Source organism: Rhinolophus sinicus, chromosome 14, assembly GCF_057876585.1.
Source record: "Rhinolophus sinicus isolate RSI-liver-muscle chromosome 14, RSI-T2T, whole genome shotgun sequence".
NCBI lineage: Eukaryota > Metazoa > Chordata > Mammalia > Chiroptera > Rhinolophidae > Rhinolophus > Rhinolophus sinicus.
The window spans coordinates 79,291,233-79,363,321 of NC_142514.1; the positions used below are offsets into that span (position 1 = coordinate 79,291,233).

The window sequence follows — 72,089 nt, forward strand, 5'->3', positions numbered from 1 at the left end:
TCCTTTTTTCTTGTTTAATTATGCAAGATAAGCTTTTATTGTTTACTTTTGGCTTTTGTGTTGTTTTTAATATTTGTTTGTTGCTTTAGTTATTGGGGAGAGATTCTAATAGTTGACTTTGTTCCGCCACCTGTGCCCGGAAGTCCCACAGTATTGTTCTCATCATTAAATATAATGACTTTTCCTCAGTATTTACCCCCCTTCAGCTCATAAGCATTTTAATACACTAGGCTATGCCCTTACTGACTCAAGTTACATGATATGCCCCTTCTGGACCCTAGGATCATTCCTTTTCTGACAACTTCTCACTAAAATGAAGGTGAGGGACTACTTTGCTGTTCTTAGTGCTAGTTGCACATTAGAATCACCTAAGGAGCATTTTAAAAAATATTTCACTCCTAAAAATTCTCATTTATTTTGCTTATAGTTGAGCTTGAGCTCAAAAAAACAAACAAACAAACAGAACCCAAACAAAAACAAGACACACTCTCCAGGGGATTTAATGAGTGGCCAGAATTGAGAGCCATGGGTCTCTGGGTAGTGACAGCTCTTCTTAGCTCTGATGCTGTGAGGCTCTTTTCCACTATAAAGAAGGCAGCTGGTACTTACCAGAAATCCTCCAAAAGTGCAAGTAGTTGAACAACCTTAGCAAGAGAGAAGATTCCATGAACAAAAACCACAAAATTCAAAGAAGACAGAAGAACAGCTGAAGAAGAGGAGCCCAAAACAGGATGCTGATTCTGTTTGATAAGTTGCGAATGGGACCCGGCAGTTATGTTTTAAAAACCACCCAGATAGATTTCAGAACTGGTGCTCCAGATATCCTTTGCTTATCTCCTGCCAAGCATGAAATTTCAGAAAGTTCTCTCTAATGTATCCTGTCCAGCACAGACTCATGCTCTTGGCTTTTTTTTTTTTTTTTTTTTTTCTTCTTCAGGGATGAGCTATTTGGAACAATCTACAGAGCTTCAGTCTGTCTTTACCCTACTTTATCTTCCATGCTGTTACTAGAACAGAGGTTCTCCAACTTCTGTTTACCATTAAAGATCAGCTGGATACCTGGATACAACACAGATTCCCAACTCCCAGGACCAGAATTTCTGATTCTGAAGTCAGAATTTGGATTTCTATCAGGATTCCAGATGAGGCTACAGCTGCTACTCTGGGGCCACACTTCAAGAAGCACTGTACTAGCGTGATTGTCCTAAAACAGATTGGTGCATTCGTCCATTGGGTAAAACCCTTCCATGTTTACAGGATAAAGCAGGGACCAACCATTGAGCTGGGTACACAGGCATGTCAGCTTTTCTAGCTTTTCCTTCCACTTTGTGTCTGGTTCAGACACACCAAACATTTCCCTGTTCTACCATCACAATATGTTCTTTCACACTTTCAGTTTTTGCATAGACAATTCTCACCCAGAGTCTTTTTCTCCTATTTCTATATTTGGGTGAACTCCCACTCACTAGTTAAGGTTTTGCTTAAAAATGTCACTTTCTCCATGAAACCATCACAGAACCCTTCAGAAATAGAGTTTCTCTCTCTTCTCCTCTGTCCTCTAACTTAAAATGCATTGCATTTTGATGATCTGTTTGCATCTCTCTCTAATGCATCACAAGCTGTTATAAATTATGCTAAATTTTATTCTCTTTATCCCTGAATTCTTTCCATCCTTAAGAACTAGCACAGTGTCCATCACAAAATCATGCTAAATTAACACTTGTTGCATGAACGACTAGATAGCCAAGGGCAAGCAATATAAGCAAAGAGTTGGTTGACTTTTTCCTTAAAGCATAAAAGTATTTAAAATGAAAAGACAGAACCACTCTTTAGATGGAGGTTGGGCATATTCGTTAGTTGGATATGGAAACTGTTTTCAGGGCTTGACATTAAAAAATATGCAGATTTCTAAAAAGAATTTCCTTAGGCCACTTTTTCCATACCTTTCTCCACCCTCTCCCAAAAAGCCTTAGCATTTTAAATCTGATTGGTACAAAAGAGAGTTTGGGTGTGGTCTCACTCTTCTGAGCAAGTAAACTGTAATTATTTTACCTGACAAAAAGCAAGAGAAATGACTTAATAATACCCTTTACATTTGAAATATAGTACATGCTGTAATTGGAAGATGGAGACACAAAGTCTTCTTTTAAAATTAAGATTAATGCAAGTATCTTAAGACTTACAGACACTTAAGTGACCACAGGAGAAATTTAGTGTGGTTGAAAAAAATAAATTATAGTCATCCATTCTCAGGTTCCTAAAATATTGGCTACACTGGAAATTGAAGAAGAGAAAAAGAGCTTCCCAGACAAGAAAAAGTTCATCCAAACCAGTATTACAAGAAATGCTAAAGGGACTTCCTTAATAATAATAAGAAAAAATAAACAAAAAACATGAATAATAAAATGGCAATAACTACATATCTATCAACAATTACTTTCAATGTAAATGGATTCAATGTTCCAGTCAAAAGACATAGGGTGGCTGAATGGATAAGAGAACATGACCCCATGTAGATGCTGTCTACAAGAGATTCACTTCAGATCATAAAGGGATGGGAAAAGATAGCTCATGAAAATGGAAACAAACAAACAAATAAAGCTGGGATAGCAATATTTATACCAGACAAAATAGACTTTAAAACAAAAGCTATAACAAGAGACAAAGAAGGACCCAGTAATTTCACTTCTGGTATTTATCCAAAGAAACATGAAACACTAATTTGAAAAGATATATGCATCCATATATTCAATGCAGCATTATTTACAACAGTCAAGATATCAAACCAACCTAAGTGTCCATCAATAGACGAATGGGTAAAGAAGAAGTGGTACTATATACAATGGAATATTACTCGGACATAAAAAAAGAGTGAAATCTTGCCATCTGCCACAACATGAATGGACCTAAAGGGTATTATGTTAAGTAAAATAAGTCTGACAGAGAAAGACAAATACTTCTATGATTTTACTTCTATGTGGAATCTAAACAACAAAATAAATGAACAAACAAAAACAAACTCATAGATACAAAGAACATTTTAATGGTTACCAGGGGCTTGGGGGATGGGTAAGAAAGGGGAAAGGATTCAGAAGTACAAATTGGTAGTTACGACATGATTATGGAGATGTAGAGTATAGCATAGGGAATGCAGTAAATAATATTGTAATAACTATGTATAGTGTCAGATGGACACTAGATTTTATTGCGGTGATCACTTCATAAGTTATATCAATATCTAATTACTATGTTGTACACCTGAAGCTAAAATAATATTGTATGTCAACTGTAACTGAAAAATAAAAATGTTATTAAAAGCCTGAAAAAAAAACAACCTCTTGACCAAGGACTTATAAATCTGCCCGTGTTTGTACTTCAGAAGCGCAAAGTACTATACATCATGAGTGTTTGGTGGTATTTGTGGGCCGAGAAATATTCTGGGATTCAACCACTAATTTAACACAGAAAAATCATTCATTTAGTCACTCATCCAACAAGTTTGTATTGAGGACCATTCCTATGCCAGGCATGCTTTTAGCCTTGGGGACGCAGTAGTGAAAAAAAGATACAATTCTCCGCCTGCATGGATCTTGGGGAAAGACAGACAATAAACCAAATGTGTACATTTATGTGTATGTGCGTGTGTGTGTGTGTGTGTGTGTGTGTGTGTGTGTGTGTGTCAATCACTATGGAGAAGAATAAAGCTAGAATCAGGCTAGAGAATTACGGGAGTGGTGAGACTATGCTTTTAAACCAGGAGTTCAGGGAAGAGCTCATTGTTCTGGAGGAGGTGGAAGAGTGACAGTGTAGCTATTTGGGGGAGAAGCCTCTTAGGTAGAAGGAACGCAAAGCACAAAGACTGGGAGGTGGGAACACACCTGACATGACTGACCAACAGCAAGGAACTAGTGTGGCTGGAGCAGAGCAAGTGACGGGAGTGTATTAGGAGATGAGGTCCAAGAGAACACGGGGTGGGGTGGGGGCTGGTCATGTATAACCGGGTAAGCCATTGTAATTATTTGGCTTTTACTTGGTGTGAAATGAGAAGTCTTTGTAATGTTGATTAGAAAAGTGACAAGATCTCTTTTTATGTTTTCACAGGGTCACTCTGGCTGCTGTCTTCTAAACAGCCTGAAGAGAGGGCAGAAGCAGGGAGATTGAATTGGAAGGCTATGACAATAATCCAGGTGAGAAATTGTTGTGGCTTAGACAAGAATTTTAGTGCACCGTTGGTGAGAAGTGGTCAGACTTTGTATGTATTTCGAAAGAAGAGCTGACAGCATCTGCTAAAGGACTGGATAGAAAATGTGAAAGAGAGAAGTGAAGGATGACGTCACAGTTTGGGACCTGAGCCACGGAGAGGTGGAGTTGCCTTTCACTGAGATGGGAAAGGCTTCGAGAGAAGCAGAGAGCTATCCACTTGGAAGAGGTTAAGTTGAAATGCCGATGAGACATCCAAGTGGAGCCTGGATTTAGGGAAGACGTCTGCGCTGGAGGTATAAATTTGGCAGTTATTCGCATATAGATGGTACTTGAAGCCATCAGACTGGATAAAACTACCGAAGGTGAGTAGGTAGATAGAAAAGAAAAGTCAGAAGAAAAGCGTTCTGGGTTCTCCAATGGGAAGAGATCAGGATATGAGCAAATCAAGGAACTGAGAAGTAAGGATGTGGGAAGGATATTGAAATTACCAATTAAGACAAGAGGAATGTTGAAGAGTGAAATAGTGATCAAGGAGCTAAAATATTCAAGGGATAGGACATACCAATTTTGTATTATTATGCAATCAAGTAGAATGACTCAAATGTTTTAAAATCCAACAGATTTTTATTCTACAATGGAGCCGTATGTTAACCTCTGCTGTTAACTATCCTTTAGCGCCACCTACTGGACACAGACCAAAGGCAATAACTGTAGAAGGATGAAGCCTCTAAGGAAAACTCCTGTGATTTTCATAAATTTCATGTAGGGTGGAAAAAAATAGAAAAGTTCATAGTGTACAATCCTTAATTAGATAATCACTGGAATTTCACCGGGGGTTGTCAATTTCAAATGGCTTGGTTTCTGAAATATCTAGGGAAAAAAGATAAAAGAAGGGTATATAAGAAGAAGGAAGCCGAGTCTGGGGAAGACTAAAAATAGGTACATAAAGGGATAACAGAGAAAGAAGAAGGAATGAGACAGAATAATTATCTAATTATTCTATAATTTGTCTTTTGGGGAATATATTATTTATTTTGTTATTTTTTCATGTGTACATGTATTTCCCCTCCCCCAATAGGTTAAATGTTTCTGTAATCAGGTATCGCACCTTAAACATTGCTTGTGACATGCCCACTGTACCTAGTACAGGGTCAGGCAAAGAGTAGTTGGTTAATATTTTACCAAGGATTGAAGTACAAAGAAGTAATCAAGACTAAAGATAGTTGTACAGCAATGTGAACATACTTAACATTACAGGTTACAAAACTGTACAATTAAAAATGTTAAGATGGTAAATTTTATGTTATGTGTTTTTTTAACCACAATTAGAAATAAAAAATAATTTTTAAAAGGCAACATGAAGGATCCTTGTGGTGATGGAAATATCCTATATTTTGACTGCATCTGTGTCAATATCCTGGTTGTGATATGTACTACAATTTTGCAAGATGTTACCCCTGGGGAAAATAAAGTAAAGGGTCCATGAGATCTCTCTGTATTATTGCTTATAACTGGAAAATAACATGTTTAATTAAAAAGAATAAAGATATAATAAAATATGATTTTGTATTAAAAATGAACTGACCAAAAACCAGAGCATGAATAAATTAGATATTGGTATAATTGAGAGGGTAGTCTAACACTCATCAAAGTAGCTGTCTCAAATTCAGCAAAGCTGAAAGCAAATTGCTCAAATCCCTTGGTAATGAAGAGTTGGCAGGAACAATATAAAAAGATAATCAGATCCAAATCCAGCAGGTTGGTAGGAGAATAGGCTGCATACCTTAGGTTTGTGGTAGAGTATTCCAGGTATCTTCCCTATAATAAATAACCATACTGAAGAAAATCACATAACAATGTGAAAAATTCAAAGTAAGATATTAGCAAAATGAATCCAGCATCGTATTAAAATAATACCACGTGACTGTGATTTGCGAGTACATTGTTGCTAGCCTATCCAGCATCCATACGCTCTTCTCTTTACTGAATGGAATCCAATTTTATTCAGGTATCCATCCCTTCCCAACTTGCCTCAGGGAAAGCAATCTTATCCCCAACTCCATGGGAGGATTTGTTTGGTCTAAGATAACTACCATTCCCTTGACAGTGGCTGCCTCAGGAATTGGCATGGACACAATCCAGGTGTATGAAATACAAGGAGACATTTGTACCATAATATGTTCATCCCATGAACACATCAAAATTACAACTAAATTATAGAACAACCAACCTGGAGAACCATCTGAAGTCTAGCTGAACAGAAGCTTTATAACTAAGGATATAAAGAAGAAGCCACATAGAGACTGGTAGGAGGGGTGGAGATGCAAAACAGGCTGGTCCCACACCCATGTGTGGCAGTTGAAAACTGGGAGATTTCTTGGCCACAGAGGTTTCCCACGAGGAGTGAGGGACCCCAGCTCCCCACACCAGGTTCCATAGACCAGAGTACTGGTGCCAAGAAGAGGAACCCCCATAACTTCTGGCTGTAGGAAACAGTGGGAATTCTGATTGTCTGTGTGGGATGGGAGGCTTCAGAAAACCCAAACATCCCCGTAAAGGGCCCATGCAGGCACTCACCCTGGGCTCCAGCAGAGGGATGGTGAAACTGGGGGCATCAGAGACAAGGGCAAAGACTGGGTTGTGTAACTTCTGGGTGAGGACTGGAGAGACAGTCCCCATTTTCCCTGAGTGACGTCTTTCTCTCATGTAGCTGGCAGGTGGACACCATCTTTCCTCCCTCCCCCTCAGGCCAAATCTGAATCTGATTGGCCTGGTGAACTCTGCTGCTTCTGCTGACTTGCTGAAACTCTGCCTCCTCCAACTTACATACCACAGGAGGCTTTATCAGTGGCTGAACCTTATGGAAGTTGACAGGTGGCAATAGGCCTCGGAGTGTCCTGGCTTTTTGAGGAGCTACCGCAGACCTAGTACTGGTGGTAGCTGTCCTCAAAATATTCAAAGTGGTGGAAAACAAAGACCTACAACCAAGGGTACTCTACCCAGCGAGGCTATCATTTAAAATCGAAAGAGCTTCTCAGACAAGAAAAAGCTAAAGGAGTTCATCACCACCAAACCAGTATTACAAGGAATGTTAAAGGGACATCTTTAAGATGGGGGGAAAAATTAAAAATATGAATAATAAAATGGCAATAGCTACATATCTATAAACAAATCTATCAACAATTGTTTTCAATGTAAGTAGTTTAAATGCTCCACTCAAAAGGTATAGGAGGGCTGAATGGATAAGAAAACAAGAGCCTTACATATGCTGCCTACAAGAGACTCACTTCAGATTGAAAGACACACAGAGATGGAAAGTAAAAGGGATGGAAAAATTTATTTCATGAAAATGGAAAAAGAAAAAAAGCTGAAGTAGCACTACTTATACCAGACAAAATAGACTTTAAAACAAAGGTAAAACAAAAGACAAAAAGACCCAGTAACCCCACTTCAGGGTATTTATCCGAAGAAACCCAAACGTTACTTCGAGGGGACATGTGCATCCCTATGTTCACTGCCGTGTTGTTTACAATAGCCAAGATATGGGGTCAGCCTGGGTGTCTGTTGATGGAAGAGTAGATACAGAGGAGGTGGTACCTATATACTATATACAATGGAATATTGCTCTGCCAGGGAAGGGAATGGGTTCTTGCCATCTGCAGCAGCATGGATGGACCTATAGTGGAGTATATCAGACAGAGAAAGACAGATGCAATGAGATTTCACTTATATGTGGACTCTAAAGAACAAAGTAAACAAACAAAACAGAAACAGAATCATAGATACAGATAATATTTTGATGATTGCCAGAAGGGAGGGGATTAAGTGGGGGTGGGTGAAAAAGGTGAAGGGATTACAAAGCACAAATTGGTAGTTACAAAATAGTCAGGGGGATGTAAAGTAAAGCATAGGAAATATAGTCAATAATATGGTAATAACTATGTATAGTGCCAGGTGGGTACTAGACTAGTCAGGGGGATCACTTCTTAAATTATGTAAATGTCTAACCATATGCTGTACACCTGAAATTAATATAAAATAATATTGAATGTCAACTGTAACTGAAAAATTAAAAAGGAGGGGAAGATAAAGGGGAATAAGAGGTTCAAAGTTCCAGGTATAAAACAAATAAGTTTTGGGGATGTAATATACAGCATAGGAAATATAATCAATATTGTGATAGCATGGTACAGTGTCAGACGATTGCTGGACTTACCATGGTGATCACTTGTTTAGGTATACAAATGTTGAATAACTATTGTGCACCCCTGAAACTAATATAACATTGTATGCTAACTATATTTTTAATAAAAATCTTTCAAAAAATAAAATAAAATTATTCTAAAACTTTTAACTTAAGACCAGGTGAAGGAGAAAAAAACATACTGAAAAATATTCACTGATTATACGCAGGCATGTGGGATATAGGGGAGAAAGAGTTAATTAGCAGCCACTTCCGGGAGGGCTCAAGCTGGCTGGTTGTTGGGATGTTCCAGGGAGCACTGTCTTGGTGACTCCACCAAGAACACACGCTTTCCCTCCTCTCCTCATTGTCTTTACTTTTCTGGGGATGTGCTGTCTGTACAGGCCCTGAAATGCTCCTTGATCTTATAAAAGAGCTGAGTGACATGAAATTGCCAATGATTGGACCATATTTATCCTACAATCTTTATATTATAGTGAAATGCAATACTTTAGCCAAGACAATATCCCAGGCCATCTGCCACAAACATCACGTTTTTCCTTTGCTGTAGTATATGTTACATGGGAGATGTCAGTCTTTCTAGCAAACGATTCGCAGGCCAGCAATTGTTCACCTTGGGCTGAGGACTAAGCTCCAAATGACTTCCTCCACTACAGCTGCTGCAGCTGGTGAGTACTTGTTTGTTTGCAGATTTTCAGCATTCAAGCTGCACAGATTTCAACAAGTTTGGAAGGACAAAGGAATAAGCAGTCCCTCCTTGGAGAATTAAACAAATGGTTCCAAGTCGTCAAGCAGTCACTCATTGTCACAATATTTCTGTAAAAATGGCAATTCCCTGCACCATCAAATTCTCACAACGGTAGACACAGCATCCAAAATGAAATTTTCCACTTTATAGAATTTATGAAATCAAATTTAAGACTCATATGATAAATTAGCATTTGTATGTTGACTATAGAATTATTTACAGGAACTTATAATACTGATAAATTGAAAATAAACAAAACCCCCAACAACAGGGATTGGTTAGATAAATAATAGCATCTTCCAACTTTTTTAGAATTGCAAATCCCCTTAAGTGTTTTTAAAGTATTTCCAGCAATTTTGAATGGCATGTGAGAAAGAACTGATTTTAAATTTAAAAAAAAAAAAAGGTTTTAAATATTTCATCAATATATTGAAGATTATGTTATAAAATTTCTTTAAATACAATATATGCAATCAGGTCTGGGACATTATTAGTCAAAGTGTCCCAGATTATTAGTAAAAATAGTCAAGTAGATAGGGAGTCTTAAGAAACAATGTATATATACCCTAAATATTTTATTTTAACATAAAACATTTACATATAATTTCATTTGAAAATATTTTCATGTAATACCAAGGCACAATTGAAATTCTTACATAAATTACATCCATGATGCATTAGCTACAATTGCACTTTTAGTTTCCTTAAATTGGAGGATGAAATTTGTATATTTTATGAGTGGAATCCTCAAAGATTTTTAAAATAATCTTGTCTGCTCCTTTATAGACCACTGATATAGACCAAGCCCACAAATTAGTAAATGAAGTTCTGGTTAAGTGACAATCCTCTGTACATTCTTTCTCCCATTTAAGTAATGATCCCTGCTGTTTATTTTAAATTAAGCAGGAAAAGCATAAATTGTTGTCATATACATTTTTAAATGATATATTGTGTTTGGTTTAGGGATTGAATTGCAGAACTTAGGGAGGAAATTTATGTATTAATTACTAGGAATTAAAATAGCTGATCAGATCATTTTATTTTTCTGACTATAATTTCTTGTGTTTTTTTGTTTTGTTTTTTAATTTCTTGTTTCAAAATGACCAGAGAAAGTGTTACAGACTCTCAACTGCAAACACTTTTCTGGTAACACTTTGCAAATGTGGTTAGCCTTTATTTCTGATCAATGAGAAACCAACTCCAACATACTCATAACTGTCACTCATTGTTTTTCTTTATCACATGGACTTTCAAAGCACGCTTGAGATCCCCGTGTAATGAATAGAAACTGTGATGAGACGAATTCAACTTCCTGAACAGAAGAATCTGGAGGTGGATTTGCAAAACTGGTTGCATCTGACCTTCAGGATTCATTTGCCCTCTCGGTCCCTCACGGAAGGCCAGTGATCAGGAATAAAGACCATAGGAAGCGGTGCGCTGGGAAAGTGAGCATGGCAGCTTCCGCCCTCCAAGGGGTTCAGACTGTTCTGCTTTAATGGAGGAAGGTTTAAGCTATTTTACTAGTCAAGGTTATGAAAACAGAAATGGAAATATGTGTTCCGGCTGTCCCTAACTATTGGAACCCCCTAGAAACATAATAGCGGAACTAAACAATGATATCATTATGAATGGTACTGTGGAAGTAGATTTATTTACATGGAAAGATATATTGTTAAGTGAAAAAAGCAAGTTATAAAACAGCTTGTGTGGTATGAGTCCATTTTTGCAAGAAAGAAGTGTTGAGGTAAATGTTCCCAGCAGTTACTTTGGTGGGAGGGGAAAAAATACTGAATTCCTGGTGTTTTTTGTTTCTTATGTGTTTTGAGTAGGCCCTATCACATATTACTTACGTAATTTAAAAAGAGGCAGTTATTATTTTTTAAAACCAAATACAAGTGATACAGACAGACCATAACTGTCATCTCCCACAATTTATTTTAAAATAATGCTCTTTATTGACTTCCTGAGATGTACATTCCATGTCCTGAAGAAGAGGCGGCATATACAGGGTTGCATGGGTGCTAAAGCCATCTATCTGCTAACACACTATAGCATTACACATGTTTAGAATGCAGTGTTTATTGTATAATTATTCCTTCAAATACTAGCTATTTGCTGATAATGGAATAACAAACAGAAATAGGCACTGGTAGTCACTTTAGCATAAATGACTATAAATTATCTGTAGTCACTATAGCAACACTCTTTCATAAATTCTATTTTTGTCCCTGTGGTTATAAAACTACTTTTGCTAACATAAGCATCTTACAGTGTATATTAACATGTGTGAAATATTTTTTAAGTACACCTTTGAAATATTATTGTAAATATAAGTTATCCATAAGGTACACCAACAATCCCCTCCCCCAAAAAAAAGTAAACTGGAGGATTTACTAGATATCAAATTATCTTCTATTCGACACAGCAAGACCATCTTTCACAAGGAAATACATACAGGCATTTTTCAGTTGTCTCCAATTAAAATTATTATAGAGGTATTTACCTAATCTTGTCTCCTGACTCACAACTTCCTGAAGGTTGTGGTTTCATTTTAGTCGAAATATCCTGGTGGTTGTTTGAAACTTTATGTTTTAAGGATGAGAAAACCAATTATGTTATTTCAACACATAAAATCAGCATGATCCCAGAGGCTATATTTTAGAAATCTCAGTCTTTTCCATTACACGCAATATAAATCATCCTCAAAGAAAGAAAGGAAAGAAAGGAAGAAAGAAAGATGATCATGAAAAAAGTCACATTTATATTTGAAGTTTTTTGGGATTCTTTTAATGTTGCAGGGTTGGGGTTTGTAGCTCCTTGGAGGCAGAGCTGGTTCAGACACAAGCTTCATCCCCATTAATGCTAGTGCTCTGTGACGGTGGGAAGTGCTTAGCATCTCTGAGCCTCTGTCTCTTCATCCCCAACCCTCAGATGGATTTGTGAGCAGTAATATACTTAGAGCTTTACAGCAGTTCCCAGTATCCAGGTGTTCTACATGTCTGTCTCTCTTGCCATCCTGTTAAAGTGGAGGGCCTCACTAAGAAAACACACAGCTGTCGTTTAGAGTGTGTTACTCCTTAGCATGTTTAACTCTACACGTACAGAGGTTTTCAAGCCAGGTGTCAATGATACTGTTCACATCTATATTTTAACTCAACAAACATGTCAATCAAGACACTATAAGTAATAAATAGGCAAGATGTCAAGCAAAAGTATTATTTGGGTATTTATCTAGTTCGGGAATTTAATTTACAATAATTATAAATTTGCATTTAATGTATTTTTTGGTCATTTGAATGTTATTATTTGCAGAAATCTGAATGATACCCAAATCTTTTCCTAAATGTCCTAGTACAATCATTTGACCTGCTGTAACATTTTATGAGATTAGCACATACCACCGTGAGATAATCTCCACAGTGAAACCTCGGGACTGATGAAAAACATCATGTTGCTCACATGAGATTTTATATAAATCATATTCGATACACATTATGGCATGGTCTAGTTTTCACAGTACTTTTAAACACACTATTTGGTTTGCTACAGCTCCATGAAGGTGGGTATCCCAAATTAACATATCAGGCAATGGAGACACAGAGAGCCTACAGGACTTTCCAGGTCACACTGTTAGAAGTCAATTCTGGTTCTTAAAAGGCTTTGGTTCTGGAATGAGTTTTGAAAGAAGTCCCTCCTCCTCCACCACCACCATCCTACCCCACTGGCTGCAGGAGTTGGTCCTACAGGCTATAAGAACCCCACTCATCCGTTTGCAACAACCCAAAGGGAATGTACAAACAGGAGGTGCCGAAGCGTCCTCAAATCAAATAGGCACTCCCCCAAGCCACTGGTTGCCAGGAAAACAAGCCATCTCCTAGGGCTGCCCTTCTGCTTCCAGAAGATGTATGGGTACATTGATTCATCCATTAAAGAAATGCTTTACACAGCACTTATGTGCCATGCAGTTTCCAAGTTACAAAAAATGCATCATAAACAAGACAGACTCATTTCCTGCTCTGTTAGAACTGAAATGTCTCTTGGTAAAGATAACAACATATCAGGAAATTCCACAGGGCGGTTAAGTGCAAAGATGAGTAGCCCAGGGTGCCAACGGGCAACTATGAGAGAGGGGCACAAACCCTGGATGTTTGGAGGAAGTGCTCTGAGTGGAGACATAAACAACAAGAAGGCATTAGTCAACTAAAATGGCAAATAGGGGAGAGGGGACAGAGGGAACAGCCTGTGCAAAGAGCCAGAGGCTAGGGAGAGTGTGCTGAGTTTGAGGAACTGGAAGTTCAGTACGTGTAACTTGTAAAAGCTGAGATCCTTACCAGTCACAAAAAAGGAGTCTGGACTTTATCTTGACAATAAAAGGGGCTGACAAAAGATTTTAAGCAGAGGACTGTTGTATAAATATTAAGGAAACTGCTGGAGTAACCCAGTTGAACGATGGTAGGGTGATCTAGACTATGTAATGACAGGGGGAAAGTATGAAATGGATGCAGGAGATCTTTAGAGTATAGATTCATAGAACTGATGACTGATTGGTATGGATGGTAAGGGAGCGGGAAGAACCAAAGTATAATTCCAATAGGATGAGGGCCGCCAAACTCTTTAGTGTGGGGTGCCCTCAGGGAAGCACAGCACTGCCATTAGGGCTTCCTTTCAGCGAACCTCCTCCCTGGGTCTCCTCCCACCTCTAGACTCAATTGAAGTTTTTTCTTTTTTTATATGAAGGAAACCATACTTAGTTCTGAGAATTAGATATTGCTTCTTTAAGCTATCTGAATGAAACTGTAATTCAACTAACTTCAAGATATTGCTTTACTCCTTCACAACAGAAAGAAAATCTTTAAAAAATCTAAATATACAGCATATGAAGCATACAGATCATTAAAATAATACAGATCCATGCAATTTGTCTTAGAAGCCACTAAGAGGGTGGACATAGCCAAGTGGCAGGAGCAAAAAGGAAGGGTTTCATTTGGCACAAACACATTAATATAAGCGGGAAGGTACTCGTAAATTAAAGACATCTTTACAATGTTTGAAGCCACAATGAAAGAGGATGCCAACTTGATAATATTGAAGGTAGTTAAATCTTCCTTTATTTAAAAGCTAGCAAAGCTATTAATCATTTAATTTACTCACAAACCTCCAGCCCATGAGGTCAGGCAGTCAAAGAAAAACATGAGACATACTAAGAATGTCACGACTGGGAGGAATGGATGCCTTTTCACGAAATTCACATAAAATAAATTACTAGAATATGTCATCTGCTTGGTTGTAGGACATGTCTGACTCCACGACCCCAATACCTTCATAACTGTACTTTCTATCATTTGAGGTCACATCACTTTTACTCTTCTTCCTTTTCAATGGCTTTCCTCCCTGCAGGTCAGACAGTTCACACACAGCAGAACTCACAGGATTAAGTCCTCTGGCAAACGAAACCTCAGCCCTGCTCAGTTCAGCTGACTCTGAATGATTGGCTGGGGGTAAAAGTCGGTCACTCCTTAGCCTTTTCCTTATTTCTTCTTCTTTAACCTGAAGAGCAGTATTACAGAATGAAAGACAGCCCAAAAATGTTCTCCAAGTTTTCATTAATACTGCCTGTAATTTACATTTATGGCTTCTCTATTTCATTATTCAGTCATTTAACAAACATTAAGATGAGGAATCACTGTTGAAGAAGACAGACACACTCCCTACCCTCAAGGAGTTTCTGTCTGTCTCGTCCTTGTGCTCTGAAAGGCCGAGCGGTGGAAATAAAGGCAGTCAGACAGAGCAAAGCTGTGAACGCTGGTTCTGGCAGAACGACTGACAGAGGGTTATGGGGACCACATGTGCAACGGCTGCAGGAGCTGTCTGGTGGTCTGCATGGCGTCCTCTCCAGCTCCCATCCTCTACCCCAACACATCCTCTCACCCCTAGGCCCACTGAAGTTTCCTTTTTTCTTATGAAGAAAACTGCATACTTTACTCAGCTCTGAGAATTGGATATTACTTCCTTAGGCCATACGGATGAAACTGTAATTCAACCAACTTCAAGAAATTGCTTCATTCCTTCACTGCATACATACAAAAAATTAAGCATACAGCATAAGAAGCATACAGATTGTCATGCAGGGTATCAGGCATGGTCTCTAGTCCCACTCCCCACATAAGAACGCAGGACACGGTGAGGTCAAAAAGGAACACCCACGGAGCCATAGATAGGGGAGTCACATCACTATAATCTCACTGGCGGCTGGGTTGGAGACACAGGAGGCAGGAGCCACACGATCCGCAACCTGCTGTCCACTTGTCTCTGCCAACCAACCTCACTTGCTAGCTGCAATCCGCCGTGCTAACTGCAATCTGCTATTGCTAACTCAGCCACCATTTTCTCGCTAGCCCCCATTTTCTGCTAGCTTAGCCATGGCAGTTATATTAGTGACCAACGGCTCACTGGTTACAGCTGACGACCAATTAGCCACAACTGACGGCCATCTACTACCCGAGCCAGCACCTTTCTACGTGAGGCCGAGAGCCTGGAAACTGCTCTCTGGGACTCTCTCCCCACACAGATCATGAAAATAATTACTACAAATCCATGCAATTTGTCTTAAAGCTGCTGATAGGAAAGGCTGGACGTGAGCTCATTTCAGCAGGTAGCATCACCCCACACACACACTCAGGTACCTTCCTGCGTTCCTCCACCGCCTGCATCTTCTCCTCTAGGTCCTTCACTGTGAAATCTTTTACTTCTTTTTTGATCTTAAGTTTTTCCAGCCTGGTTGGTGGCTTTCTTAGAGGCTTCTCAGTCGTGTTCACCTGTCGGAAGATACTTTTTAAAATGGAGAAACAAACATATTCCTTGTCAGAAAAGAAAGAGAGGAGGTGGAGTAAACACTGTTTAAAATGTAAATCCTAAAAATCTCAAGTTTCCAGTGGCAGATTTAAAAACCAACAACATGAAAGCTGGTAACAACAGAACTGATTCCTAAATATCTAATTCCTGGTAACGATAGAACTAATTTCTTACAAAAAAAAAAAAAAAAAAAAATCCATTAGATGCCTAGAAAAAAACAGGCTATTACAAAAAAAAGAACAACAACAACAAAAAAAAAACATGACAGAATGCAAAGATGTCCTGAAACTGGAAGAGGATTTGGGAGAAGGAAAAAAATACTTGAGAACAAATACAAGATGGAAAAAGGTAGTGGATGAGCGAGGAATTTGTGATTCAAGGTAAAAGCCTGATGATTTTATAATATTCCACAAGCTACAGATGACTTTGATTTGGGTCAAAGTTAGTTTTTAGTACTTCTGGTTTTGTGGAGAGGAGAATTCACTCTGTGCTGGGCTGGGCTGTTGGTACTTTACAAATATTTACATGATAGCAGAAAAAAAGTCTTCCCATTTCATATGACTGACAACCCTTTGAACAGTTCAAAGCAGTAATAATGACTTTCTGATTATAATTTCTAGTTACAAACAAAGTAAGATTGTTGTAAAGGGTTTATAAAGTTTTATTTTTTCTTTTAAAAATTAGGTTTTAAAATAGTACGTTAGTTATGAAAAATTAAAATGATACATAAATCATCTCCGTACTCTGTTTAGCCACCTGGCCCCCAATCCCACTCATCAGCATGAACCATTTTAAAGAGTCTGGTGTGTGTCTTTCCAGATATTCTCTATGCATATGTATTTATATACATATATATGTGCAGTACATGTGCAATGTTAAACTGGACATAATAGGATTATACCACATACATTACTCTGCGATTTGCTTTCTTCATGTAATTTCATATGGACATCTTTCTAGGTCAGCATATGTAGATTTATTATGACTGAGGAAGGTCTTAATGAACTCCAAGGCTTCATTATAAAATGAACTGAATATTGTCCCAGATAATTTCTCTAAAGACTTTTAAAGACAAAAGAGCTATTGATATTCATTGTATATTCAGACTGGAATACGACAGGTCCTGAGAAAATAAATCAGAGAGACAATGTAGCATAGCAGCAAAAGGCAACAGATCTGGACTCAGACAGACCTGGGTTTGAATCCAGACTCAGCCACAGTGTGGCTTCACATGAGTTCTTAAATTCTGTAAGCTTCGTTTTTCCTATTTGAAAAATAGGTTTAATAATACTTTCTCAAAGGATTTTTTTTTTTAAAGGAGAGAGAGTAGGTACAAGTAGACACTCAGTAAATCGTAATTACATTCATTCAGTGAAAGCAGTGACTTTTCCAATGATGGCACATCGGAGCATAACTAAGAGCATTTGTCACAAAGAGGAGGAACGAGCATTGGAATCGCATGGGCCAAGGCAGGGGCCCTGGGCTTTAAGCCCGGTCTACCACTAATATTCACTGTGTGACCTGGGATAGCACCTTTTCTCTTTGTTCTCAGTTTTCTCAAATGTAAAAACAGTGAGGGGCCTGATGAGGGCTAAAGTTCCTTCCAGCTTTAAGATCTATGATTCTTGGAAAGTCTTTTAAAGGGAAAATATTTGTTGAAGTTTTGGCTCAGTTACAGCCTTGAAGCAGTTTTATGTAAGAAGTTGTTCACCACATAAAAACTGAGGGATGTTTGTCAATGCAACTTCCCCCTCTCCCATCATTGTATCATTTCTATGACAATTGGCTGTAAGGCTTCCTACTGGCAAAAGTCATCTGCTGACAAGAGGGACATGTTTGCCATGGAGTCTCAACTAGAGATACTATGAAATCAGTATGGAGACCGTTGTTTAGGGAACTTCATTCACCGATCGAGGGCTAAAAGAAAATGAAATGGTAATTTAAGATCCTATAAACAGAAGGCTCGGTTAGGCTTTACATAGGAGTCAGAACCTTGACTAAAATGATTACATCAGCAGTTCTGAGAGAATTTAGGATTTCCCGTTTGGGTGGACTCTTCCTGAGGCTTTATCCCAAAATGATGGCTATGAAATCATGTCCTTCCTCCTCCTTGCGGACGTTAATCCTACCTGTGTGGCCACGTCCTTTCCTGAGTTTGACGTTTTAAAGAAAAGCACTGAAAAGCCTGAGGAAAGATAGCTGTACTCTTTATCACTGGATTTTATGAAGTCAGGATTTATCAACTGTTGGCACTTAAAAATAAAAACAATGATCACATTCTACTTAGAGAGGTGCCACCCATAAACTCTTTTTAAAAAATCAACTTTAAAACCTATAGAAGCTACTAGTTCAATTACTTTCTTTAAAAACACCATCAGAGGACTGCCACACCCAAAGATGCTGTGATAAGATTTGGGTTTTGTTTCTAGCCAACCCAACTGTCTATATTACTTCTTGCAGCCACTATGTGTTCCTCAGAGCTTTCCTGATTAACTATTGACCTAGAGATGAACCTATCTTGGCTATGCTCCCTTTCTAGAGTCTTGCGCATCAAATGGGCCATAGCTTCTCACAACAGATCTGTCCTTCCTGCTCTGTCATTCTTACTGTGTTTCCCCAAAAGTAAGACCTAGCTGGACAATCAGCTCTAATGCGTCTTTTGGAGTAAAAATTAATATAAGACCTGGTCTTATTTTATTTATAGTACTTATTTTACTTATTTTACTTATTTAATTAAAATAAGACCTGGTCTTTAATATAATATAATATAATACTGGGTCTTATATTAATTTTTGCTCCAAAAGACCATTAGAGCTGATTGTCTGGCCTAGGTCTTATTTTCGGGGAAACACGGTAATTAGACCTCCTGAGGAAGGTCAGTCTGAGCTTTAACTGGCATTATTTGGTCTTTACCCAATCAACTTCCTCCTCCTTAAAATACTCCCGAGGTTCAAAAAATAATGTTTGAGACTCTGATGTAATGTGAACAAACGCCCTAACTGCACTAAAGGTTACCAAGTACAGAAGTCGCTGGAGAACGGAACAAACTGACGAGAGACAGGCAGAGTCAATAGAGAATTGAGAGTCTTGTGTAAAGAGATCCATGATGCCCTAAGAAGCAGGGAGAAATAAGTTCGGGATAAAAGACACCTAAAGTGGATAATACCTGTGTGATAAATGAGAGCCAATCACATCTCTCTAAAGAGATCTGTACCAATCCATATACATATTTACATGTGTATGTAAAACCAATTCACATTTATAATACAGCCACTTCAGGCTCATTAGAATGTTTTAATATACTGATTCACTTAATCTGAGTTTTAGCTGATTAATATTATATTTCTTACATATCATTGTGATTCTCTCTGAGTAAGCATAACATCTCTTAGTCCGAATATGCCTGAAAGCAGGTTATCCAGAGGGTATTATGGAATTGCTGTCGTACTTGCCAACAAGCAAATGATAAAAATTAAGAAAAAAGATGAAAGGGGGCCCTGTGGTGGACACAGCTACTGCCGTGGGCTTCTGGCTCACAGGGGAGTGCCCTGATTCAGAAGATGAATGAAAGACACTCACTTTTCAGCATATTTTATTATATTTTACTTTAAATAACGGAATTAAATGTAACAACCTGGCTAAGAAAAGGACAGATCTACGTCTAAAATTCCCTCGTATTTATATATACTATTGGTCTACATATGAAGTCTTGTTTTAAAAGTATTCTCACTTTTATTATTACATTTTCCTCCATAATATTTTATTTGAAAGTTTTTCAAGCAACGAAGAAATAGTCTTCACATGTCTGACTGGATTTATCACATTGTAGTACCTGGACACTAATGTCCCTTTTTGACCATCCTTTCTGTTTCCCTTGATTCTCTGATTTGTTTTTTAGCCAATTTTATCATGTTGTTTTTTTTCTAAAAAATTATTAACTATTAGATAGTTAAAAGCATTAGCTGTGTAATAATATTTCCATTCTTATTATGGTTCTCCTTTCAGTCCTTCAATATTCATTCTCATCTTTTCACATTGGCTTCATAACTTTCCCCAAAATATGCAAGACACCCGGTGTCTGATACACATGTTCTCAACTACAGATGAATGGAAAGAGACTACCTATGACACTGAGCAATTATATCCTTCATTTCCACACTCTTCCTGGGTATAATCTTATACCTGAAAATGTTATATTTTCAGGAATACTTCAGAATTCTCTTTCACAATGAGTGGAGGATTTTAATTTCAAAAGTTTTAACCCTTCCCAGCTTTATGATGAATCTGAGGCATTTGTGTACATGTTTGTTGAAACTTCAGGGCAGTGGTTCTCAGCCTGGGCTGCCCAAGAGAATTATCTGGGAGCTCTGCCATACACTACAACTGGGGCCCACCCCCAGCCACTGGTCCTGGTGGGGCCTGGGCACTGGGAGTTTTGAAAGCTTCCTAGATGATTTAATTGTGTAGCCAGGTTAAGAACAACTGCACTAGGTAATAAAAGGCACAGCTGTATGTTACTATTGGCCTATTGCAAGACTGGCTTATGCTGGGACATATTGGCCTAATTCCAACGCAAAAACAAAACAAAACTCACAAAAAACACAAAAGAGCTATGTTATTCTTGCCTACCTCTGCAGTCCTGTCACATTTCAACCCTTTTAAGAACACTCCAGCTATGCTGCTGACAGCCATTCCATCTCTATAGAATATGAAAACAGCCTTCATCTTCGGCTCACTTAATGTTATTGAAAGTCAAGTTTTCATTTTTAAATACATTCCTTTCACGCTGTAGCTCATATTAATTAACCTTCTTGGTGCCCCTGCGAGGACTGAGTCTGAACTCATTCATCTCTGGCCTTTGAATCACTGGAAAATGTTTTAATGCTATTCCCACTGGCATTAGCACTAAGGTTCCACAGTATTTGCCTTAAGAAGGCATCGCTTAGCTAGTCAATGTTTCCACAATCTATCCTCCTCCAGATTGCTCTCCTGTCTTTTTCTTTTGACACACCTTTTTTTCTGACCCCCCAGAGACTCATCTACATATTGGGGGGAAACATCTCTCCTCTCTCTTTCCATATTAAAGATGCATCCTCTTTAGTACTTTCAAACAAGGTACTCTAAAAATGCCTTGTATCATGATGCCACTGTACAAATGTAAATTGGCATTATATTGACATTGTCTTTTCTATTACATGGTCCATTTTTACCTTCCTGTTTCTCCCATGTCCTTTTATTATTGGCAGCCTGATAATATCATTCATAAAGTTTAGCAATCTCCTCTTTTTTCCCCCAAGTACTTTCTGTAGGACTTATTTTCTTTCTGCAGAAGAAAATGCCACTTTAGCTTTTATTCAATAGTTCTTAGCATTTCCAAAACAGCAAAGGAAATTACCTTTATTCAAATACTAAGTGACTTGGTCTAGGTGGCAAACTTGATTTAAATAACACATCTCTTTATTCCCAATTGACAGTTTTCCCTATAGGATCAACAACCACTGAGGAACCATTGATGTAATTTCTGGTCTCTATTTCCACCATTTCTGTCTCTTTCTTTTCTTTCCATTCATATTTCCTCAGTCTTATTTTCTTTGTTATTTCTTCTTTTTATCTTCTTTCTTCCACCTATGTTTTACGACTACTGATGTTGTGTGGATGCATTGGCTTAAAAAACAAAACAAAATAAATAAAAAAGAACACAAGGAGTTCTATTCAAGATGGTAGAGTACGTAAATGCTGTGCTTACCTGGTCTCACGACCACATCAAAATTACAACTAAAATACAGAACAGCTATCATTGAGAATTACCTGAAATCTTGCTGAACCAAAGACCTACAACTAACGATATACAGAAGAAGCCACCTCAAGACTGACAGGAGGGGCAGAGACACAGAACAGGCTGGTCTGACACCAGTGTGTGACCATTAAAAATTGGGAGGGATATCTCAGCTGTGGTGGTCCCCCCAAAGGAGCAAGGCGTCCCAGCACCACACCAGAATCCCTAGCCCAGGGTTCCAGAACCAGAGAGAGAAGTCCCCATAATTTCTGGTTGTGAAAAACAGTAGAGATTGTGGCTGAGTGAGATGGAGAGCAGCTGAAGTCCCAGGTGCTCCTCTTAAAGGGTCTGCACATGGACTTACCGACAGAATCACTAGCTCTGAACTCTAGCACTGGGCCAGTAACTGGAGAGGTAACAGGGACATACAGGAGGAACTGAGTTGTCTGGCTGCAGGACGAGGACTGGAGGGGCAGCTTTCTCCTAGACAGAGGAGCTGGCAGAAGCCATTGTTTCTTTGTTAAGCCCTCCCCCTTCTCAGCATGCAGACTCAGACAGATGCCATATCTTAATCTCCATCAAACTGGCTGACACCATTTGTTTGCCATGCCCTGCTGATTCTGAGACCTTATCCCACCCAACTTTCGTGTACACCCAAGCTGCTTCCAGTGGCTTTTTTGTACAAATCCCCTGCCTTGGCTAATGCTGCAGACTTTCCTAGGGCACCTCAAAGGTTTGTGGAACACAGACAAGCAGTATCTGGCTTGAACACGTATCATACCTCAGGCTGAGAAGCCCTAAGCCCAGCACTAGCAGCAGCCAATCTTGGTTCGCATTTTGGCCTCTTGAGACTCTTGCAAGCATGGCACAGGCAGTGGCCATCTGAAGATTTCTTTGTGCCTCCTGCTGGCGGCCCTAGGTGGGGCAATGGCTGCAGCCAAACTTGACCTGCAGCAGGTTCCCTCCCAGGCAGCCCAGGGTCTGGCACATCCAGTGGCCAGCTTTGAAATGAGCTGGAGCATCACCCAGCTGCCTCCAAGCACTACAGACCCAAAGGGCAGGTTGGGCAGACACTAGAGCTCAGCTGAAGCAGATCCTGCTCTGTAGTGTCAACCCCTGTACCATAATTCCTCCACTGTACTCATGGCCAGTCCTCACAACCAATGAGCCCAAGGGTCAATCCCTCCCACTGATGGGCAAACAGCAACCAAGGCTCAACTACAAGAGAAAGGCACACACAACCCACACAAAGGACACACCTGGAGTGTGCAGCTCAGGTGACTAGCAAGACTGCGCTACTGAGCCCCAAAGCACACCTACTACATGAGGCCACTCTACTAAGACTGGGAGATATAGCAGCCCTACCTAATACATAGAAACATACACAAGAAGGCAGCCAAAATGGGGAGACAAACAAAACATTTCCCAAATAAAAGAACAGAACAAAGCTCCAGAAAAAAGACTAAACAAAATAGAGACAAGCAATCTACCAGACTCAGAGTTCCAAACACTGGTTATAAGGATGCTCGATGATCTCGGGGAGAACTTCAACAAAGAGATAGGAAACATAAAAAATGGAGATAGAAAAAACAAAAAAAGAACAAGTCAGAAATGAAGAATATAGTAATGGAAATCAACAGAAGATTAGATGAAGCAGAGGACTGAATCAGTGATTTAAAGATAAGGTAGCAGAAAACACCCAATCAAAACAGAAAAAAAAAAAAGTCCAAAGAAATGAGGAGAGTTTATGGGGCCTCAGGGCTTCTGGGACAACATCAAGCATACCAACATTTGCATTATAGGGGTACCAGAAGGAGAAGAGAGAGAGCAAGGAAATGAAAACCTATTTGAAGAAATAATTATGGAAAACTTCCCTAATCTGGTGAAGAAAATAGACCTACAAGCCCAGCAAGTGCAGAGAGTCCCAAACAAGATGAACCCAAAGAGGCCAACACCAAGACACATCATAATTAAAATGCCAAAGTTTAAAGACAAAGAGAGAATCTTAAAAGCAGCAAGAGAAAAGCAGTTAATTCTCTACAAGGGAGCTCTCATAAGACTGTCAGCTGATTTCCCAACAGAAACTTTGCAAGCCAGAAGGGATTGGCATAAAATATTCAAAGTAATGAAAAGCAAGGAGCTACAACCAAGATTATTCTACCCAGCAAAGTTATAATTTAGAATCAAAGGACAAACAAAGAGCTTCCCATTCCCAGACAAGAAAGAGCTAAAGGAGCTCACCACCACCAAACTAGTATTACAAGGAATCTTAGAAGGACTTCTTTAAGATGAAAAACATAAATAAAAAATATGAATAATAAAATGGCAATAACTACATACCTATTAATAGTTACTTTCAATGTAAATGGATTAAATGTTCCAATCAAAAAATAGGATGGTTGAATGAATAAGAAAATAAGACCCTTAAATATGCTGCCTACAAGAGACTCATTTCAGATAAGTCATCCACAGACTAAAAGTAAAGGGATAGAAAAATATATTTCACGAAAATGAAAACAAACAAAAAAATCTGGAGTAGCAATACGTATACCAGACAAAATAGGCTTTAAAACAAAGACTATAACAAGAGACAAAGAAGGACGTAGTAATCCCACTTCTGGGTATTTATCTGAAGAAACTCAAAACACTACTTTGAGGGGACATGCTCATCCATATGTTAATTGAAGAATTATTTACAATAGCCAAGCTATGAAGGCAACCTGGGTGTCCCTGAATGGATGCATGAATTAAGAAGAGGTGGTAAAGATATACAATAGAATATTACTCAGCTGTAAAAAATAATGAAACCTTGCCATGTATGACAACATGGCTGGACCTAGAGGGTATTGTGCTGAATGTAGTAAGTCAGACAGCGAAAGACAAATGTGTTATGCTTTCACTTATAAATGGAATCTAAAGAACAAAACAAACAAACAAAACAGAAACAAACTCATATACACAGAGAACATTCTGACAGTTGCCAGATGGGAAGGCGGTTGGAAATGGGTGAAAAAGGAGAAGAGATTAGGAAGTACAAACTGGTAGTCACAAAATAGTCATGGGGATGTGAAATACATTATGGGGAATATAGTCAATAATGTTGTAAAGACTATGTAGGGTTTCAGATGGGTACTGGACTTATTGGGGAATCACTTCATAGATTATATAATTGCCTAACCACTGTGTTGTACACCTAAAACTAATATAAAAAATACTGAATGTCAAATATACATATATGTGGTCACGGGATGTAAAGTACAGCATAGGGAATATAACCAATGATAATGTAACAGCTATGTATGGTATTAGATGGGTAGTAGACATAGAATTGGTGGGGTTATCACTTTGTGAGGGGTGTAAATGTTTAATCATTATGTTGTTTTGTACACCTGAAACTAATAAAAAAGAATACCAGAATAAAAAAAGGAACTAAAAAAAAAACAAAAAATAATTTCTATAATCATATTTATTTCTTCATGTTTGACCTTAGAGTGTGTATATAAATGTATGAGAATACTATTTTAGCTTTGGCATCTGGGCCTATTTTCTTATTGGATAAGTCAGAGTTCAGTTTTATACCGTGTTGTCCCGAAAATAAGACTGGGTCTTATATTAACTTTTGCTCCAAAAGATGCATTAGGGCTTATGTTCAGGGAATGTTATCCTGAAAAATCATGCTAGGGCTTATTTTAAGGTTAGGTCTTATTTTGGGGGGAAACACAGTATTCATAATTCCTAGTACATAGGCAATGCTTAATAAAAATTTCTGAAAGAATAAAGGCATGTTATTCAATGGGGCTTATTTCATCTTAAACTTAGTAAAAACTAAGATACATATTTTTTGGATTCATTAATCATTAATGTTTAGGGTCATTCCTGAATTCATAGAGAAGGATTATGTGTAGAGGGGTGAGGGAATTTATGGGAGAAAAAAACTGTTTTAGATAAATGCTGTAATCTGTACTATGACTCTCAAATGCATATGATAGAAACAATGACTCATGATAAATCATATTCTATTGCTATTTTAACTACGAACTAATGTTAATTACAAAATTACTTGCCATGATATCATATGATTCTCCATTTCTAGATACTTTGCTGTGGCTTTGTATTATTCCTTGAATAATTAATTCCTCCAGGATGTCTGATGACTTTTGTCGTTCTCGATTCTCTAGGGGTTGTGGTTTATAGATTAACCCATTGGTCACTAGGTCTTCCAAGGGAAAAGAAAAAAGAAAGCGAAATTTAAGCATGAAGATTTTAAAAATCAATGCTAAGTGGATGCCTTATAAATAATGCTACCTAATTAAATCTTACACTTAATACTGTTACCTAGATATCTGTTTCTATTATAAATCTTTGAATCCTTTGAAGTACAAATTCTTAATGTTCTTACAGAGGATATACATCAATATAATATACTGTTTACTTAGCAGGCCCCATATTAACATAACAAAAAGTCTTCATGGCTGTTATGTACTACTTTTTTGTTGTAACAACACTCATATACATGGGTATGACAACATGGGTTCTCTGTACTAATTATGAAGCTAAACCATAGCTAAGAATGAGATATTCTTTCAGTGACTTTTTTGAGTTGCAGTTGGTTCCTATGGTTTGTATACAAAGGATAAACAGTGTGATGTTGCCAAGAGACTTCTAGTTCTGCAACCTTAAGTTTACAATTACACCATCTGCTAAATCTACATAAGTAAAAGGATGCCTTTTTGAAAAGAGTCTTTAAACCAAAACGGAATTGGAGTTGTGATATCAGCTAAATTTTTATTAGTGATTCTAAAAATGGCATTGTAACAGTTTATAGGGGAGCCTTTATAAATGGCACTAATAAGAGAGAACCCCCATTACAAATCACCCAATTATATAAGCAAATAAGCAAACATCTGTTTTTACAACTTCACATTATAAAGTAAAGGTACAATGGGGAGTCTTCAGAAATGAGACTTCTATTTTGTAATCATCAGGAAGTCCTGATAGTAACCAAGTCCATTCCATCTAGTAGATGAAGTCTTTTTATGAAAATTTCTAACGTGGGTCTCTATTAAGTACTTTTCATATTTTATAACATCTAAATCAAACTCTGTAAGAGAGGTATTATTATCCCTATTTTATAAATAAATAAACTGATATGAGAGAGGCTAATTAACTTGCTCAAGGTGACGAGTAGTAAGTAAATTAATTAAGCTTTAAATCCAAGTCTGGGCCAGCCCGGTGGCTCAGGCAGTTAGAGCTCCATGCTCCTAACTCCAAAGGCTGCCTGTTCGATTCCCACATGGGCCAGTGGGCTCTCAACCACGAGGCTGCCGGTTCGACTCCCGCAAGGGATGGTGGGCTGCGCCCCCTGCAACTAGCAATGGCACCTGGACCTGTAGGTGAGCTGCGCCCTCCACAACTAAGATTGAAAGGACAACAACTTGACTAGGAAAAAAAATCCTGGAAGTACACATTTTTCCCCAATAAAGTCCTGTTCCCCTTCCCCAATAAAATCTTTAAAAAAAAAAAAAAAAAAAAAAAAGCTATAAGAAAAATAAATAATAAATCCAAGTCTGTTTGACTTCACCACCTCACTCTGCTCTTCCCAAACAAGTCATGTAAATGGTTCCCATTGGTCATGGACCACTTCTTTCTCAGGATGTTTCTAAAATGAATGTGATTGTGGACTTCTGTCACTAACACAATACAATTATTTTAGCTATTTCGATCCAATCTTTTCTGAGTCCACTTAAGTATTTGGCCTGACATTTACAGTAGCTAACCTATACAAAAATCCCTGGACTATGCCAGTCATTTTGACTAATTTTCATGATTTCTTGGGACATTGAAGAATATTGGGGAAATGTTTTAAAATAACATTGTTCTTCTTTCTGATTATAAAAGTGATATATCATAAACTTGAAAAATTCAGAAAAGAATCAAAAAAATAAAAATGACCATTCTCTTATAATTCAGAGACCACCATTGTTAATATGCAAAATTTTATTTTCTGAAATATGCCATCATACTACATACAGTTTTGTTTCTTATGTAGTAAAACATTTACATTAGCATTTTCTCATGCCACTAGAAAATCTTCGTAGGCGTAAGTACAAAAAGTGAAGTCATACAAGAAAACGTGAGTGAATTCATCTGTAATTTTGATGTAGGGAAAGACTGTCTAACTGACTCAAAATCCAAATTGACTAAAAGAAAAGATTGACAAATTTTAGTACATTAAAAAAAATTTTGCAAGGCCAAAAAACCCACAATAAAAATCAAATATAGATATCCTGTACATATTGATTTGATGTACTAAGCAAAATACAATACAATTTTTGGTATTCTTACTGAAAATGCATAGCGTGGTCCTAATCATGAGGAAATATCAGACAAACCCAAACTAAAGAATGTTCTACAAAAACATGGCCTACATTTCCAAATATATGAAGGTTATAAAAGACACAGAAAAACCAAGGGATTGTTCCAGGTTAAAGGAGATTAAAAACCACATGACAACTAAATTAAACATGTGATTCTAGATTAGCTCTTGAACCAGAAATTTATCTATCAAAGCCATTTGTTAGACAATTGACAAATTTGAATATGGTCTATAGACGAGAACATAGTAGTACATCAAGGTAATTTCCTAATTCAGATCCCTGTATTGAGATTTTGTGAAGAATATCCTTGTTTTTAGGAAATACATATTGGTGAATTTAGGAGTAAAGTATCATTACTCTCAGAAAAAATATACTTGCATACGATAAGGGGAGAAGGGATGGATGGGGGGGGTGCTATGAAAATACAAATGTGGTACATTGTTAACATTTGGGGAATGTGGATGAAAGAAAGTAGGTATTAATTTTTGCAAATTTTTTTCAATCTGATATTATTCAAAATAAGATTTTTTTTCAAAAAGAAATACTTGGAAAATGTTAGTGCAAAACTTGAGAATTTTAACAAATATACTCTGTAGATGTGAAGAGCAGGGATGCAGAAAGGAGACAGGGGAAACTGGCCAGAGTAAACACACAAAGGTCAGGGCACTAGATATTACTCATTCTGTGGTAAGATCTTTCTTGAAAATTAATTTCCTCTACATTTTGGAACATCTGCTTTGGTGGTTCACTCCCTCCCCAAGCTGGTGTCTTCTAGCACTCTCCTGCTTACCTGTGGCCCTCTCCATACAGCTTTCAACAGTGTAGGGCTGACAGGGCACACGCAGGTCCCTGTCCACCCCAAAAGCTGTAGTCTGTTAACACCACAGGTTCAGTACGTTTTGCGGTCTAGGAGGGATTCCTACCAACAGAATTATCAGAGAAAAATATATACATGCTGACCCAACACACGGCGAGAGGGAGGGGCCACCCCTGTGCTTCATCCCCTGCCTCATACCTCATTCTCAGTCGTGTCTACACCAGATCAGAAGCATGAGGGCGAATATGAAATTTGTGATAACCTGAGTGTGCACCAAAGTCCAAGGAAAAGAATCTCAAATATAACCTATTTTCTAATTCTAAATTGTACCTAGGGAAGAATCTACAGTGATGAAGAATGAAATGAAAGTCTTTCCCCCAAATGAAACAGAGTACATTTCCTTAAGTTCTGTTAAGTTCAATTTGTTTCAAAGGCTGATAAAATATAAATAAGGGCTCTTACATCAACCCCAGGGGGTTGCTCAAGTAAAGCAAAATCACACCACAAGAAAAATATTTAGAAACAAATAGTTTCAAAGGGCACACTAGGTCATAATTACTTCTTTTGTGTTTTTTAAAGATTCTTTCATTGTATATTTGCTGATACTTTGGATGGGGAGAGAAAGGGGACACAGTTGAATGCCAGTTTTACTTATTTTTTCAAATGCAGAAATTTCCTTTGGAAAAATGTTAACATAGTGAAAGTTTAAAGGAATTTAACCAAAGCTTATGCAACTCCTATTCCCAACCATGAATAAGGCTCTTAGTTACGGGGAAAAAGAAAAGATGGTTTAATTACTTCATCAACAAGATTAATGGTTAGCATTATTTACTCACATAATGAAGTCTAAGGCTAAATTCTAATGTCTTAGAGATAGGGACCTTGCTGTCTGTAGTACTCCCTGGCCTACAAAGCGATAAGTCACCAAACACACATTATGAAACATATTTAGAGGAACAGTATTTTATGGAGATCAACATGGATGGGGGTTTTTACCTGAATCTATTCTTCCATTTCTTCTGTTAGGAGATGGGGAACTTTCTGGAATGATTCCAGGTAAGCTTTCCAACTGGACTTGTTTTTCCAGGCCTTCAGGGCTTCCCACACTGTTCTTGATCAGGGCAGTTTCAGTCTGCAGTCTGCAATCCTCCCCAGAATGAGTCACACCGACATCCGCCTGTGAAGAGGGAAGGACTTCTTCGTGAGAGTCAAGATTTCTTAGAAAATGGTTTCTTGGAAAATTAAAATAATGTTGCAACATCTGCTTTGTGAAGATTTAGCCAAGTAGTATCTGTGGTAGGCTGAGTAGTACCCAGGGACCTGTAGATGTTACCTTATCTGGCAAGAGAGACTTGGCAGGTGTGATTAAGTTAAAGACCTTGCAATGGCAAGATTATCCTGGATTGTCCAGGTGGGCCGAACATAATCACAAGTGTCCCTGTAAGAGGGGGCAGAGGGAGATCTGACCTCCAAGGAGGAGAAGGTGATGTGACAATGGAAGCAGAGACACATTGGAAGATGCTATGTTCTGGCAGTGAAGATGTGGAATGGGCCACTAGTCAAGAAATGTGAGGAATGCAGCTCTAGAAGCTGGAAAAGGCCAGGAAAAGGATTCCCTCCTCAGAGCCTCTGAAATGAACCAGCACTGCTGACATCTTGACTCTAACCAGGTGGACCTGATTTTGTACTTCTGACCTCCAGTACTGCAAGAGAACAAAATTGTATTGTTTTAAACCACTAAATTTATGTTAATTTGTTATAGCAGCAATAGAAAACTTATATACAGTTGACCTTGGAACAACATGGGTTTGAACTGCATGGATCCACTTATACATAAAATTGTTGTTTTGTTTGTTTGTTTGTTTGTTTGTTTGTTTGTTTGATAAATACCGTCTGCTCTCTGTATCCACAGGTTTTATATCCAAGAATTCAACCAATCACAGATTTCCCATCTGCAGTTGGGGAATCTCCAGATGCCAAGGGCTGACTGTGTGTATTGTTCTGTACCATTTTATATAAGGGACTCACGCATCCTCTGATTCAGTATCTGCAGGGAGTGTGGTATGGGGTGCTGGAACCAATCCCCCATGATACTAAGGGATAACTATAATTAAGTTTGGGGGAGTCAAAAGTTACATGTGGATTTTTAACTGCAGGGGTGTTGGTACCTATAACCCACTGTGCTGTTCAAGGGTCAACTGTAATATCTAATATGAATAATCAGGTACAAGCTATTATGCTGAGCATTCTGACAGATACCAAAATGAGCAAGTTCATAATCACCAAATGTGAAAAGTAAAGCTACTGCTATGTAAAAAACATTTTTTAGATGAAACTGTCTTCATTGTTTTTGAGGATGAGAAAAGTAATCAGACTCATAAAAATCAATATTTAATCACGGAGAGTGGTCATTTATTTGATGATTGCACTGTAGGACCTTATGTAACTAAACCACAATTTATTTAACCAAATGCTACTGAAGGACATCTAGGTTATTTCTAACTCGTCAATAGAATAAACAATGCTGGCATAATATCTGTGCATATATGTCAGTCTGAATTCATCCAATCACCCCTTGAGGATGAATTCCTAGATGCGGATATGCTGGACATGCACATTTTATATTAATTTGTATTTCCAGAGGGCTCTCCACAAATCCTGTGCTGACTTACAGTCCCACTTCTCCTTTTAAGGATGTCATGCCCTCCACACCACAGTTCTACTGCTTGTAAATAGGTCAAAACAGTGTAAAAAGGGGCTGTACGTGATTTAGTAACCACTAACTCCAAAGTGCTGGTCCATGCCAAATGTTTCATAGTTCTATAGCAAAAGAAGAAAAATAAGAAAAAATGCATTGAGTTATTCATAAAACTAAATTTGAGTTAAAGAACTGGCATTTATTTCGAGAAGAAGTATATTTTAAATATTAACATGTTCAGGAAAACTATTCTCCTATCTCCTCTAACTACCATGTTTCTCTCTCTCCCAGGGCTGGCTCTTCTTTCATTGCTTCGTTTGCAACTTTCCCACTTCTCGGTCAATGGAATCTTCTAGTAGATGTTATTAGCCAATCTTTTCTCTATCTAACACACACATACCAAAGGAAGTCTCTTCAGTGTCCCCAGAAGAAATGCAAACATAAGCATCTTCTACAGAATACTGTATTCTGGCTATTCTTCTGTCTATTGATTTTACATTTTTGGTTCAAGGGGAGCTCTTCTTCTCCTTGCTCTTTGAAGGGCCTCAGGATACTGCCCTCTGACACCCACCCTTTGCAGCACAGTCCTCTTTTACTGATACAAGACTGTATCTTGTTGGGTGTAGCGAAAGGTGTTAAGGAGGAGAAGATGCTTGAATTGGGTCTTGATGAGTGAGTTCCCAGTAAGCAAGGAGGAAAGGTCATTCTAGAGAGAAAAGAAAGCACACACAAGTGAAACAATATTGTGTGTCCATGAACTTGAGTTATTTCAGTGTATTAGAAACAGACTGAGGTAGAAAGTGGTAGGTGCTGAGGCAGGGAAGGGACGTGACAAGAAAAGGTGTTTGCTTTTATTTTGAATGCAACAGAAATCCTGTGTAGGACTTTCATACATGGGAGTAAAATAAAATGATCAGGTGTGAACTTTAGAAAGCTCACTCTTGAGGTAGTGCAATGGCAAGAACTGAAGGAAGGAAGGGACAGAACAGGGCAGGTATTATTGTCCAGGTGAGATTTGATTAAACATGAACTAGGACAGTGGCAGTGAAAACGGGGGTAAGAGGTGGACCCAGAAATATTAGAGAAGTAGGTAACAGACCTCGCAGAGCTTCAGTTTGAAGGAGAAAGTTCCCTTCTGGCTCTAAATTAGGACTCTAGGAACTAGACAGAAAACATTCCCTTTATGAAAACCAGATAAAAAATTAGGAGACTGCCATGAACCTCTTGATTATTTTTACAGTAAAAATCAGACAAATTTTAAAATCCTAAGGACATTTGACCACTTTCTGGAAGCACTCCAATGTTTGAAGTCCCTCAGAGCCTGAGTAGAAATCACAATAGCTAACTTATGGTGGCCCCCATCACCCTCAGGTTCTCCTAGTATAATGAGGGATTCTCACATGATCGCAGGGAGACTCACATAAATCCTTACCGCTGTGTTTACGTAACATGATCACTCCAGCTAAACCAACATCAGTAGTTTATTGTGTTGAGGATTAATTAGTTCTGTGGCTCAGGACTACACGGAAAAATAGGAAAAATCAACCAACTGAACAAACAAAGTATGCAAACAAAAACTCAACGGATCTGAAATATGAATCGGCACAAGGAGAAAGCCTGAGAGCAACTATGTGCTTTTCTCTTTCTCTCTCCATCTGTCTTTCTTGATAGACACAGTTACTGCTGAGCAGTCCCTGTAGAGTAAGCCGACAGATAACATATGTTATTATATTATTATGTAATGCTAATCATTATATCAGACAGGGTCTCCTTTTCCTTTGTTACAGGTAACGTGTATGTTTTATTTTGTTATTGTTGCTGTTGTTACACATAACAAAGGGAAAAAAGAGAGCCTGTTAGATGCTATCTTTCAGGGGCTCACAGTTCATATTGAAGTTAAAAATCATGTTGGGCATTCTTTCCCTTTTTTCAAAATAAACCAGTGAAAACCAATAGCTGCAGTGACAGACAGATATTTTCACAAGTTCATTTTATTTCGCAGATCTATCTTTTTATGAACCCAGTGAAGCACTAACACACAGGGAATAATTTTACTGATTTAACAACAATAGAAACAATAAATGAAATGCCCACATTGGCGTTAAGAGCAAATTTGAATATGTTCAGTGTGAAAGGTGTCTTTTCACAAACGTGTTCTATCAACTACAAGTCTGAATAGATTTAAATGCCACAGCCCTGAGTGACCTCCCAATTGCTTCATCAAAGTGACTAATCGTCTTCCTTACCACAGAGCTTTACTCACTTGTGCTTATGTAGATACAACCTGCCTTCAAGCTCTGTTAGTGACCAAAACTTAAATTGTAGCAGACGAAACACAATTTTGCAGCATAAAATAACATATAACAGCCTTCGGTTTCCAGAACAGAAATGTAAGGTTTTTCTCTTTTGAAAACTAAGAATGCCTTTTAAATATCTTATCTACATGCAACACATTCTGGAAATCGTAACCCAATTGCATAATCTAGACTCAGGAATAAACATAGTTCAAAGACCAGAGATATTTACAAATTAATTAGATCCATGCATTTCAGGGGTATGTCAAAACAGTTTCCCAGTTCCGTCTGTGCATGTAGAGTTTATATTTTCATACCATTAAGAAGTCTATCTGCAATGGCACTGGCGGAGGGGTGGAGAGGTGGGTGGACTTTTTTTTTTTTTCTTCTTGAGGTGAAGTTGTAGCAGAAGCACAGATTCAACGTGTTTCTACATTTTGAATCAATTTTATTTTAGACTTCATTGTCTTGGTGATAAAACGTTACCAGTTCTAGACAAAATCGAAAAGCTGTGAATTCCAAGCTAACAGCTATGCATAGGAATCATCAGCATTAAAAAAAAAAGGTATTGATTTTAACTATAGACAGGGTTTGGCTTGGTTGGTTTGTCTTGGTCTGGAAGCATTCTATGTGTTCTAAAATTTTGGGAAACAAAATTTCCAAACAGCTTGGAGAGAGTCATTCATCAACGCTCCCTGGAGCTTAAACCTTCTTAAATCAAATTATTGGCAGATATGTTTTATAAATGTATTTGTCCATAGACATATAGGAAGAATTTGTTATTCAAAATTTAATTTTTTTCTAGTTTACTTTAATAAATGAAGTAATAAAGAGTGATCCTCCAAGAAAACAGTCAGAAATATGCTCTTCTAAGAAATTGGACTTTAAGAAGTATTTAGTCCCTTTAATGGACAATAGGCAATAATTTTTCTTGTCAAATATTAGGGGGAAATTGTGGAGGATCCTTGGAGCTCATCTATTCCAATATAGCCTGCCCCCTTTTATAACAAGCAAAAAACTTTGAGTTAATCATACGGAAGTTTTCCCTAATGAAAAAAGTTTCCCATTGTTTCTTTTTATGTATTCTTTTATTGCAGTGACTTCTTGCCACTCTTAACTAAGGTGAAGGGAAGAGAAAGTCTGCAGACAGTTGTGCCACCAAGAAACATAATAAATATTTCATACAAGCAAACATGTTCATCTTATTTTAAAGACACTGCTGAGCTACTGAACTCTCAGCCCTATGAATTTATGAAGGTAGAGAAACAGTATTGTTCTGATAGCTAGAGAGTGTTTAATTAATAATCATATCTTTCCCAGATCAGTTTCTAAAGTCAAGTGGTTGGGGTGAGGAAAGAGAGGTATATTCGTGAATTGACTCTCAGTCTATTTTCAGGTTAACGTGGAATTTCCTCCTTGCTGATTGCCACTAGTCTAGTTATGCTATTAGGAGATAGGCAGACACGAAGGAATGGGAGGAACAGAGCGGGACATGCAGTCACTCAAAAAATATTCATTAGTGCCTGGTCTGCATCAGTCACTGTAATAAGCACTAGAGACACAGAGATAAGGTCCTGTCTTCAAGAAGGTAATAGCTCAGGATAGGAGGTAAACACAGAAACAAGCACATACAATAAAATGTTTTGAAATGGGATAGGAGAAAGCATAAGGTCAACTCTGCCTGCATGGTGACAGGGGAAGTAGAGAAGAACAGTCTTGAGTCTACTTGAAAGACAGGCATATTTGCACATGTGGCCCAAGAACATGGAGAAGGAAAAGTCTGAAAGGAGGGGAAACAGTGGGTACAAAGGCATGGAGGCAGAAACAGAATGAGTTTGGGGAAAAAATGAGTAGTAAGGTGTGACTAGAATATGATTGTGGGAGAGATGAAACTGGAGAATTTGACAGGAGTCAGCTTGAGGATGGCTAGGACAGAATGCTAAGGATTTAGGATTTGATCTTACATAAATAACAATAACAACAACAATAATATTAAGTAATAACTAATATTAAGCACTTATTTTGTGCCAGGCATTGGTATGAGCACTTTACATGAATTGAATTCATTTATTTCTCACAATAACTCTATAAAATCACTATTATTAATTAGCCTCACTTTACAGATAAGGAAACTAAGGCACAGAGAGGTTAAATAACTCGACCAAAGTCATACAACTAACAAGAAGTAGATCCAGAAATCCAACCTAGGTCACAGCACATTCTTGATCACTAGTTTCTGTACCAACTTAATTGGCTGGCAACCTTTTTTCAGCAGAACACAACATAACCAGATTTTATTTTAGAATGATTACTCTGGAAGTCATGTAGTCGGTTGGCATTGAACGGCAGATGGCGGTGGGTAATGGAGGAAGGATCCAGGGAAACCAGTTTGGAGATTATTCAAAAATCCAAGTGAGAGGCAATGACTGTCTCATGCAGGAAATTCAGGAAAAAAACAGAAACCCTCCCTGGCCTTGGGGAGGCTTGGCTCAGACAGACCTAGTATATGTGACATTCAGAGAGCTCGCTTTTTAGCATGCTCTCCAGCTCTATACAACATAACTATTTTCAGTAGTAACCATGAAATGGAACAAATGACAATGGCCAGAGAAGAAATACAAATGTGAAAAATTCTCCTATTGAACTCTTATATGTAACCATACCAGTAAAATTTAAAAAATAAAATAAAAGATATTTGTACAAAAAAGGAAAAGCACAGTGGATTAATACTTTAAATTACATTAATACTTTTTCTTTTTATTTTCTTTTTCTTTCTTTTCTTTTTTTTAAAAAGAGAGAAGAAAGTATTCCCTTATGTAGGGTTATATTCCAAGCAATAATGAGTAATAACTAAGATGACCAAATTGTTCCCAAGAAGCCCATGAATCTAAGAGGGAAAAGAAGCGTTAAGCAAACATTTACCACGTGATAAGGGAGTGTCACTGAGGATAAACAGAGGATAAATAGGAGGGCATCAGGCAAACTGGGAATGGGGCCAGGAAAGGGCATTCCAGGAAGCAGGAATGGAATGGGGAAAGACATGCAGTGTGATGAAGCCTGGAAGAAGTGAACACTTCAAGTTCTTGGACCTGAGAGTCCATGAGTGAGAGGAATTGGAAAGGAGAAGGTGACATTAGAGAGATTGGTGGGACCAAATGTCAATGGTTTTGCACACTGCAAGGATGTTTTTCTTAGGCAGATAGGTGGCAGTGTGGAAGACAGACTGGTTAGCCTGCTGACAGGAGAGGCAGAAAGACCCAGGAAGAGGGAATAGAGCCATAAACTAAGACAGTGGCAGTTAGGATGGAAAGCAGATCTTTTCTGCTGGCCTGCCCCCAGGGCAGCAGGTACTAAGACTGAGTCTCAGCTTTTACTAGACCCAGACTTGGTTTTTGAGTCCAAGGGCCCAGCAGATGTGCCTCACACAGAGGAGGTATTGTCACTGGCACTAAATAGTGTCTTGCTGAGAGACACTGCCTGCTGAGAGAAAGTGTGTGCTCTTTAAACCAGAATTCCAAAAATGCACTTTAGAAGGGGTGACCATAATTCCTGGTCCATGGCAGACAGTATGGGCCTAAATCAGATTGTCTGGGCAAATTGACTAATAGAGTTCTCTTTCACTCTTAAAAGTATCCTGCTTTTGATGATAAATTACACAGTAACATTATCTTTGACTAATCCTCTGGAAGAGACCCTTGCGGTTTCCTAATTCTATTTGTGGAATCTTGATGGTGATGAGGATGGGAAGAAACCAGGGATCTCATTTCTGCCTGGACCAATCCATCCCTCCATGTCCCACCATGGAAAACATCCCCCTTCATGCCTCCAAAAGAATTAAGGGGGGTTTAATCTTGAAGGAGGGTGGAAAGAGTATTGCAATGAGACTCTTGACGATTAGATTCTATCTCCAGCTCTCCAAACAAGCTGTGCAGCCTTGGGCAAATCGTCCCCCTCTCTGGGCATCAGGGTCCTCATGTGGGAAGCGAGAGGACTCAGCCAGATGGCTTCTAAGCTCTCTTCCAGCTCGAAGTAATTCCCAAAGGGCTTACTTTCCGGAAGACAATAATATATGGCAGCTCCCAGGTACTCCCACCTGCCCCTGAGAATTACCGCCCACCCCAGCTCTGTCCAGAATGCACCACTCATCCCGGGTTATTCCTACCTCTACCCTGGGGCGTGACCACCTTTACTAGCTTTTGAAACAAAAGATTCTCAAGGCAAGTCCTATACGTAGCAGCAGGAATCCCGGTTAAGACAGTAAACACTGGCTGAATAAAGTTGCTACCAACCCGCCCACCCCACTGCCCGTCGACTGTGAGCCCCAGCAGTCCCGGCTCCAGCCGACTCCACCTTCCAGCAAGCGTGGCAAGGGCATTGTGCCTGATTTGTTTGTTTTACCTTGAATCCCTCTTCCCAGCCCTTCCTGGGCGCGCGGACACATTTCTGCTCCCCATCAGGCTGGGAAGGTCCGCAGCCCATGCTGAGCACCGCGCGCTCCTCCGGCTGGACTCGGCGGTCTGCCCCCCGCGCGCTCCCTGAAGCGCCCCTGCAACCCTGCACTCGGCGCCCTGCCCCCGGATCCCCGCGCCACAGCGCCGCCGCCTCTCCCACCTCTCGCAGTTAAAGGCTCGGCAGTAAACGCTTGGCACCTGGGCAGTTGCCGGGAACTGTTGCCATAATAAACTTAATCACGCGAACCTGGGAACCAGGCGGCTCTGCGGCTTTTGCAACGGAAGACTAGAAGATCCGACGCGTATAAATCACAACGGGGATGCGAAATTCAGCCCTCTACAGAGCGAAGTGAAGGGACGGCCCGCTGCTGGCCAAGTTCAAGTCCCGTAGTCGTAAGCATCCTGCAGGGAGCTCTTATTTTTTCCATTCTAAAGCACCCTGGAACACGCCCCCACCCCCGGTGCCTGGGCCGCGCACTCCAGTTGCTGGCTTTTGTGCCTCAGACTCTGTGGGAACTGTGAAGGCGACTGTGAGGAAGGCGACCTAGGAGTCCAGTGGGCGGAAGCAGCTCTTGGGGGCAGGTGGACAGTGGAAGCGGCCCGGACAGCACCACACAACAGTGGCACAAGGTTGCCTCGGGAGAGGACAGTCACACAAACAGAAATCCAGACACTTAGTATTATAAATAGCTCAACAGCAGAGAAATGGGTCATGAAAATCATTTTTATGGAAGATGCATTTTATGAGCTGTTAGGAAAGTGCATGGATATGCATATTTCTCTCAGAGAATTAAATTAAAACGGTGTAATCCATAAAAAAAGGCAGACCATGCAGACTGCTCAAATGAGCATCAAGTTATTCTTTCCTGGAGTTTTTTTTCTTTTTATTCTATTTTCAATTCACTTTTAGTTTCGAGAATTAAAAAACAAATCTGAAAGGGATTTTATTTTATTTTTATTTTATTATTATTATTTTTGAACAGGCTCGATTCACTTTATTTTTCTTGTATAAAATTAGGTGGTGACCACAGCTGGAGCGTGGGTCCTCTGTACAGAAAGAAACTCTGATGTGGGTCCTTACAAGATGGTCAGTGAATTTCTGATCGGGAGACTTAGTGAACAGAGTCTCTCCACTAACCCCCTTCTTTGACTGGCTACAAACAGGCTCAGAGAGACTGAGTGACTTAAATGAATAAGGGGAAGGGGCGGGGCGAGGAGCGTACTAGTTAACGAGGGACCTGGGATGAGAAACCAGATGGCCTGACTCAGTCCCTCCACTTCTCCATACACCAGGAAAATATTAGTAAGGATTCTTGGAAATGTAAAACTGTTGGATCTTTTTAAGGAAATGAATGGTCAGCTCTGCTTATAAGAAGCTGATTATTTACTTTATAGCATTTAAACTCATTTCATCCTCCCTCCTTACTGCTTGGATGATGTTGCCTGTCAATTTTCCTTATACTAAAATTGAAGAGGAAAGATGAGAGAAAACTGAACTCAAAGCATTATAATTGTTGAAACACGAGCATTCAAAATGTGTGAATAAAGAGTCGAAACAAGGCTAAATGGTGTTTGGGGAACATCTCTCAAAGTATTGAATCATGGTGTAATGAGTCACATGAAATGTTCCAACTGGAAATTGGAAAATTCTCAGTAAGAATAATCCAACACAGAGGACACCTATAAAATGCTCTTGGGAACGTTTAATGAAAGTTTGTAGGATAAATTGTAAGAGTAAAACACAGCAGACATCTATCTTCCTCCTCTTTTAAGGCAATCTGCAAACAGAAGTTTGCTGGGACATCCATGTGAATGGATGGGGTGGTATCCAAATGTGTCACGCAGGCATCTTTTGAAGCATCCTATGACTATAGTCCAAAGTCGTGAAAAATGTCCTTTTCTAGGGATGGACTAGGGCCTGCTCATAAGTGTCTCATGAAAGCTGATTGTCGGAATATTTGGACCTGGTCATTAAACAGCCATTATTAAAATTTAGATTATATAAACTTACTATTAAACTGATCCTATTAAAAACAAAGGTAACAAATACAACTCATCAGCTTCTAATTATTTTATTACAATTTGCTATTATTAAGTTTTTTAGTTTATTTATGTTTGTTGTATCTGTATGGTGGAACTGTCATATACTGGAGAACTACTGTGCATCTTTTCCCAAGTCCGTGTTCTGTGACAATCACATTTTCAGTTTGAAATCAGCCAAGGTGGGAATATATGCACCATGAAAATCAATAAATGCTATAACTCAGGACTTTCTCCACCCCCACCCCCACCAGATGGTTATTAAACATCTACTAGCAACCACTGCCCTTTCCCGTATATTCCAGAGTGCCAAAGAATAGCTCTTCTCTGTTCACCCTTCTCCTCTGTAGACCTCTGTCTGCACTGAAGTGGCCTCAGTCACCCCTAGTCCTCACCACAGAGTGAATGTGTATCGTTTCCACACATCCCTCCACACCGGAGCTGGAGCGGTATACTAAGGCTGTGTTTTGGGACCTTAACTAGCATGCCCTGGTCTTGGGTAACCTGTTTTCACCTTGCAGACTGCTAGAGGGGAAAACCCTTGGATTCTCACCAAAGCAGGGCCATCATTGGCTCATTTTAAAATTTGACTGCTATCCTTGATTATTCTTTTCAGTTTGGAATAATCTCGAGAAGCTTAATTGTCTGCTTCCCTCTTGTATGTTTATTTAAACTTGAGGTTTGTCTTGAGTTTTTTTCTGTGGTGTGATAAGGGTATTGTAAAGAAATTGCCTCCCAAACTTTAGTTGCCCGCCCTGGGGATCTGGTTAAAATGCAGATCCTGAGTCAGTAGGTTTGGGGCGGGCCCCAAACACCACATTTCTAAAACGCTCTCATTACTGTTGGTAGACTATCATACTCAAGAGTAGGAAGGGTAGAGAACATGTGTGAATATTAAATCATTACTTCAAAACACCATTTACTTCAAAAATTATTACTTCACGAAAGGAAAAAGGAAATAGGGAAGGAGGGAGAAAGAAGTGAGGAGGAAAATGATGGGGAAGAATTAAAATAAAGTCTGTTAGACAATCAAATACAGAGGAAAAGAAACACTATCTTCATTTTATCAAGGTATTCCCAGTCTAGGAAGCACCTGGATGCATAAAATTACAACTCTGAGCCTGGGTGTCACACCAATTTCCGGTCCCTCTACCCTCGTGGGCAGTAGAGTTAGTGGGTCAGGGTGAAGAAGAAAAGAAAACGCTTTTTGCCATTACCCAAGCTCTGGAGTCACTTTTCCCTTCTTCTCTCTGTTCTGAGAGAGTTACCTTTCCCAGGATAGCAAGTAAACCACACAGCAGAAAGGTCTTCTAGCAGCACTGGCGGCATTAGTAAATCAGGGCAGAGTCAGTACCATGCATCTGAAGGGTTTCAAACTTCACATTGAAACCTTTCCAATTTCATTTCAGACCCTGAGCTTTTCTAGGAAAAGGGAAGTCACACAAAGAAATCAGTTCTGAACCCAACACCAAATCCACTGAGTTTACTATTAATAGCAATCTTCCTATGAATAGAAATATTATATATGTGGACCTTTATTCCCAAACATGTCCCAACTGACTAATTATTATAGTAATAGTTGACATTTTTGATGCTTGCTTATGTTTAGGTAAATGAAGGAAGCTGATGGCTATGTTGTTATTTTTATTTTATCAGTCAATTATTGGCTTAAAGCAGGGATTGGAAAACTATGGCCCACAGGCCAAATCCAGCCCACTGCCTGCTTTTATCTGACACATGAGTTAAAAATGGATTTTATATTTTTAAATAACTGAAAAAGAAATGAAAAAAAAAGAGAATATTATGTAGTGATTCATGAAAATGATATGAAATTCAAATTTCAGTGTCCATAAATAAAATTTTATTGGAACAAAGACATTCATTTGTTTACACATTATCTATGGCTGCTTTTGTGCTGCAAGAGACCATATGGCCCGCAGAGCCAAAAATATTTATCATCTAGCCTTTTACGAAAAATGTTTGCTGATCTCTGATTTAAAATGATAAAGTAATTCCCACAAGGGTATTAAATAACTATGTGGAATCCTAATGGGCTGAAAGAGTCTGTACTGCTTCCAGAGGGCAAAAAAATCTCCTAGGGAATAGCTGCCACACAGGGGGAATTTATCTCATTAACTAACTGAACTCCCTGCCTAGTAAAACATTTTAAGTGGCTTCATTCAGCTGCTAAAACCCTCCCATGCTTTGCTGGAGCACCCTGTTGAACAGGAGGGCTGTGGAGTGGGGAACAAAACCTCACTGTGCTGCTCTGCTGTTTTGCATCCTCAGACTAGTGCAGGGAGCATTGGAGCTTCTGGAGAAAGAAAAGAGAGGGCCAGATTGTAAGAAACAGGTGGCATTTCAAGTGTCATCTTGAATTTAAAGACCTAATTTTAAAAACCCGTATTGTTCTGGTTCTTCACATCCCTTTGTCGGACACTTCAGCTCAAACATTGTATTTCTGGAAAATAGTCCTCTCCTTCATATACAGATTGAGTGGCTCAGATGTGAGTGGCCTCTGAAGTTTTTTATTGCTGGAATCCACTGGGGCAGGTTGCCTCAGTAACAGTGCCAAGCACATTTAGAAAGCTCACGAAATCTGTCTATAAACAGTTGTGGGATAAAGAAAACTACTGTTAGTGAAGGAAAATTGTCCCAGAATATTGTCATTAAAAAAAAAAAAAAAAAACCCACACAGCACATTTGCATAATCAAGATTTTTGCAATCCATGTGTGAACACTTACAATAAAACCAGCATGAATTAATGGATTTGCCTCAAAATGTAGAATGCAAGCATATTTTAGGCATCCCTTTAAGGGACTTGATATGACAGATTCTTGCAGAGAACAACCAGAAATAAATAAATAAGCCCACAAACAGGGGAACAATTGTTTGCCAAACTTGGCATTAAGCCAACAATCTTGATGTTTGCTCATTCAACACAAACTGGGTAAATAGAGAATGAAAACGCCAATCTCAGGGTAATAGCTCAGAGAATGGCAGCTTAACAGTAAAGTTAGCTGTAAGAATCTCATAGAATTATAAGACTTCCATTTACATCAACACTTAAGAACCAGTTCTGAACCACGTTTAAGTATTACACGGGTCTAATACTGTGCTGAGAGCTTAATGGGAATGTGTAAAAGGAGAAACAATGGTTGCTGAATGGCAGTTGGAAAGGCAAGCTCGCTTTTTAGAAAGCTGTAACAACTCGTAAGGTTACACATGGCAATTTTCACACACTGATATTCTCACAATTAAAGAAAAGTAATATTTAAATGATTTTCACTGCTTCCAATTTTGGCAGTACGTGGGCACAAAGCTCTGAGATTTTTCGAATTAGTGGTGTGATTTTTCCATGCTGGCCTCAAACATATTGTTTGACGCTCCAGGGGAGTTTGGCTGCTTGCAGAACTGAAAGACTAGGGGAAGAACAAAGCTCTCTAAGAGACTTGAATTTTTTTCTCTACTGGAATGTTGTGGAAAGAAGGCTGGGCCAGCTGGCTGGGTTGTGACCCCAGACCTGCTCTGGGCTAGTGGACCAGCCTCCAGGAAGTTATTTAACCTCTGGGGCCCGGCCTCTTAGTTTTCTAACAAAGGGGCTGGACCAGGAGATACTGAATATTTAATAGCCCCTGGAGCACCGGTTCTTAAAGTGAAGTACTGTAGCATCTGTTTCAGAATAACATCTGCTGCTTGTCATAAATGCAGGTTCCCAGCAACATGAACAAACTTGTTGGATCAGAATCTTTGAGACTGGTGCTTCAGAACCTTTATTTTCAAGAATTGTCTCAACTTATATGCATAGAAATGCTTGCCACAGTGCGGAGAGCAGAGAAAACCTGGGCTTCAGAAGGAGACGGACGTCGTTTTACCTTTAACCTTGGGAAATTATTTCACCTTCCTAAGTCTCAGTTTACTCATCTTTAAAATAGGAGATAGCAATAGTACCTACCTATTTTATACTGCCTAGGGTTATTGGGAGGATTAAATCTGAAAACAAAACAAACAAAAAGCATAGAAAGTAATTCACTCACTCACAATAATTATGCAATACAAGTCAGCTAAGATGATTTTGACTATATTTTGACGTTTAGAATCAACTTGTGTTTGTATTGTAAAGTAGACAAAATTCTAGAATCTGACTTAAAGTCCACAACTTTATAAAATTAACATCATTGTGAGTGAAGAAAATAACTTTTGTTGAGTAATCTGGCTTTTGAACAAGATTTAATATTTCTGTAAATTTTTTAAATCATGAGCTTGATTACATCTCATTTTTATACCAACGTAGTTCAACTTCCCTATCTAGCCTGGTGTATCAGGCCCCAAAGCTCCAGGAAAATGAAAAAGAGTGCAGTATCACGTGTCATTTACTACCAACTGGACTCAAGCATTGCTCTTTTCACAGTGGATGTTCCTTCTTCTGGAGAAGCCCCTTCTGCGCCCAGATGAGGTTCACATAGCCTCAGATTCCCTGCTTTGCCCTCCTTCCCTCTGTCTTCTCTTTCACCAGGCTCTACAATTATAGCAGCTACAGCAGGCTGCCTGTTCTCTTTCAGAACAAGCTGCAGTGAGGGCCTTGGAGGGAAATTATAGCTCTTCTCTCTTAGAAAGTCTGTTGAATCTTGCCAGGAGAATCATTACTGATACCGATTTCTCTCTGTTGTGAAGATTGTGAAACTGAGGTACAAGTACTGTTGTTGGGGGTTGGGAATGGGGGAGGGAAGGAGGGAAGGAGGGAGATTGGCAGAGGGGAAGGGAGAGAGGGAGAAAGAGAGAGAGGGAGGTAAGAAGGAAGGGAGAGGGGGCAGAGAGAGATTGTTTATAAAAGGGAAGTTGGCACAACTTTCCCAAACAGATAAGGGTGTGTGAATATGCTCCGGAGCGGCCTCCATGGGAAAGAGGAACTCAGTTCTTTACTTTCCCTGTTTCATCCACACACCGGGGAGCACCAGCATCATTATGTGCAGAAATGGCCCAATTCCATTTAATTCTCCAAACATGTATTGGACACCTACTAAGCGTCAGGTGCTCTGCTGGGCCCGTGATAATGTCTGCTTCTGACTCACCTCTCAGCTGTGTGTCAGCTGGTGTAATTCTCACAGTGACAACCCTTAGAGTAAAGTAGTCAGACACTATGGACCCAGAATGAGCTCAAAGGGGAATGTATGAATGCCAAACTCCAGCTCAGTTTTGTAAATGGTTCAAATACCTGCTGATGGTTAGTTTTTGTGATCGGGTACCTTGCCACCATGTTTTCAGGTGCTACTATTAAGTAATTGTGTGAGCCAAAACAAAACAAAACAGAACAAAAAAGGCTGTGCTAGTCCACTCCACAAAGAGTGTACATCAATACATCAGCCTGTGTGGGATGTTTTGCAGGATCTGAGGCCCTGTGCTTCCAGTGGCTCTTCTTACTAATGTTTTCTTGGGGGAGTGTCTCAGACCAACCACTCATTTTTCTCATGAATCCTTCTTCATCATCTTCCTAGACTGCTACCCAGGCAACCCAGCTGACCCCATGCCTACAGACACCTACAGAATCTCCAATTGCCTGACGTATTGAATTTCAATTTATAACCAAACATCATTTGTTACTTTCATCTAATCAAGCCAATTTTCTTGTGATCCACACACATTTACTTTGCCTGCCATTTGTTCTATGTGCTTGCTTTTTTATTAACTCAATGAATATTTATTGAGTGCCTACTATGCACCAGCCACTGTCCCAGATGCTGGGGGTACAGGAGAGACCAAAACAAAGTTCCTGCCTTCGTGGAGCTTATGGAAGGGCAAAAGAATAAACAAATACGTAGACATTTACCATGGGAGATGGTGAAAAGTGCTATGCAGAAAAATAAAGCTTGGAAAGGAATAGAAAGTGACCGGAAGGATGATGCAATTTTAGATTAGTGGGGGTCAGGAGAGTAGAGAGGAAATGACACTTATGGATATAAGTGGGTGGAGTTTTTCTAAACAGCAAAAATGCCCTGTGCAGAAACATGCGTAGGACATGCGAGGGAGAGTGTGGAGGCCACTGTGGCTGCACAGGAGTTAGGAGAATGCAGGGGTGAGGTTAGAGAGGTAGCTAATATTAGCATCCTTGCTCTTAGGACTGGAATTCATTGCTTACCACATCATTGCTCAAGACAAGTAGCAGCATTTAGTTCTTGTTCTTGAGGAGGTCATGCATTGTTATACTCATGATAGGAGTTGCCTGAGACTCAGAAAAGGGACAGTGTATCAAGCTATGGGCCCAGGATACGGTTGCAGGCAAAGATCCTAAGTCCACCTTGCTACATGATGGCTCCTGCTCGTTCCTATTCCCTTAGGGGAATTTTTTTTCTAGCTCTCAGCAGAGGATAATACTATATTTCATCTCAAAATTTCTCCATTTATTTTTCCAGACGTATTTTACTTTACAAACAGGTGGTGTTTGTAGCGATGGGGAGAGCGGATGTTGCTCAGACAGTGATGTGCTCCAACGAGCATTGTAGCTGGAACATTCTTCTCCCCTGACTGGTTTTACAGCTAACAGCACCATCAGTCCCTTTCAGTGCAGTACCTGAAGACTTAGAAGGATAATTGAAGAACTGTCCATAATGGGCCAGCCTAAAACTTTCCTGCTATGTTTATTCTTGTTCCTCTCTCGAGTTAATCCCAACTGACTATTAATTAGACTATTTACCAGCTCAGTGATAAAAGGGCAACAGTGATAGATACTTGCAATGATATTAGCAGTGATACTCACGTAATAAGGAAAATCTAACTTTCAAAGGAGACTGCACAATATAGTAAAATTGTACTTTCAATTGAAAGTACCGATATATCACTTTCAGAGCAGATATGTCACTTCAAATGCTAGAAGAAAATAGCCGGCTTGTTTTCCTCATACTTTTAACTTGGATTGAATTAAATTCAGCAACAATTAAAAAGTTCTTTTATTTCCTATTCCGTTAGGAAAAAAAGCAAAGAGTGCTTCAAAGTTGCCACAAGAGAAATAAAGAGGCATCACACCTGTCCTCTTTCTTCAATCTGTTACATAAAAAGAAACAGAAGGTAAAACAGAAAAACAATTGTATAATTGTCATATATCTAGACAGCTTTAAGAAATCCACTAGAATGATGCCTTCAATCTCCTTCCCTTTCCCCTGATGTAATGTGGTCCAGATAGACTTCTGATTCCAGTCAAGATGGAGTAATATGGACTAGATTTACATCCCACTGGAAATAATTAAAAGCAAACACAATATGTGAAACAATGGTTTTCAAGACATTGGACATCAGGAAATGAAGGGCAGTGATCCAACAGTGATGGAAAGCAAATAGAATGAGCCTATGATTACCTCCAGCTAACCGCGTTGAGAAAGTTTCCAGATGATGGTGTGGGGAGGGAGAACCCCAAAAGAGCCCAACGGACTCCTTTAATTGAGCAGAAGTTACTGAGAACAAGGTGACTAGAGGCTGCAGGGTAAAGTACCTGTAGTGGAGACAGAGAGCGAACTCTGGAGACCTCAGAGGGCTCCTTGAGTATGCAGCAGAGGACTGAGCAGCACGGGTATATGAGAAAGCTGCCCAAGGCTGGGGAAAGAACCACCCACAAGGACAAGAGGGAGTGGTGCTCAGAGTACTCATAGTTGCTTGTTCTCAACAGCTAGACTAAAGAAAACCTCAAGAAGTGTAGGTTGGAGTAGTCAGAAGATACTAAGAACTCGTCCTTAGTAGTGGAGAAAAACTAGTCCTTCACTAAGCAGCACTATGGTTCCAAACAATTCATAAAAGCAATACCTGAAACTGTGTCTAAGGAATGCAACTGTATTCAAAAACCAAGTTCAGGAATATTTAAAGGAACACAAAACTCTCCAGGGCCCCACAAGGTAAAATTGATAAAGTAGGACATTTAATAAAAAAAACTTACCCGTCATGCGAAACAACAGGAAAATATTATGCACAATTTGGAGAAAAATAAGTAAACCAAAATGGACCCCAAACTAACACAGATGTTTGAATTAGCAGACAAGGGCATTAAATTTATTATTACTGTATTTTATGTGTTCAAAGAGCTAGATGGAAGATTGAACATGTTAAGAAGAGACAGCAAATATATTTAAAAAGACCCAAACTGAACTTTTGCAGAAATAATGTTATAGATTTTAAAAAATAACAACAACACTGCACAGGGCTAATGATAGTCCATCCAAACTGTTATAACAAAGTACCATAGACTAGATGGTTTATACACAAGAAGTTCATTTCTCACAGTTCTAGAGTTCGGAGCTCAGATGCCAGTATGGTTTAGTTCTGGTGAAGTCCCCACAGCGGACTTCTTGCTGTGTTCTTATATGTGGAAAGAGGGTGAGAGACTACTACCTCAGGTCCCTTTCATAAAGGCACTAATTCCATTTGTGAAGGCTTAATCTTCATGACCCAATCACTTCCCAAGGCTCTACCTCCTAATATCATCACATTGGGTGTTAGGATTTTAACATATGAATTTGGGGGTTGGGGACAAAAACATTCAGCCCATTGCAATGACCAATTAGACATTGCAGAATAAAAGACTAGTGAACTGGAAGACCGAGCAATAGAAACAATCCTAAATGAAACATTCCAAGAAAAAAGACTAAAACCAAAAATGAATAGAGTGTAAGTCAACTGAGGGACAACTTCACATAGCCTAACATACCTGTAATTGGAGTTCCCAAAGGAAAGGAGAGAAAGGGGGCGGGGAGGAGAGAAGAAAAATATCTGAAAAAATAATGACTGAAAAAATTCTAAATTTGAAGAAGACTATAAACCCACAGATCTAAGATGCTCAAGGGACCGTGGCACAAGAAACATAAAGAAAACTACACCACATCATGTTACAAGCAATTGCTCAAAACCAGTGATAAGGAGAAACCTTAAGAGCAAACAGAGAAAGAATATTTGCTAAATGCAGCGGCACTTTAAACTACTGAGCATCTTCAAATACTGAACGAAAAATATGGCAAACTATATTTTTAGACTTCATAAAAATACCTTTCAAAAACAAAGGCAAAATTAAGACTTTTTCAGATATACAAAAGTTGAAAGAATTCCTCGTCAGCAGACACATACGCATATCTAGAAACCTTAAAGAAAGTCCTATGGGCAGAGGAAAATGATGCCAGACAGAAATATTCACCTACACAAAGAAATAAAGAGCACTGGAAATGGTAACTACAATGCATAAATAAATAAGAGTTTTCTTCATATTTAAATCTCTTTAAAAGATAATTGATTATTTAAACACAATAACAACGCAGTATGGATTTTTTGACATACTCGTATGTGAAAGTACAATGTACGACAACAATAATAGCACAAAGGTCGGAGAGGAGAAATGGAAATATACTGAAAGTATAATGAAGAAGCTAATAACATCATCTCTAGATAAGATCCCAAATATTTGGAAACAAAAAAATATTCTTCTAAATAACCCATGAATCAAAGAAGAAACCAAATAACTGAAAGAGTCATGACAAATGGTTTCTTTTTCCAATTCTTTGGGAAATTAAAACACCAGTGAGTGTCATGATAGTATTTTGAGGGCGTAATTAGTAAGAGTACTTAGAAATAATAGTTATTGGGGAATGTATTAGTTTTCTATAGCTGAGTAAAAAATCTCCACAAATTTAGTGGTTTAAAATGCCTTGATTATCTTCCGGTTTCCATGGATCAGGAGCCCAGGAATGGTTTAGCTGGGTCTTCCGTTTAGGAGCTAACAAACTGCAGCCAAGGTGTTGGCTGGGGTCTCATCTGGGATTCAGGATTCTTTTCCAGGCTAATGTGGTTATTGGCAGAATTCATTTCCTTGCAGATATGGAACTCATTGTGGCTTGCTTCTTTAAGGCTAACGTGAGAGACTCTCTGCAGCTGCTTTTATCTCTGACCTCTAGACCCACCTTTAAAGGGCACCCCTGATTTGGTCAGGCCCACCCAGGACAATCTCCCTTTTGATTAACTCAAAATCAACTAATGTGGATCCTTAATAATATTTGCAAGTGCCTTCACCTTTGCCATATTTGTAACCTAACCATGACTGCGATACCCCATTATAATCACAGGGTCCACCCCCATTTAATAAGAAGGGATCATAGTGAGGTCATATACCAGGGTCCTGGGATTTTAGAGGTCATCTTAGAATAATGTCTGCCCCAGGGAGACAGGAGAAAATGAACATAGGAAGAGGATATTATTTGTCAATTATTTGTATTCATAATCTCTTTTAAGTGACTAAATATTTTACCTGGATGCAAACAGTTAGCTTTAACTGGGTTTATGTTATTTTCTTCCTTGAGATACTTCATAAGGTTTGGAATAATCTTAATAATTATTATAGTAATGATAACAGCTACTGTTTCTTGAATGCTTAATATGCGTCTATTACTTTGCACAGTATTTTAGATGTAATATCACATTTGATCTTCACAAGTGTGTGAGGTAGGTATTATCATAGCCATCTTGTAGAGTAAGAGGAGATCTTGCAGTTTAGAAATCTTAAGTAACTTGCCTAAGTAACATAGCTAGTAAAGAAGCAATCAAGTTTCAGACCCAGAGCTGTCTGATTCTAAATCTGGCACTACAGAGAAGAAAATCAGAATGCAGATAGCAGAGAAAATTGTATTTTCACTGCTGCGTAGTTGTGCTTTGGGAAAGCTAGTCATTCTTTATTGAATTGTTTCCATTAAGGATAAATACAGCCAGCTTTTGGGAAATTCTCTCTCTGTTGGAAAGAACACATAGCAAAGACTAATATATATATATATATATTTTTTTTTTTTTTCAACTCTGCCAAAGAATTTTCCATCTATCAGAAACATCATTCCCCACATCTACCTTTCCCCTACTTTGTCTCAAAGGCTAGAACAAGATTATACATTTATGAGTAGTTGAATCGTGTCTCAGGGTTAAGTTTCTGATTTGGAGAGTGAAAATGCCTTTGGAAACTTGGAAACATGTGTACAGGTGACACTTTCTTAAAATTCAATTATTTTATGCAATTATTTTATGTAACTTCACATGTCGGATTGTTGGCAGTCCTTCTATTATTTTATACATTTGAAAAATTTTTGCTCCCTGAATGTCTAAGTCTCATGGAAAAGGTAGCTCCTATTAGACTGACGATTGCACAGAGATTCTTTTAAAATAGGGATCCCCACCTAGTTGGTCTTTGAGACTAAATGGCTTTCTTGCTCTGGTGGTTGCCTCCCCAGAGAATGCCGAAGAGGGGGCAAAAATATGCCTTCAGGGGGAAGGGGAATAAAAGGGATAGAATACTAGCCCTTAAGGAAAAGATGAGAGTGAGTTGACACAAGTTTTCATCAAGAAAATGCTCTCATGCCTTTGTCTCTAATTTCATCTGGAGAGAAGTGAACACCACAGTCTCCAGGGAATATATATGGACCCCTTGCTTAAACAACATCTTCAGATGTACGGGGCTAAGTAATTAATGTGGCCACCAGGGGGCAATAATACCACAGTGATGCCGGAATAGTGATAAACTTCCCTCTATTGTGTCCAAAGCATCTACAAGCCTGATCTTAGGTGCATACATTTTGTGCTACTCATGGTCTATGACGCAATTAATTAGTAATACACTAATTACATGTCTGCTTTAAAGTAACAATAATAATCAGCTTATGCAGCCTGTACAGTTGGGCAGGGAAAGCTTTTATTCCCCTTTGCAACTTTCACTCAGAAGGAAATCATCCTTAAAGGGATTATGATGGGGATAATGGGGTGGGGGCGGGGGGCATGGATAGGAACAGGGAAGCATCCACATAAGGAAAATGAGGCCAAAGAAATAAAGAGGTTGACTTTCCCCAACATCTTCCTCCTAGAAATAGGATCAGAGCCCAGAGATCCTGAGTCCCATCCACTAGGAATCCCACAAGACTATGCAGCCTTCTCAGTGAGGAGAGGAGTGTCATCTCTTCTGTGCGCCCTCAGTTTTTAATATGGGCGTATTGAGTTCCTAATATGGACAAGGTGCTGTGCTAAGCCTGGGGTATACGGCGGGGGGGGGGGGGGGGGGGCGGTAATAATGATAACAATAAAAGTAATACAGACATGATCCCTGCCCCCAGGAACTCTGGGCCTGGTAGGGATACAGCTAATGAATTAATGGTCAGACAAATATCTAATCACAAACTGTTCAGATGGTATCAAAGAAAGTATAAGTTAGTGTGATAGCATATATTGGGGCCAGGGTGGGGTCAGAAACTGACACTTAACCTGAGGCTTGAGGGAAGAGACAACAAAAAAACATGAGAAGAGTATTCCAGGCTGACCCTCAGGAATAATGGATATATAGAGAGTGGCCGGTGACAATTAATGCAAAGTACACTCTAGACCATTTCAATGTGCAAGAATAAGTGTTGAAAGGTTTTGTGCAGAAAGTTGACATGGATCCAATGATTTTTTGTGTGTGGATGATCAATTTGGCTTCAATTTGGAGAAAAAATGCAAAGGGAACAAGAGTTAAGGCAGGAAGAATTATTAGGAGGCTGTTATAGTCATCAGGTAATAAACAATGAATACTGAGGAGGGAAGATGGAGAGAAGTAAACTGATTCCAGATGAATTTTAAGTGAGATACTAGGTAAGACTGGTTGCTGTAGTGGACGTTGGAGTTAAGGGACCAAGGAGGGATCAAGGATGACCTTCCAGACATCTGGCACATGACAGGGTGGGTGGGTGGGTGACATTTAGTGAATTGGAGAAGGCAGGAAGAGGAAGAGAAGATCAAGCGTTCAGCTTTAGACATGATAATTTGAGATGTCAGGGAGACATTTGAATAGGGATGTAAGGTTGGAGCTCAGGAGGAAGGTGTAGGCTAGAGATTCAGTTTTAGGGATCATCAGCATAAAACTCTGAAAGTAGATGAGATTGCCTAAAAAAATAGGGTAGAAAGAGGACAGGGCCACAAACTGATCCCAGGAGGACGCCAGCATTTAGGGGTCAGGCAAGAAATGGATACATGGAAAAGTGACTGAAGGAACTACTTGAAAAACTAAGAGTTATGTTTAAGAAAAACTAGGAAAATGTGGTACCATGGAAGCCAAGAAAAGTGTATCTTTCAAGAAGGATGGAACAATCCACTGCATCAAATGCTGCTGACTGATTAAGCAAAATAAGGCCTGAAAAGGAAAATTGTATTAAATGATATAAAAACAATTGGTTACCTTCCCCAGAGCACATTCAGGTAAGTGATGGAAATGGAAGCTAGATTAGGGGGTTTGAAGAGGAAATGGGCACACAATCCTCAAAAATAAACCATAGATGGTCTAGGGACTTATATGTGAAAGTGAAACAAACTTTTAGAAGAAATCATGGAAGACTATTTTCATGATTTTAGAAAAAGAATACAATTTTAGAGTAGAATAACAATACACAAAAAGGGACAAATCATAAAAGATAGGACTGATAAAGTTGCCTACTGTTGTCTTTTTGCATCTAAGATAACATACCCTTTGGAATGTCAGAGTAATCCCCTTTTCTGGACCCCCCAGGGGGCACAACCTAACACACCAGAGCAGGAAACTACAAAATCTGTCATTGCTATCTTGTTCCCCAAATACCATCTCTATGTTCTGTAAAATGCTGTTAACTATCCTGTACCCACCAATGTAAAAGAAGTGTGTGTCTCTCCATTTTGCTTTTTATCCAATCCCAGAGATTTCCCCACTTTGCTTTCTCCCACCCCCTTAATCTACAACCAATGGATTTCATGTAACCTTCTTCCTTTGATTCTAATGTATAAAATAAGTTGCACAACAGCCATTTTCTGGGGCATTTTCTCAATCGGTTGAGATTTTGCTTCCCGGCAATTGTGGTCAGTTTGGCTCAAATAGACTCTTATGAGCTTTCTCTCAGGCTGGATGTTTTTTTGTGGACATTACTTGGCATAGTCAGCAGGATTCCAAAGAAGCCCACCCAGGACCCAGATTTGGTGCTAGGTACCAACAGGGCCACTGGCTCCCTGCTTCTCTTCAGGTGAGCTTGGGTGAGTTTTTCTTGGAATTCTGGACCTCCCTGTTTTAAGGTAGGAGGCCATGACTTTATTTGAGCTCTTTAAAAAAAAAAAAAAAAAAAAAAAAAAAAATCCTTGAGGTGGCATTAAAGATTAAGGGTTGAGATAACCCAGGTTAAGGACAAGAGTTAAGATAACTCAGGGACAGGAGAAAAAAATGGGTGGATGGTTTTAATTTTGGCTTTAGTGGAATTGCTTATTGCGAGTCGGAACAAAACCTTTTACTGGATAAACGAGAGTCCGAACGTGTTCAGTTCTGAAGATAAGGGGCATTCACTCCCTCCCAGCCTGAATTTCGGGTATTCTTAGGTGACTAAGAATCTTTGTGGAGGCATTTGAGGGTACTCCTCAAAACGTGCAGTGGCCCCATAGGGAATTCCAACACAACTGTAATGAAATATTTGACTCGTCTGGGGACGTGCACATAAAGGCTGGTCACCTAGCTCTCCGAGTCTTCACGGTTGTACTACACAGCTAGGGAGAGAAACTGAGGCACATAAGAGGGTTGAAGTGACTCAGGAGGTTACAGCCCCTTGGAGCTCAACCCATTAGCAGCACACTTCAACCCAGTACGTAATTCACTAGAAATGTATTCAGACTCTGCAGATCTCAAAAGAAAACTAAAAATTAACATGGGAAGTTATGCCTCCAAGGCCAACAAGCTGCCAGGCTCCAGCCCCATTAATACTCCTTCACATGTACAGCTCCTAGGAGTCTTGCAAGTACTTACAGTCATGGAAAGATTTAACTAGAAGTGATGTCAACTTAAGATGGCCAAAGTGGAGCTCTTAGAACATCTAAATTAATTTTCATGTGCACAAATAGAAAAAGCTGGCTTAAAAAAATTAAACTGAATGAAATGGGAGGCTTGCCTCAATTGGCAAATAGAAAGAAGCCTCTGAAACGGTATGCGGAGAGGCATCCTTTTCTCCAGGGAGTTAGTAAGAAAATGTAGAGACTGTCTCTGAACTAAAAAAGGTTTCTGAAGCTGCTCGATGCCAACACCCCACTTTTCCTTCTTCTCCAACTGTCCTACTATGTGCTTTACTTTGTCCGGACTTGCTCTCCTTTTCCTACTTTTCTCTCCTGCACCCCTGTTGCAGTTCCCTTTGGAGAGGAGCTGGTGTTGGAGAGAGGGGACTCAGCGGTTATATACAGGAAGAACCAAAGAATCTACTAACGATTCCCCCAACCCTCTCTAGGACCCTGATAAGTTCACAAAGGAATTTGAATTAACTGTTAAAACATATAATCCTGGCTTTTCTGATTTCAATTAGTGCACCTACTGGCTTCTGAGAGAAAAGCAACAGAATTACTAAATAATTTTTGCTAGGGAAACTACTGTAGAGGAGTCTGCTTCTATTATAAAAAGTCAGGTCACCTTAAGGATTGTAGAAAACTAAAATGGGATTTAGAAAAAGAAAAGAAATAGAAGCAAGCATAGGTCTGCTCCAAGGACTCTGAGGGCATTTCCCCTTCTTACTAACACTGGGGCTACTTTATCTGTTAGCACCACCTGGCTAAGTTGCCCTCTCCCTAGGAGTAAAGCCTCTGTACATATGGTAGGGACATCTGATCAATGAATGTCTGTTTAAATCAGGACATATTCCCCTCCAACTAGGAAATGTTAAGGGGCAACATATGTTTTTGATATTCAAATTTACCCCAAGGCACCTGATAGTGTGAGACTTTCTAACCAATGATGCTCACATACCCTTCTCCCAGAAGGGTGAAATGTACTTAGTTAGAACTAAATGAATCAGATTGGGAAAATGATTTTAAAGGAAGTACTTGAGAGAAAACTAGTCTTGAGACTGAGTAAATGTTTGTTGCAGGATGTTCCAATGCAACTTTAGGCTTTTTCCAGTACAGATATTGGCAAGGTTAAGTCAGCCACTCCTATTTAAATAACTATTGATAATACTTTTCCTCTACCTGATATTTGCCAGTATCGTTTGAGGCCTAATACACTAGCTGGAATTAGATCATTATACAAGATTACCTTTAAAAGAGGGGGCTTAAAATTCCATGTATGAGCACCTGTAATTTTTCCATCCTTCCAGTAAAGAAAACCAATGGGACAGGATGGAGATTTACACAGGATCTCAGCGCTATAAAGATATCCTGTGGTTCCAAATCCACATACCCTATTATCAGCTATTCTTGTGTATATTGCCAATATTTTTCAGTGATAGATTTATGTAGTGCCTTTTTCAGCATTCCTGTTTAAAAAAAAAAAAAAAAAAAAACCTCTTTGCTTTTCCATCTGGGAAGATCAGCGTTTACTTGGACAGTAATGTCCCAGGGGTATACAGAGAGTCCCACCTATTTCTCGCCGATACTAAAAGCTGATTTGAATAACATTGAATTTTCCAGAAATTCTACTCTAATCCAATATATGGATGATTTACTCTTATGCTGTAAGATATATTAGATTTCTAAGAGAATACAACCTACCTATAACAATAGCTAATCATAAAGGACATAGGGATCCAAAGGACAAGCTCTGATTCTATTTACACCGAGTAAAATACCTTGGTTAGCTAATATCTGAAGATAGGCTACTAATTAACCTATACTTAGAGGAATAATATCCTTTCCTCTTCAAAGAACAAAAACAGCTTAAAGGATTCCAGGGTCTACCTAATATTGTCTTAATTAGGTTCCAGATTTTTCATTAAGGCCCAGTCTCTATATATCTTAGTAAAATATGATCAAGCTGATCCAACTCAATGGAATCCTGAAGGGAAACAAGCTGAAGAAACTTTGGACAATTAAACTCAGTAGTTAAAGTGCTTTCTTCCTGCATGACATCCACCTCTACTACAGTCATGCTATGCGAACAGAGGAGATAGCTATAGGTGCTCCTTTGTTTATGTTACTCATTCTGTTAAACCCTTACTGAACTCAACACTTCTGTCAGCCGACTGGCTTCTTATAAAGTACTCTTGATTTCTGCACCTAATATTACTTTAAGTCAATATAGCAGTCTAACCCAGCAACTTTATTACCCTCTTTATAAGTTGAAGACATCCAAAACTGTGTTTTTTTCACTGATCACCTTCTTGTTCCTAGGAATGATTTACAGGAAACCCTTATTGATAATGCTGACTCTTATCTGAAAAATGAACAGGGATATTACCAAGCTGGATATACAATAACTCCCATAGTAAACACAAATTTAAGTTTCTTATTTACCTGAATAAGATGCCCAACGAGCTAAATTAACTGATCTAACAGGAGCTTTTAAATGAGCCAAATATCAAATAGCCAATATTTACACTGACAGTTGCTATACCTTTGGTGTAGCTCACAACTTTGGAACTATATAAGTACAAGTTTTAGAAGCAGTAAGTCTTCTTAACTTCCTCAGGGCAGCCCATGAGGAAGAACGGAACACAGGTGGCAGAATTTAAATTAGATGTCATACAACAACTGAAACAATTGGCAATTATCAAAAATTCCAGGACATTCTAAGGCTGCCACCGTGGAAGCAAAAGAAAATCATTTAACTTATACGGCAGCTAGACTGGCAACAATAAACAGCCAAATTATCCAGACTGGAGAATGTTTCTTCTTCCTATTAAATGATACAAGGCTCTCTTCTACAGTTCCAATGGACAGCTGCAAAAGAAGAAAAGAAAATATGGCAACAAAAAAGGCAAAAACTTTAACCCAAACAGATATAGCTTACCATGTACATGAGTTAATGCATTGGGGTTTTAGAAAGATAGTTTAATATAGTAAAGAATATTGAAAAACTCCTACTATAGTTCATAAAGTATATAGCAGATGTTCTATCTGTCCAAAATGTAACCCTGGAAAATCACTCCATGGGTCCCAAGGACATTTCCCATTTCCTTTAGGTCCATTTGAGGTAATTGGATTTAATGGTAATTGGATTTTATCCAAATGCCACCATCTCAAGGATACAAATATGTGTTAGTCATGATCTGTATGTTGCCTCACTGGGTTGAGATATTGCCTTGCAGGAGAGCAACAGCCTTAATGATAGGTAAGTTATTTATAATAATAATAATAATAATAATAATAATAATCCCCAATTGGAGACTTCCATGTGAGTAACTGAGGGACTTATTTCACTGAGCCAATGATATAATCTATTTGTAATATTTGGCTTATTTTACAGCATTTTCATTGTGCTTATCACCTCAGTCCTCTGGATTGGTAGAATGCACAAATGGTACAATTAAAACTCAACTAGGTAAATTTTCAGAAGCTTTTACTCTCCCTTGGCCAAAAGCTCTCCTTATAGTGTTTCTCAACCTGAGATATTCCTTTTGGTAAACACAGGCTTTCTCCTCATTAGTCATTGTTCACCGTATGTGAAGGAACTTGTGAGGAGACATTCTACATTATTATCAAGGACTTATCAATTATCTTAAAGAAATTAATAAATTAGTAGCTGATTCACTTCAGTGTGTTCCCGCGAGACGAAGACTTCAAAGACCACGACTCACAACCAGGAAATTTTGTCGATTGGACAAGACATCAATTAAAGACTCTCCAACCTTGTCAGAAGGGACCTATCAGTAGATATCAAAGAGTCCTCAAGGATGAGAAGCCACTGACATCAGGGCTAGACAGCTACCCCAAGACATTGAGAAGGCCTATATATCTACATAAGTGATATTGAACTTAAAACAACTATTTGCTTAATTGTCTACCTATCTGCTAATAATATTAGTAACGATGATAGTTATACTTATTATTCAGGCTTTTCTCAAAACTTGTACTTATATAACCCAACTGTTAATAATTGCTGAAGCTATATAAAATAACTTTTATATTATCAATAATTTTTTTTATGGTTTTGAAATTTAGAAGGAGCGTTATTATAGAAGAAAAAAAAGGGATGTATTTTTGAGAGAAGTTAAAAGGAAGTAGTTTGTCCTAGTAAGTTGATTATTTCTGAATAAGGAAAAGGAGACAAACTGACAAGGATGAGTGAAGTTGTAGGTTAGTGGAAAAGAAATATTGAGAAAGGAATTTTACATATATAAATATTAGAACCCAATTTTGCTTACCCCCTAACTCACCATAGACTAGTAATTATATTAATTCAGATGAAAGCTGAAGTGGATGGATATTTAAAAAAATAAATGGCCCTCTATAATGGCTGCGGAGGCACAGAAAATTTATTTATGAAACTCTTACTGTCCTTCTAGCCTCTAGACATTTTTAGATTATAATTATAATTTACACCATTATATTCTTACAGCCTTAGCCCCTATTAAACCTTAAAGTTACAGTTCCCAGTTATACAACTAACAGAAATCAGATTAATAAATGACATTTAATTGCTTCCAATGTAAAGTAGACAGACCATATTACATCAAAAAGGTAAATAGTTATGTCCCCAATCAAACTGGAATTCTGAATTTACCCAATCCTGGCACATCGTATCCACCTCAACAAACAATACATGGTATATGGGAAGGGGATATTTTTGTTGGGAAGGGTTAGAAAATTCTTCTGTCATGCTAACTGATTTCTATTATAATGACACCAGGTTTACAGTAAATACTATGGGAATATAATATAATACAAACTAACATTGCCTGAGGTTAATGAAACCCATGATAATATTTATACTGAAAACCCAATGTATTTGGAAATTGAACTTAATTCTCCCCATGAAGTCCTTTCTGTGGAAACTAATTGGCCAAAAGAAAAATTATAACGTCTAGATCATAAAATAATAGAGTCTTCTTTCATCTGGCCAAACTTATCATAAGATACAAATATCAGTAGATGAGGAAGGAAAACATATTATTAGTTTAATAAATAATTATGATAATGCATGTAAAGGGTTCTTTGGTTGGCTAGGATGTTTGTTCCCCTCAGACTCATACTTGTCTAATATTGGACACTTTCTGCTCCTAATCGGTGTTACTGGTTTAATACTATTGCTCTTGGTTCAAGTTTGTACATGTTATACTAGATACAAAAAAGCAATATAAAACAGACAGAGGGAAAAAAAACCTCAGATCATAATAGCTCAAAGATAAAAAATAATCCATAATATATTTAATGAAGACATAGGATCTGACTGCTTCCCATTTTCTCACCTTTTCTTTTAAATAAATAATATGGCCTTGACTGTCATCTAAGGTCTTGCCCCACCCCCAATGGTCCAACATTCAGCATGACAAATGCTGACACTAAGATTTCCTAGGAATGAGTCTTCCTAGCACTGGGACCACACTATCCAACCAAAAGGTTGGTCATCAATGCATCCTTTGAATTAATTTATGACCAAAAGGGGGAAATGTGGATGGGAAAGGGGCCACATGTTAAACCTGACAAGCTCAGGAGACTGAAAATAATCACGTAGGATGGTGTGAACATAAAAATTCCTAACTAAGGTGGGCCAGGGTGGGAAGTCACATCCTTGGCCTGCAGCTTCCTTGACAAAGGTCAATCTTTACCTTAAGTGAGCCTGTCTGTTGTCTTTTTGCATCTAAGATAACATCCCTTTTGGAATGTCAGAGTAATCCCTTTTTACGGACCTCCCAGGGGTCACAACCCACTGTACCAGAGAAGGAAACTACAAAATCTGTCATTGCTATCTTGTTCCCCAAATACCATCTCTGTGTGCTGTAAAATGCTATTAACTATCCTGTCCCCACCAATATAAAAGAAGTGTGTGTCTCTCCATTTTGCTTTTTATCCAGTCCCACAGATTTCCCCTCTTTGCTTTCTCCCACCTCCTTAATCTACCACCAGTGGATTTCATGTAACCTTCTTCATTTGATTCTAATGTATAAAATAAGTTGCACAATGGCCATTTTCCGGGACATTTTCTCAGTCCGTTGAGACTTTGCTTCCTGGCAATTGTGGTCAGTTTGGCTCAAATAAACTCTTATAAGCTTTCTCTTAGGCTGGATGTTTTTTCGTCGACAGTAACATCGTCTATAATTCCACAAACATGGAAAGAGTTCAGATGACCAATCTCAAGTTAATTGATATATAAATTGTGGTATATTGTTGAACAGGATGTTACACAACACAACATGTAATGAAAGTGATTGAACCACATGGGTATCTTTCACACATGTTGATCTAAAAATTGAATGTGCAGAAGATTATGTATTGTGTCCAATTACATCAAGTTCAAGAATATTATTTAGAAATATGAAAATAAATACCAAAAAAAAAAAAAAGCTAAAAGTATTGAAAGTATTTGCCCTTGATCAGCAGACTTGGGCATAGAGAGTAGACTGAAGGCTACATTTTCAATATACTTTATAGTAATATTTGAATTTTTAAAACTATGTTTATGTATTATTTTAATGAAAATGTAAAAATAATTTTTAAAGTGAAGGGGAGGTGAGGAAATGGAGACTATATGAGGGACAGTGCTGAACAACTTTGATTCTGAATGGAAATATGGAGAGTAGTTAGCTGACACAGGAGATTGGATAAAGAGGGTGTGTGTGTGTGTGTGTGTGTGTGTGTGTGTGTGTGTTCTGGCTGCTTTTTTTTTAGATGAAACATATTTGGTACCAATGGGAAGAATCAAGAAGGGGAGGTCAAGGATGTAGAAAATTAGTGACATAACCCAGACTATGGTCCCTGAGAAAACAAGAGGAAGTAGGGACACAAGACCTTTGATGAGAGGCCAGTTTGTTGTGATAACAAGAAGGAGGAAGGAGAGGATGGATACAGATACAGGAAGGTGGGTGAGTTGTACAGGGGGAATATGAGAAAGTTCCTATCTGATGGGCTGTGCTCTGTTTGGGTAAGAAAGGATCATTTGCTCAGGATAGTGGTCAGGGAGGGAGAGTCAGAGCATTGAGGGTGGGGATATTATGAATTTGTCATGTTTGGTGTCCACGTGAGGTTGGGGCCATAAGAGTGATATGAATTTTCTCATTTGTATATTCACTTTGGCCAGAACTTTTAAAATCAGGGAATATGCACCCCTCACCCCTACACCGAGGTATGTAACAATGCGCCAGTGGCTACTCAAGGCCACAGGATAAGCATGGAACAGCTTCTGGAAGGTAATTTTTACATAAAAAACATTTTTATTTAAAATCCAAGAACACAAAATTTGAACACAAAGTTCAAATAGATTTTGATAGTAAATCAGAATAATTGAAATGGGATGTTATGATTACAACAGGTGGCTCCAGACTCTCCCTCAAATTCCTGGGCAAATGACTTGTTTGCTCCCCTTTGCAGACAGAGGTACTTGTGTGAAAAAATTTGAGAACCAATGACAGGCTGCAGTGGGTGTTCGCGTCACACAGAAGCCAAGCGGAGATTAGGAACCATATTTTTGCACTCCTAAGCATGAGCTTTTTCTACCTTCCCACATAACATCTAAAGATTCTTCCTCAAGACTGTTCATTTCTGTATTTCTGTGTTAGAATGTTCTGTTAGACTGTATTCTAAATGATGCAGACAATAATCTTGTATTCCTTTCATTTAACAGTCGATTGTGCTTGTGGCTCCAGAATTCTAGCTATAAATAGAATTTAATAACCCATGGTAATCTCTGCCTGCCATTTGGCTGGTGGACTACTTGACTATTTTAGGCCTTTCTTTTGGTAATATTCAGAGCTGTACAAATTGGGCTCAAAATTGTACTAATTCTGGGCTCTGTTTAGGAAAATGCATCTCCATCATTTGACAGATGAGTAAAAGGAGTCACAGAGGTGGTACTTGCTTGAGATCCTAAAACTCCCAAGCAGAAGCTGCTGGTTTCCTATTCTGTCAGAGTAAATGGTGCTACTATTTTTGGTTCCGTGTTCTTTTCCATTTCTGGTTATCGTGATCAGAGAGACAAATTCTTTGTTTCTAAGATACTCTCTGATCTCCTTCAGGCAACTCACAAGCCATGAATTGTCACAGAAACTCTCATATAGTAAGGTCCTTGGGTGGTGGTGGTAAGAGAGGAGATTATATAATAAAGCTCATGTAGCAAAATAAATACAAAATGTTACCTCAAACTCTATGCCAGGAATTACAATGAAACCTATGGACTTAACCCTTTTTAAAAATAACTTGTTAAAATCTGTTATCTCCTTAATGTTGTATCCTTTGAAAAGAGCCGGAGGTGAATAAACCTCAGCAGTAATGAGTAGCACATTGAAAAAGCATTTTAAAAAGCGTTTAAAGGGGTAAAAATTATTTTAAGTATTTAAGAAAACTAAAAATTCTATCTATATGCTGAAAAGGGTAATTACAATAATGGAGTCTAATACAAGAGTAGTAATCAGATTAGTGAGAAATTCACCATTGGTAGAAAATAGGAGACTGAGGGCCAGTACTATGTCACCCCAGGAAGGCACTTGGTTTCATGGGTACAATAAAGGTACATCCATACAATAGAGGTGCATCCATCCCTTGCAGTGATTGAGAGGATAGAAAAGAAAGCATATTAGGAGAGTGTTATAAATACAGCCAGAATCTGTGCCTTTTTGGCACTTTGTCCTCTCTTTGGTCATGTTTGCTACACTGTCATCAATCACATATGGATCTGACTGCTCCCTGGACTGTGCGATCCTTGAGGGCAGGGGCTGTACCTCTCTCTCTATTTCCCCAGCTTCTACCAGGGTATCTCCCCCAAAATGTTTAATGTCTGCCAATGGATAAGCAATGTCTAGAAGAAAATCACCCAGACTTGCTTTTGTGAACATGCCGAGGATCACAGATTCACCCAGGTCAAATCTCATAGTCATAGAAATCTAAACAAGCAAAAGATTTCCCAGTTTGTGCTGCTGGCCCACCAATTTTGAAACCACTCATTGTGGTTCATCGCATGAACATTTTATCATAGACAAAACGACCTGAGATACTGGGAAAATTGCCAGGAAATTTTATTTCCGTGAAACAGAGGGAGCACGGGATGCCTAAGATACTGCTCTGCATTCCAACCCTTTCCAGACTATTACACCACTTTGCGTCCATTCCTGGTGTCCCGATTACACATCCCTTCTCCCATCGTCTTTTATTTCTCTGTTGCCCGAGCCTCTCTGGCCATGGCCTTCACACTAGGCTACGTCTAGAATCATTGGTAGGGCATCTAGATGGTCTCTTTATACACCCTGGTAAATATAAAGATTGCCTCCTTACACTCCCTGGCACGCCAGTGAAATTACAACCTGTAGCCATCTCCTGCACAATATCTCTTGCAACACGTCTGTGTAGGACGACTTTATTCTGGCTCTTCCTTTGCTTGGCAATACCAGCTAGCTGCAAAGCCTCACGATGGTGCTCTGGGGAATTGCCTTAAAACTTGGAGGGTAAGTTCATGGGTTCCAGTTAGACTATCTTGATTCAAATCCACTGCTTCCATTCACTAGCTGTGACACCTTGGGAAAGCTATTTCTCTATGCTCCACTTTCCTTATTAGTAAAATGAGGTGATAATAATAGCACTTACGACATAGAACTGTTTCAAGATGATTAAGTGTATTGGTATGTCTCTAAGGCTCTTGAAATAGTCTCTAGCACTATATAACTGCTTGCTTTTGTTGTAGGTTCCAAAATTTGCCACGTAGTAAGAAATGTGTGAAATGGGATCCACACGCTAAGTTCTGGCCAGCACAATGCTAGAGAAACACCATATAGGAAACATTCAATATTGTACCACTGGGTAAGTCCAGGTTATATTAAAGGATGCAATAGTAACTACAGCACTAAAAGATTTAATATGAACTGATGGATATACTTTGGCCTAGACTTACTTCAATCCTTTTAGATGCAAGATTTCCTGTCTAATCTTCATTAATGATGGTAGTCCACATTAATTTCTCCTTTTTCTAAAGCCTATAACACGCTCATTGCTCAATTATACCCTTCCTTGGTTGTTAGTCTGTCTTTCATGCATATTAGTTATGCTTCAGCAAGGATACCAAAACTTACTAATGCTGGGGGCTATGTCTTGCACATTTATTTTCATTGCTCATATGAAGCAGTTGATGGTAAGCTCTAAGAAATAGGTTATTAGGGACATGGAATGTAATGGGTGGAAGAAAATCCAGCAGTCTGTGCCAGCCTCTAGGATACGTGGGGTGACTGCGTGTCACTAGGCAGGTAGCTTTGCCGAAGATGTGCTATTGACTAGACATATGCAGCTTCAACATCTCTGGGCCCTGGTGAATCTTTGCGTGGAAGTTAGTAGTGATCCCACCAAGGTACATAGTCCTGGTCCTGATAATTATTGACAATCTGTGGCCAACAGGAAATCTGCTTTTTTTCCCTCCCAAGAATTTTTTGGTATCCCATGCTAAAAAATGCTTTATTGTTCTAGTTCACCTTGGCTCAAAAAAAGTTATGATAAATCTTTATTAAAAGTTTGTTCTCTTATATCCCAAAACAATAGTATCAACCTAATGAGCATTCAATGTAGTTGAAGTTGAATATATTTCTAAGCAATGATTAGCATATTTTCTTTCCTAACTTCTGATTGGTCCAGCAAAATGCACCCTTACCTACTGATACCTACCAATGATTCAGAAATGTCTTTATTCTTATGGAATGTACTCTGTTTATTTGGCTAATTACAACGATTCTTGGTAGACCTTTACTTTGCCTTTACTTCATCTGATACCTTATGCTTGCTTTGCAATGTGAGTTCAGATTTACATCTAAATTTCATTTCCCCCCGCAGGTCACAATGAATGTAAGCCTGTAATATATTCATGGTCAACTTCCCTTTTTCGAAACTCATTTTGCCTTGTTGCCCCTCACTTCAACTTTCCCTTCCCACACAGATGTCACATTTTTGGAACAGATGATCTCTATAGTTAACAACCTCTGGTCTTTACAGTGCCCTGAGGTCACGGAGTATAGCGGGCAAGAATGACACTTCAGGTGTCTGACACTGGTTTAAGATCATGGCTCCACTGCCATATGCCTTTAGTCAAGGGACTCATCTTCTTTAGCCTCACTTGCCTCATCTATAAAAAGTTAATAATATTTCTCTTGTAGGGTCATAGTAAGGATTCAAAGAATTAAAACATTTCCAATCTTTAACACAGAGCCTGGGACATAGCAGGTATTCAATAGTGTTTGTTATGATTATCCTCTCATCATTAGCATCTCTATCCTCTGTATCCTCCCTCAACAGCTCATCAAATTAGCATAGTGATAAAACAAATGTAATGTGAATTGAAGGTTTATAGGAAGGTATACAGGAAGGTTTGTGGATTGCTCATCAATGATGTTTCTGTCACAAATGACGTTAGTCCACATTTGTGTCAAAGGGAGTGATTATAATTGCCGTAATATGCCCTATATCCTCCTCCTCAGGATGCTCTGAACTTGATTGTTAACCCTGCTAGTAAACTCCTGACCTTGACTTGGTATCAACTTCCCTGTGTAACCAACCTATGGACCCCACAACCTCAAGCAATTCTAGACTGGTTCTTCCCAGATGCTAGAACTCTGGGAGACTATTCCTAAAGTTATTCATCATTAACACCCTGCCCCACCTTTTTCAGGAAGTCTGGCCTCATTGCTACAGCAGAGAATTCACTCTCTGTCCTCCCCACCCCCACTCCTCCAGGGGGCCTGTCAGGCTTGACCAGAGGAAGCAGAGTTCCTCAATGTTGTTCAGGAACTCACTGTCTTAATTCTCAAATACTTAATGAGTAAATGGTAACCACACGAATGCTTCCAATAATCAACTGGCAATTCAAGAATTGGGTTAGGGATATTAATGTATTGGGTGGGGTAGAGATTACCTGTTACATCCTGTGGTAAACCTAAAGTAGACGCAGGCAAAACCCCTGTATCAGGCATTATCTTGCTGGCTCCAGAATTGGACCATCTCTCCTTCTATAGTTATGAACCACTTCTCTATGATTTTTTTTCCCCTTAACACTATTTGATCTATACCTTGGGTTCAGTATTTATTTCAAGATTTTTATCTTAGAGACCTAGTCAGACTTACTTATCTTTTCTTGTTATTAACGGCTTTATTGAGATACAATTTACATACCGTTAAGTTCACCCTTTTAAGTATATACAATTCAGTGGTTTTTAGCATATGCACAAAGTTGTGCATCAATCACCACTATCTAATTCCAGAACATTTTCATCATCCCAAAAGAAACCCATAGCCTTTATCAGTCACTCCCCATTCAGACCCTGGCAACCACTAATCTACTTTCTGTCTCCATGGATTTGCTTCTTCTGGACATTTCATATAAATGGAATCATATAGTATGTAGCTTTTGTGTCTGGGTGCTTTGTAATAAGTTTTGAAATTGGAGGTGAGAGTCCTTCAACTCTATTCTTCTTTTTCAAGATTATTTTGGCTATTCTGAGTCCCTTGAATTTCTGAGTCTGATTTTCAGCTTGTTAATTTCTGCAAAGAAACCAGCTGATAAAGATTATGTTGACTCTATAGATCAATTTGGGAAGACTGCCAACTTAATAATATTGTCTTCTTAGCAACAAACATAGGACTTCTTTCCATTTATTTAGGTCTTTAATTTCTTTCAACAATGTTTTGTAATTTTCAGCATACAAATTTTACACTTTTTTTGTTAAACTTTTTCCTAAGTATTTTGTTCTTTTTGATGCAATTGTAAGTGGAATTATTTTCTTCATTTTATTTTCAAATTGTTCATTGTTATTGTGTACCAATACAATTGTATATTGATCTTGTATCCTGCATTCCTAGTGAGTTCATTTATTGGTTTGATTTAATTTTATCACTTTATCTTAGACTTGATTTTGGAGTTGATCAAGTCTTTTCTAAGATCCTTGAAGGGCCCCATCAATCCATTCATATGGATTAATCTTAAGTGTACAGCTTTATGGGGTTTTGCATCTATCTATCTATCTATCCATAGATAGATAGATAGACATACAGATATAGATAGATAGATAGATAGATAGATAGATAGATAGATAGATAGATAGATATACATATCGATACATATGTGTATATATGTATGTATATACACACATATATACATATATATATCAAGATACAAAACATTTCCCAGATCAAAATATAAAACATTTCTAACACCTCAGTAAGCTTCCTTGTGAATGCTCCTTTCCAGTTAACAGTCTACCCTCCACCAAATGAACAATTCTTCTGAGTTTCATCACCTTAAATTAGTTTTTCCTGTTTTGAACTCCATATAAATGGCATATTCAGTTTGACTCCTTTGAATCTGTTTTTATTAACTCAGCATAATATTTCTGGCAGTCATGCATATTACATACACCAGTAGTTTATCTTTTTTTCTTTTTTTTTGCCCAATAATATTCCGTTATGAATATACCACAATTTGTTTATTCATTCTTCTGTACAAGGACATCTGGGTTCTTTTTAGTTTGGGGTTATATGAGTAAAATAACTAGGATTATTCTTGTACAAGATATTTTTTGTTATCCACTTATTTATCTTAGGTATATACATGTTGCTAGGTCATATTTAACTTTACTAGAAAACATGAGTTTTCAAACTGGTCATCTACACATCTATCATTGATGTATTAGAGTTACAGTTACTCCACCTCCCTGCTAACACTTGATATTGTTACTCTTTTTTACTTTTAGCCATTCTGATGGGTGTTTAGTAGTATCTCATTTTAGTTTTAATATGTCTTTTCCTGATACTTAAAAATTGTTCAGCAATTTCTCATGTGTTTATGGGCCATATAGATAACTCTTTTTGTTACTTGTTCATTGAAGTCTTTTGACCACTTTTAATTGGGTTGTTTGTATTCTTGTTATTGATTTATAGGAATTCTGTATATGTTTTGGATGGTAGTCCTTTATCATATATGTATCTTATGAATATGAATATTTTCTCTCATTTTGTGGCTTACTTTTCATTTTGTTAATAGTGTTTCATGATTTCAAAATACTTTCTAATTTCCTTTTTGATTTTTTCTTTGACCCAGGGGTTATTTAAGTGTGTGATTTGATTTCCAAGTATTTAGGAATTTGTAAGATACCTTCCTGTTACTGATTTCAAATTTAATTCCATTGCCATAAAATCCTTTGGATGATTCGAATCATTTTAAATTTATTGTGAATCATTTTATGACTCAGAATACGGTCCATCTTGGTAAATAATCCATGCTCACTTTAAATTAATGTATATTATGCTGTTATTAAGTACAGAATTCTAAAATGTTAGTTAGGCCAAGTTGGTTGATAGTGCTGTTCTAGTTTTCTCTATCCTTGTTGACTTTCTGTCTACTTGTTCTGTCAATCATTGAGAGGGTGGTTAAAATCTCTTACTATAACTGTGGATTTGTCTATTATTGCTTGAAATTCTATCAGTTTCTCCTTCATGAATTCTGAAATTCTGTTGTTATGTACATAAATGTTTAGGATTGTTATATCCTCTTCTTGATTAAATGACTTCTTTATCATTATGAAAGGACTCTTAATCCCTAATAATATCCCTAATAATAGTCTTTATTCTGATACTCTGAATTCTCCTTTTTTTTTTTTGATATTAAGATAGCCACTCCAGCTTCCTTTTGATCAATGGTCTTGTTTTTTAATCCAAACTGAGTATTTCTGCCTTGTAAGTGGGTTATTTAGAACTTTTATGTTTAATATAATTATTGCTATTTTCTGAATGTACATGTTCTGCCAAAGTTCATAGGTTGAAATCCTAATGCTCAGTGTGATGGCGTTAGGAGATGGGGCCTTTGGGAGCTTCTTAGATCATGAGGGCAGACCTGTTATGAATGAAATTAATGCCCTTGTAAAAGAGGCCCACGAGCGCTCTCTTGCCCCCTCCCACAATGTGAGGACACAGCGAGAAGGCGTTGGCTATAACCAGAAAGAGAGCCTTTACCAGAATGTGACCATGCTGGTATCTTGATCTTGGCCTCCCAGCCTCCAGAAGACTGCGTCACCTGAAGACGTGCAAGTTGAGTAGAATATGTGGATTATACAGAGCATTCGCTGAGGACTCTGTACCTTTTCTAAAATGCTGACATGTATTCCCTCCAGTATATAGGATATCTGCCTTGTCTACTGGCTTCATGGCTTTTTCACTAGAAAAAATTCCCTGCATCAGATAGTCTGAAACATTTCAAAAATTCTACAAGGGAAATGTTTGCCAACTACGTTCTGCATGCCAATGTCTATGACCTAGTCACTTTCTCTAAGAGGCTTGAAATATTTGATGATCCTAATTTTCATTTGGATTATTAACCAAGGGAATGCAGTTACTCCAGGTTTATCCCCAAATGGAGACCTGCATTAGCTATGGTGCTGGAGTGAGTGAAATCTACCTTGCTTCTTTTAGCCATCTCGAAAGCAGACAAGGACTTCATGATGTCAAGGGTGTGTTATCATAACATAAGATAGGAGGCAGAATCATCACAGTGAAAGGAGAGCCTAGAGCCAGATTTGAAGCCCGACCTTGCTGAGTCATCTTTGGCAGGGTCCACAGCTTCCCTCACCTCCATTTCCTCTTCTGTAAGTTGGAGGTAATAATAGTATGACTGTAAAGGGCAAATGTATGTAAAGCCCCTGCCTACTACAGCATCTGGTATGGAGTATGTACTTAATCAATGGAAGCTGCTACTATTATCACAAAAGTACATGCAACGTAAGTCACCTCTTGCTGGTCTTGACTAATTGCACAAGTAAATCTTACTTGTTTCTAATCTTCCTCATGCTCCCCTGCAGTGAATCTGCCCAGGGGACAGAATTACTTTGAATGCCTTCATCAATACTTTTACTTTTTATATTCAGACTTACATCAGGCCTTATAATTTTGCTTTGCATATTTGTGAACTTGAAAAAATTCCTAGATGCTTAAATGAAAACAGTAGCATCTATATTTAAAAATCCGTATACTGTGTGTTAAAATATTAGATGTGACAGGGTCAGAATAAGGGTTTGGTGATATCTTAGTAGTGTGCTAAGAAAACTTCAAAATGTTTGCTTTATCTCCATCTTCAAGCTAGCAGAGTGGGCACTGGAAGGATTTTTATTAATAATACATGGAACACCATATCAGACAGATAGCAGTGATCAGGTGTCTAAAATTCTTCCAGGGATGGGGCAGACATAAACAAACAAACCAATAAAAACTGTAACTACAGAGACTTTCTCCATGGGAATATGACTTGAAGTGCAAAATTCCTATACACCAATTTAATAAACTATTTTAAATTTGTTCCTGTGGCATAAAAGCTATTTTTGTGTTAGTCTACATCTAAAGCATCTTTGCTGAGCATGGACCTCCTAAAAGGAGAGGATATTTGTAGCATTCTTCATAACATCCAGATGAAGCACTTCTAAGTGTCCTAATAATGGGGACCTGGATAATTTCAGTTTGACGTGATTGTTTTGTTCCAGTTAAACGCGATAGGATCACAATACAAGAGAACAAAACATCTGAGAGATTATAGCCACACAAACACTATATGAATTTAAACTTTGGAAAACCCACTGTACAAGGACAAATAACCAGATTATATTCTGCTTCACATGAAGAGAACAGAGCTCTAATTCGGGTTTTGGAACGCCTTCCTTTTCATTTTAAAGTTGCTTAATATGTGTAAAATATCATCATACATTTAATGTAGTCAAATACCC

General features: G+C 38.5%; 1 protein-coding gene across 1 annotated transcript; it reads right to left on the minus strand.

Moving 5' to 3' along the window:
- Positions 1–11,086: 11,086 nt before the first annotated feature.
- On the minus strand, positions 11,087–38,560 carry STMND1 (stathmin domain containing 1). Its single transcript, XM_019742958.3, has 5 exons — positions 38,368–38,560; positions 29,974–30,154; positions 25,848–25,999; positions 15,839–15,970; positions 11,087–14,702 (listed from the first exon to the last, which is right to left on the minus strand). Exons 1-5 carry the CDS (start codon positions 38,446–38,448, stop codon positions 14,418–14,420), a joined length of 831 nt encoding a protein of 276 aa, XP_019598517.2. The 5' UTR covers positions 38,449–38,560; the 3' UTR covers positions 11,087–14,417.
- Between the last annotated feature and the right edge of the window lie 33,529 nt (positions 38,561–72,089).

Excerpts from the sequence above, each read along its gene's own strand:
- STMND1 (XM_019742958.3), bottom strand. The coding sequence starts at position 38,448 with ATGGGCTGCGGACCTTCCCAGCCTGATGGGGAGCAGAAATGTGTCCGC. Across the intron at positions 15,971-25,847 it reads GAGAATCATATGATATCATG|GTGAACACGACTGAGAAGCC; the intron begins GCAAGTAATTTT and ends ATCTTCCGACAG. Across the intron at positions 14,703-15,838 it reads CGGTGGAGGAACGCAGGAAG|GTTAAAGAAGAAGAAATAAG; the intron begins GTACCTGAGTGT and ends ACTGCTCTTCAG.